Raw genomic sequence first — 68,907 nt, forward strand, 5'->3', positions numbered from 1 at the left:
ACAGGCTGCTTCTGGCGCTGTGTTTCTCATCCCTTCTCAACCCAGCTGGAGGGGGAACGATGGGCTACAGCTGGGAGAGAGGAAGCAGCGCAGGGGGAAATGGCCCATTGAAACCCTATCCCCACTGGGACAGCAGGGGTTGCAATTCCTTCACAAGGTCTCTTGTGAAACTTTAAACCAAGTGGATGGGGCAGGGTGGGGGAGACGGACAGCTGCAGCTACCTCCTGGGGCTGAGCCCATGCTTTGTGCATAGCTCAGTGGCGGGAGGAAGAGCGGGCCGGCACCGGGCATCCCGCATGCAAAGGGGGCTGGAGTCGGAAGCAATAAATGGTCAAACGCTTCCCCTAAATATCCTTCTCCAGCTTCCTGGCATGCCAGATCCTCTGCAACTACGATGAAGCAGAAAAGGAGGGTTCTGAGGGCTCCCTTTGAGATCATTGTGCTCAGACCAATAGCTGGGAGGGGGAGGAATATTCCCACTGGGCTCTGCTGTATCCAGAGATAGATTCCCAGGCTCTGAAAGAGTGGCCAGTTGCTGGATCAATTTCAGGGAGATGCTGGTAGCAGAGTTCACGGTGGCTTAAACGGAACAGCGGCTAATGCAGAACAGATGGGGGAGTGCTTTGTGCGTGAGCAAGCTGAGCAGGAATGGAAGTGATGCCCCTGCCTCCCCCCCCCCTTCTTTGGCCTGCTCCACGCTACGGGAAAAGCACACAGGTGCACACTCTGCATGCAAGCAGACAGTACAGGTGCCTGCTTGGGCTCAAATCCACCCAATCTTTGATGACGGACATAGAAGCTGAAGCCTCATAGGCTGAATGTGGCATAAGTTGTGCCAGCGCTCACTGCTAGGAAGAGCCAGCCACCAGCAAAACAGGCTTGGAAGGACTCTTCCAAGGGTCAAAGGCTTCATTCACCACCACCCCTAGACAGATGTGCTTATATTCCCTCCTCCTTAGTCTTTGGGGTGTTGCAAGCACTGTACTTCCTTGGTTTACAGCTGGCCCAAGATCTGGCCATGATCTTGAGGCTTCGATGGGGGCACTGAGAGAAGGATCCAACTGGCCAATCAACTTCTCTCCAGCAGTTATCACAGAAAGGATAAGAACCACAGGCTGTCCATCAAATAGAGAGCACTTCCACAGCATCCACCTAGACAAAAGCCCAGTTAAGGTGCAGTAGTCCCACTTGGCCTTGACATATGACTGATGCAGCCAGGCAAGTCAAGACCCAAGTGGTCTGAGCTGCCTTCCCAGCCCTATGGGAGAGATGGTGGTACTTCAAGATCCACTTCGCTAGCAGCTGGGTCCCAGCAGAGGCTAACCCTTCCTTGGAAGCAGGCCATACCTTTCCCTGGAGCAAAGAAACGGCCCAGGCAGAAGGCTCTATTCCAAAAAAATAATTTATGGGTGTGGATAATTCATGTGCATTAGAAATGATATGTACATAAATATTTATCTCTAGGGTTATGTACAGGGGACAGCAGGAGCCAGGAGGGAAGGGCCACGCCCCACTCAAAACGTCTGTCCTTGTGGTCGTGTGTCCAGGTGCGGATGGGGTGGGCCTGAGAAAGCTGGCTGGCTCCTGCCAAATAATGAGATTTCATAAAAATATTATTAAATTGGGAATAGTATCAAACAAACAAGCAGGGCGCCCCATGGCTGGGGGGAATGGTCCCATGGGTTGGGTGAAGGGGGAGCCCAGGCATGTCGAGAGTGCTGCTCTCCCTGGGATTAGGTTCCTCCCTGCTTATCTGGTCCTACTTCTCCTCAGACAGCTGGCAGCATCCAAGGCTCAGCTAGAGCAACGGCTTTGAGGGAACCTGAGATTATAGGGCAAGAAGGCACCAGCACGAGTGCTGGGAGCACCTGCAGAAGTTTACAAGGAAGGCATCCAGTCCTCGCCAGGGAACCTTTAAGTTGCGGGTGTCCAGCAGGCTCCAGGACCCTGAGATGCACTCTCAGCCCCTGCTGATATGGCTCCCAGCATTTTCTTCCACCAGGGACAATGTAAGAACTTCTGCTCCCAAGCTGCATAATCCTCTAGGAATAGAGAGAGAGGAAATCCTGCCCTGGGGTCCACTGCCTGCTACTCTCCTCATGTCCGCACATTGTGGTAGGGGAAGAGGCAGGGGGTGATGGGCAGAGGGTCATGGGTGAAGACAGAGTCGTCGGAGGAGCAGGTGCTGGTCGTGTCTTCGCAGGATGGAGAATACTGTTCAAAGGGCATTGACAGGTCCAGATACTGGAGGGAAAGAGAGAAAGGACACCCTGTCAGCATTCACAAGGGACAAAGGCTTGGCTCCCTCTGCTTCTGTTTCAGGGAACATAAAAGAGTTTCTGAAACAGCTGTGTTTGTGCCTCTTCCTAGTGGTCTGAACCTACCTCTTCAGAGACAGCAACCAAGACCTTATCCAGTCCCTCTACCAGCTGCTTGAAGGTGGGCCGCTGGGAAGGCACAGCATGCCAGCACTCACGCATCATCATGTATCTGTTTGGGAAAAGGGGAGGGGACATCTCAGCCTCAGGCTAGAGCATTCCATAATATGGGATGCAAGTGCTGTGGTTAAGATCAAGCCCACAAGAGGCATAGACACGGCGGCACTTACAGTTCGTGGGTGCAGTTGGAGGGCTTGTCCATCCGGTGACCTTCTCTCAGGAGCTTGAAGAGTTCTTCCACCGGGATGCCCGGATATGGAGAACCACCCAATGTAAAGATCTCCCACATCAGGATGCCAAAGGACCACCTGAAAGCACAGTTGAGGGTCAGGGAAAATAAAGGGGCAAGAAAGCCATAAAGAAATTCGAGGTGGATATGTCCAGATTAGCCCTACACTACCACAAAGCATCAGAAGGTGGGCCTTGCCCCTGTGGAATGTGCACTACTTCAGCAAAATCTCACAAAGATGGATTTGTGACCACAGAGGTGGAATGTATTGAAGTTACATATGCTGGAGACAGGTTACAAAGATGGACCACTTTACAGGGAGCAAGCAACTCTATGCTTCTTGTCATCTTTATGCAGGCAGGCAGGCATGCATTGTGCCCTGGCTTTTCCATGCCACTTATGGTTCATCTAGTAGGACTGACAAATAGGCCCATTTGTTCTCCATACAGCCAGGATGGTTGGGAAAGGGCTGTAGCTTGCATGCAAAACACCCCAAGTTCAATTTTTTGTATCTTTAAGTAAAAATAGGAAAGGCCCCAGGGAGCTAGTGTATGTCAGTGTTTCTCAAATGTGGGTCTCCAGATGTTGTTGGAGTACAACCTCCATCATCCCTGACTACTGCTCCTGCTAACTAGGGATGATGGGACTTGTGGTCCAACAACAGCCAGGGACCAAAGTTTGAGCAACACTGGTAGGCAGTACTGAGCAAGATGGATCAATGCTCTGCTTTAGTATAAGGCAACTTCTCCCTTTTAAAAACACAGTAGCTCAGCTGCTCTGCCAGATATGGGTGTGCAGGATGATGTGATTGCAAGAGCTTTGCAGAGTCATACTTACACATCACTCTGGTGGGTGTACACCCTGTCAAAAAGAGCCTCTGGTGCCATCCATTTTACGGGTAGACGACCCTGTGGGGAGAAAAAATAAAAGCTCTCAGTTCATTGACACTTTCCCTGGACAATGTCTCCTCTTCTGAGTTCCACCCCCTAGCATCCACTGAGCAATAGCCACATATCCACTCCCATAGATGTGCTCATCCTACTTTCCTACAAGACCCTGAATTAACTGAAAGTAAAAAAATATCTCTCTTCACTAACAGGGTAGTGCAAGAACGTGTGTATGCACACACAAAGGGCTATGAAGGTTTCTCCACTACTTTATACTACATAATTATTTAAAAAGTTGATATGCCACCTGTCAGGGTAGCTACCCTCCCAAGCTGGCTTCCATACATTGTTAACCATTTCTTGTTAAGAAATACAGAGCACAGTAATTGCTCTCCCCCAGTGCCCACCCTCCTCTCTTTTTCCCAACCGCATTGCGTATTTCCAAAGCCTGTTGGCAATTCTGAGTCTTCCCCTCCTGTGCCTCTCAAATACCATCTCACTCACATTGCTGGTTTTTTTGTAGTAGTCAATGTCATGAACACCCCGGGCCAAGCCAAAATCCGCAATTTTCATGACGTTTTCTTCAGTGACAAGGACGTTGCGAGCAGCCAGGTCCCGGTGAATGCACTGCAGAGAGAGAGAGAGAGGCGGGGGAAGAGATGAACCCTCTCTGAGGATCAGGAGAGCCCACTGCAGCCCAGACTGCAGTCCAATGGCAGACACATCTGGGCTAATGGGTTGTTGCTGCATCTGCCACAAGAGTCAGGAGCTTCACTGCCTCTCTGCCTTGCCATTCACTCCTTCATCACGTGATGGCTGCCCAGGCCTGGTACATACACCCCTCTCTCCTTTGGTACACCTAACCCTCATGTAACTGACCCTTGCAGGCTAGTTAAGAGCCCAGCAAAAGCTTTAGAGTGCCAATGCTTGGCTTAGAGCCTTCACTGTTGGCACTCCAACAGGACCTGCCAACGCTTCAGATGACACTTGCCCATTGGGCACCAGTCATTTCTGCTTAAGCAAGGATCCGCTAGGGTTGGTGAGAGGGAAGCTGTTTGGGTGAGGCTGCTCTTACCCGCTTGGACTCCAGATACTCCATGCCACGTGCCACCTGGTAAACACAGGAGACCAAGTCTTTGAAGGACAGCTGCTCCTCAGGCATCTTGGTGATATCAAAGGTGTAGTCTGGCGTGGGAGGGCGACGGGCGCGCAGGTACTCCCGCAAGTTCCCCTTGGCAGCAAACTCCACGATCACATAGAGAGGCCCTGCAGTCAGGAGTTATATGTGAGCCTGTGCTCTCAGGTGCAGCCTTCATAAATCCCACACAATGTCTGCTCCTATCCTGGAACATCAGAGCTCCATTGTTCAGTTGCAGCATCCTCCTATTGGCCCCTCCTATTGGTCTCTCCTGACTTCCCAAACATCCCTGCCTCTTTCCTCACAGCACCCGGTATCCTCTGCTTCCCAGCCCAAAGAGACCATCACTTACCATCCTGTGTACAGACTCCTAACAGGTTGATTATATTCTTGTGTTGGTCCATCAGTTTCATCATTTCCATTTCTGAGATGAGGTCAGCCAAGTCTTTGTCAGTGGCATTATCTGGCAAGGCAACAGAAGGAAGTCAGACTGGGGCGTCCCATGATCTAGACTAGAATCCAACAGTGGAAGAACTGAAGTCCAATGATTTAGGCTCTCTTAGCCCTGTATATTGATTGTGGTTACCTTTGAGCATCTTGACAGCCACTGTGATGGGTCGCTCTGGCCGTTCTTGATCGATGCCGTAGGCTTCTGCTCTCACCACTTGCCCAAAGCAGCCCTCACCCAGTGGCTTGCCCAGCACAAGCCTGGGGAAAAAGAAGGGTAGAAAGCCTCCTTAAAAGGACAATCTCATGTCGTCAAGGGTACAGATGCATTTGGGTGGGTGGGACCTAAACTCATGGCTGTATCCAAAAGCTGGCAGGTCCCCTGCAGTGGGGCAGAATCAGATGTTAGCTGCACCAGGTGCATTTGCAGGGCCTCAACCACAACAGAGAAATCTGACCCAATGTTCTCTCCCAGGCCCATGCATGAACTATCCCAAGTGGTGAGGTGAGGTGATACGTATAAGCATCATTGGTGGGCGTTCATCAATGTCTATACAGTGCATTGACTAACAAATTCCTTTCATTTCGAAGAATTCGCTAACAAGTTCATTTCCAAGAGACCGTAGCAGCTGGAGTGGGAAACCTTTTCCAGCACAAGGGCAGCATTCCCTTCGAGGCAATCTTCTGAGGGCCATATGCCAGAGACAAAGGTCCATCTTGTCTGTGAGTCCTGGAAGACCTGCTCCCTGCTGTGTCTGCCCTTTCCACCTGGCCTGGGAAGGTGGGGCCCTGACTGACTCCAGCTATAAAAGCTGAGGCTGCTGAGCAGACTCTTGGCCTGGAGTATTGTTTGGGAGGATGGTTGTTGCCATTAGTTTTTTGTATTTTATTTTAGATTTTGTTGCATTTTATGTGGAAATTGTTCAGTTTGGTTTTGTGTTTTTTTATTGTTTAATTTATTGTTTATGACTACTTTTGTTGTGTTGTAGTTATGTATTTTGTTCCATGTTGTAAGCTGCCTTGAGGATGGTTTGACCTATGGAAAGGCAGCATACAATAAAATTATGTGTGTGTAAAAGTGAGTGAGGCAATGGGTGTAAATTTTGCCATTGTATAGTAGCTGACGTACACGTACACACACACACACACACACACACACACACACACCTGGCCCCTCAGTCTGAGGTTCCCCACCTTTGTTCTACAGGCAACAATTCAAGAGACAAACTGCACGGCTTTTGATACCAGACAATTTTTATAGCTAGCCCTTAGTCACAGAGCTAAGCAGGGTTACAATGGACTCCTCTCCAGTTTTGTTCTTTGAAGAAAGCGGTACTCTCATTCACTCTACTGCCTTCCCTCTTTGTGGTACTTGGCCACTCTACTTGCTGTGCTTGTGAGGGGGAAATAACATGTGAAACTGAAGCACATGCGTACCAGATGGTATGCGGCAGCTGTGATGCCATTTTTGGAGCCACTGTGCTGGTGGGAACCACTGAGAGTCCTGTGCAGCCAGGCACACCTGAACTTCACAACCTGCTGCTTCCTCTCCGTGAACACAGACAAGCCTGGGCCTAAGGACACTATCAATTAATTGGGCAGCTGTACATCATGTGGGAAGTAGCTCTTTGTGTTAATAAACACACATTTTGATACAAGTTTGGTGAGAAGGCGGTTTTGCCATTGTGTGAGTCACGTGAGAGCCTGGCCAGCATCCTCAGTGGCACATGCAGAAGAAAGCTGCGCTGCACTTCACAAGACTTACCTGTCTCGTGGGAATTCCCACTTGGAGTCCAGAGGCAGCTCCACTTCCATGACGCCAGCCAGCATGGGTGTGCAGCTTGAGGAGAGGCGGGTGACACGCATCAGTGATGTGGTGGACTTCCCTGAGGAGCTGGATTCCAAGGAGAACTGTGGAGAAAGACCCAACATTCAAGTAGATTGGCCCACAGACACTGTTTCACTCCAGAGCAAGAACGGACTAGACAAGGGCACAAAGGACACAATGAAACAAGGGACAGGGCAGAACACGCACACCTAACACCAATAAGAGCCATCTACAATGCGAACAAGGTCCATCTAGCCAACCAGACGCTGCCCTGACAGTGAACAGGGAAGGGTGAATTTAACTGAACTTGGGAGAGCTGTTTTCAGAGATCTGCATGGTCTGACTGCAATTTTACTACCCTGAATAATTAGTTGTACTCAGAGGATCTGAGTACCTCACTTTGTCCATTGCTGACTCTTGGTCCGAGCCAGCAGACAACATTGTGGGCCCTTGAAAACCACTGCAGTGGCACAATGGATCCTTCTGACCCACTTTAAGGTTAGTTCTGGGTCTCTCAGTACCTACCTGCCGAATGAGCGGGAATTTGGAGAGCTTGTGTACGGCCATGGGCTCCAAGGGCTGCTTGCTCGGCTGGGTTTGCATCCGGCACAAGACAACAATGACAATAGCCATTGCGATGGCCAAAGATCCCGAAGTGTAGATAATTATATCAGTATACTTGATTTCAGGGGCATTTGCCTCTTGCACTTCTTCTTCTTCTGCAATAGCAAATAAATCCACAGTTAGCGTGCTTCAGGGGGGTTAAGCCTGCTTTGACCACAGCAGGCAGCCAGCTGGGCTGGAGGGAACATGGCTGTGCTGCACCGTGTGCACATCGGCCTGCAAAAGCAGCCTGTCTGCAGAGCCCATCAGTACCATAAAAAAAGACACCCCACTGATTTCAATGAGAGAGCCTAACGTGTGTTTAGATCACTTTGACTTTCATAAATGGGGTGTAAAAACTTAACTCTGGCTAGATCATGCTCTCATCCTTGAGCTATCCTTGACCCATCACATAGCTGTTTTAAGGCAGTTGCCTTTCAGTGAAAACCTAGAGCTTTGCTAAACAGAAATTATCCTAGCTCCTGGAATTTCATGCAGTATCTCTTCCGCATTTAATTACATATACAATGTGCTGTTTTTAAGCTCTATCCGTTCAAAGTCTAGGCAGAATTCATTTCATTACAATTCCCCACCCCACCCCTTAAGATGTGCTTAGGCCTTTTTGTTTTTAATCAGTGGAATATGTCTAATTTGTGGGTATTAAAAAACAGCACCTAGTCTCCACCCATTTATATTACCTGCATCTTTAATAGCTGTGTAGGAGTGTTGGTCTACACAACTATTCAAGCTGCAAGGGCCCTGTCTGATTTTTCACCTGCCTGCCCTAATTCTCCATTCAAATCAAGGGACTTAAAAGTGGCCAAAATCCAGTCTGTCTTTTCAGGATTTATACACTGAGAAGTGCAGCATCTCTTCTGATGGACTGAAGCTGTCATATTGTGATTGATATTCTGACAAAAGACAACAGTAGATTGTTCTGTATAATTCTACAGTGAATAGATCTGTCATGTTGACTGATTGATTGGCAACTTAATGCAAGTGGGGCAGTGTGTCTTGCAATTTGTTTTCAGCCATTTATCTCTCTGTCTGTCTCTTCAGCACATTCATCTCATTGGATATTCTACAGGGGTACGACATGCACAGTATAGTCCCACCCCCAACCCCCAAGCGTCTCTATTAGGAAAGGTAATCTCTGCTTCTAGCTCTGCAAAGGGATACCCTACTACCATCATCCATCTTTCCTCCCATCCAATCATCCACCGTCCTTTCTCACCTGGAAGCACAGTGAGCCAAGCTGACTGGTATGACAGGCCAATGGAATTCCCTGCCAGGCAGGTATATTCCCCAGCATCTTCCATGGAGACATTGCGCAGGTACAGCACTTCCACCTCTGAGCTGTTAATATCTGCCGTCTGCCAAAATAAGTTGCCAGTGGGAGGCAGGGAGAAAAGCATTAGTTCTCATTGACACAAAAAGGTTATTCAAGCTTCTCATTGGAAGGGGAACATCTTGCTTGCTGCCAATATATATTTCAAGGGTGCATCTTTATCTGATAAATGCTTGATTGATAGTCATGTACCCCAATCTCTGGAGAGGATGTCCTAAATACGGGCACCACAGCCATTGCTAAGTTTTATTACTTCCAAGCAACTCTTCTACAGAAAATCATGTATGAAGCCTCTGGGCTTGAGACACAACAACTCTGCTGTGAGAATAAGCAACCCGACTGGGACAGTGCTAGACTGATGATGCAGCTCTTCGTGTTTGCTTGTTTTCTGGACATATAAGCCACATCTTTCCAAACTGTGTGTCACGACACTCGACTGCAGTGTGTAGGTGTGATGTGCAAACACTCCCTATGCTCCTTCTGGGGCTGGAAAGGGGTTAGTGTAACTTCTGGTTTGTTAGCAAAACTGAATTACTTTGTCACATAATGATGCATGTCTAAAAAAGTGTGTCACTAACATGAAAGGTTTGGAAAGCTCTGCTCTAAGCTCACAGAGTTGGTGCTATTGAAAGTAGCATCTCAGCCAGTCTCCTCTCTTTCTTTGCAAATAAACACAGCAATCACTCTTGTAAAAGCCTTCTTTTTAGATAAACTTTTGGTTTGAAAATGTTAGTTCAGGCGCATATTGCAAAATGTGCAATTCTTAATATGGGTAATAGGCTATATGTGCCCTTGGCTCCACAGATGAGGGGTCAGCAACTAGGGGCCCCTGGTCTAAATCTAGCCCACTGAAAGGTGCCACTTCCTATCCAGACCCTGCTCCCCCCACTCTGTGACCTCTGTTGTTTGCCTAAAAGTGTGGGGGAAAGCGACCTTTCTGGCAATGGAAAATCTCTGCAAAAAAAGGGGAGCTCTGGTTACCTTAAGCACTTGCACATAGGGGACTCCATCTGGGCCGTAGCTGCTGCCATTCACTTCAATGTGCTTGAGCCACTGTATGTGGGGCTGGGCGTCGCTGTACACCTTGCAGAAGAACTCAACGTCGCTGCCCACCACTGCGGTGGTGTTGGCCGGCAGCCCGGCTTGCAAGATAGGCCTGTGCGGAGATCTCTCTGCCAGGAAGAGAGCAGGGAAAGTTGTTGTCCAGCACAGCTGAAGACTGCCAGGTCCCCCCCCAGAGGAGCTAAGGTCATGCTCTACAGCACATAAATCACTGCACACGGAGCTGATAGTGCTATCGCAGCCGTCCGGGAGTGCAGAGGCGCAGCCAACTGTCAGGGAGTTACCCCATCTATCAAAGCGCAGCACTTTCTTCTCAAAGCTCCCTAGTACAGCAGTATATGCAGTCCTGCCTAAAGGCCTGGTGGGATCTGAATGTCTCTCTCCCACCCCCACTGCCTGCCATCTCTTTCCAGCCCAGCAGATCTGATATTACTTAATGCCATGGGCTGAACTCCCACCCATGACTGGCTCCAGAGCCTCTTTCCGGTGATTACAAGTAAGCCCAGAGAAGACAGATAATGAGGGGCTGAGAGATAAGGGAGCAAAAGGCTTAGAGCTAGTCCTATAGATCTAGGCAGGGCTAATTAATTTCATCTGACTTTATGGCCTGGGAGATCTCCAACTCCCTTTGAAGTCAAAAGCGGGTTCGGGGCATTTTCCTTCTCTTTGGGGGTGCCTGAGGTCAGGGTGGCGAGCCTTGTTCCTTCCCACAGGAACCTGGCAGGCTGCCAGGGAACTGGGGTCTGGCATCCCACACAGACTCGGGCGCCCTCATCGGCAAAGGAGTGAGGAGCTTTTCAGGCTGAAGGTGGGGGAGGGGGGGGCAGCCACTTTCCTTGTCTTTTTTTCACATGTTGCTAGGGGGGGGGGTCACATATCTAGATTTGGAGCAGTACGGCAGGGAGAAGTTCGCCTCACCTAGCACATCCAGGAAGTAGCTGTAGCGGATGCTGCCAAACTTGTTCTCCACCAGGCAAGTGTAGTTGCCTCGGTCTGAAGGCACCACACTCTCCATGACCAAGCTCCAGTGTTGATGCCTTAGCTGGGTGGAAAGAGGAAAAGGCAGGAGCCAAGGTTATCACCTTCTTTTAAAAGAGCTGTCCATCTCTCTCAGGGCCATAGCTGTCAACGTTTCCCTTTTTAAAAGGGAAATTCCCTTATTCCGAATAGGATTCCTCGCAAGAAAAGGGAAAAGTTGACAGCTAAGCTCAGGGCACAGCTGCTCATAGGCCAACAAAAGTCCCTTGTTTTAGACACAAATCCTTTGAGCTATATACTAAGGCCAGCAAATATTTCTTCATTTACAAAACTATTTATATACTGGTGTATCATAGTAACATATCAAAGCTGTTTAGTATCTATATATTAAAAAACATGTAACAATTTAAAAAACAGAGACCATCAGCTAACTGTTGTGAAAAGATGTACGTACAGTCATACCCTGGATTCTGAACGCCTTGGTACGCGGATGTTTTGGCTCCCAAATGAGTGTTCTGGTTTGTGAACGTTCTTTGGAACCCAAATGTCCGACAGGGCTTCCGATTGGCTGCAGGAACTTCCTGCAGCCAATGAGAAGCCACGCTTTGGTTTCTGGACATTTTGGAAGTCAAACGGACTTTTGGAACGGATTCTGTTCGACTTCTAAGGTGCGACCGTATTCTGAATTGCCTGCATAATCATGGCAGAATAGAAAAGTTTCCCATAGGTGTTTAAAGGCTGGGGCAGAAGCAGCCTGCTGAATCTATTGGCAGAACACTCCACAGGCCTGGGCTGATGACACTAAAGGCTCTATTTCATGTTGGTGTCAAATGAGCCTTGCCAATCAAGGGGCAACTAACAAAACTCCTGCAGCTTATCTCAGTGATTGTGCTGGCATATAAGGGTTTCAGCAGCCCCTAAGGTGCCCTGGACCTATGTTCTTCAGGGCTTTGTAGATTAATACCAATCAACCTTGAACCTGGCTCGGTAGCAAATGGGCAGCCGGTGCAGATATTTTAACAATGGTGTTTGCATTATGTGTTCATGCTCCATTGTTAAGGAATGGGGCACGTCCATAGGCTGACCTTTTTTTAACAATGCACTGAATGGAGCTAGGGAGCAGAAGGAGGAGAAATGCTGGCAAAAGAGGTGGAAACATCTAGCAGCTGCTCTTTTGATGGAAGCAAACTTTTGCAAATTAATAGATTGATCTGGCAAGGCTTGGGCAGCCAGAGCAAAAGGGGATCAGGGGCAAAGAAAGTGCTGAAGAGGGTCCTGGAGTCTTTGGGCAGCAGGCTGAATTCCCCAAACTCACAGAGGTGACCCTTGGTTCTCTGCTGAGTGGCTTGTGCAATATTGTGGATTCCTTATAGCATGTTCCCCTGTGCCTCTCTCTCTCTCACACACACACATACCCCTCAAATCCTAACTCATAAAAACCTGGTGGGCAAGGCAGCTGCGGTCCCAGCCAGGTGGATGAAAAGGGAAAGGAGGGCAAGGGGAGAGATGGCAAACCTCTAAGGGGCTGGGCACTTACCCTGATCCCTCCAATCCGGTGCTCCCCTCGGAATTCCCTCCCATTCTTCAGCCAGCGGATTGTCGGGTTGGGGCTCCCAGAGGCTGGGCAGCGGAACTTGACTGTGTTCCCTGCCGGGACTGCATACAGCTTCTTGTCCATTCGGTGAGGGTGTGTCCAGTAAGGTGCTGAAAAAGGCATCACACTATTAGCTCCAGCTTTTCATTCAGGCTCAGGAGAGGCTCACACTTTAGGGACAAAGGTCGGTGCTCGGTGCTCTAACTGATGGTGGCAGCAAACCATGGATTGCTCTCAGAGAAAGGATGCGCCAATGAGATATGGGAAGGGAAGGGCAGGTGTCTCATAGGGACCTAGGGATGTGCCAAAATGCATGACGGCAACCCTTCCACTGGGGAACCTCAACGTCCCACGAGAAATGAGTGTGCTTTGGGATATGCTCCAATCTCAAGCAGAGATCCCTACTTTGCAGGCAACCGTTATCAAACAATTTTGGGACACATCGACAGCAGAGGCGGCTTGGGAAGTAAGAAAGGAAGATGTCTGGCCACCGTGAGTCCAAGTACTTACTAAGCACCCCTTCTTCACCCAGTTCCCTCTCCCACCATGCAGCAGCACCCAGAACTGAGTGAAGCCCAGCCAAGCAGGCATACTGACCTCGCCGGGTATGTATGGGCTCCTCAAGGGAATCGGCATGGGCACTCTCCACACCACTGTCTTCATCGTCATCACCAGATGCCAATGAATCTGAAAACAAAATGGTAATGTTTTGTAGTCTTGCTTCTTAAATAGCTACAGGGCACTGAACAAGTGGCAGTTATCAAGAGAGCACCTGGCTACAGTGGACCAGCATTTTCTTAGCAGGAGTGTAGAGTAGCAGGCGAAATGCTAACTGGAGTGTGTTCAAAGGTGGCTGGGGGGAGAGGAGGAGAAACACTGTTGGCTGCTACAGTTCTAGCTCATTTGTTGGCTTATTCTTTATTTAGTACATTTAATGATGTGCCCTTCACCGAAGGTCCCTGGGAAGGTGGACAATGCAATACGAACAGTAAAATGCAATCGATAGCAAAAAATTAAAGCAACCACCAAACAATAAAAGCATATACAGAAAGAACCACCGTGCACAAGCCTGCACAAAACCCCAGCGTTGATATCAGGAGTACATCAAGAGTTTCGAAGTTTGGGGGCCACCACAAAAAAGGCCTTCTCATGTGACACTGTCCCCTGGACCTCTGAGGGTGTCAGCAGACCACCAGTGGGGCCTCTCCTGCTGATCTTAAATCCCAGGGCAGAATACAAAGGAGCAGGCAATCTATCAGGGTTTGTTTTTGTTTTGTTTTTTTAAACCAAAGTCATTTGGGGCTTTACATGTTGAAGACAAAACCTTGAACAGGCCCGGAAGTGATTAAGCAGCTCGCGCAACCTTCACAGAAGGGGTGTAATCTGAGATCTACCAGCTGTTCCAGGCAACCGCCTAGTTTCATTGTGAAAACCAAGGCTTCTATTGTAGTGTCCTTTAGGAGGAGCGCCAAGTTAAATAAATTCTTGTTGCTTTGACCAGGGGACATGCGAGGCGGCAGTGTGGCAAGGTCTGTGTTGACTAGGAGCTGTAGCAGAGCAGATGCTTTGCATGCCAAAGGTCCCTGGTTCTCTGGCATCTCCAAGTTAGGCGAGGAAGGACTCTGGAGACCCACTGCCAGTCACTATGAACCAAGGGTGGCTGACCTGTGAGTTGTGGGTCATGTCAAGCCTCATCAATGTTTCCAAGTGGTCCCTTAAGACTTTTTGCCCTTTTTATTTTATTTTTAAAAACCCACCTCTGTTTGCTGCTTACTTCTCTTACATACTAGTCTTTGCTAGCCGTTTGGGTTGTTTCTGGGTATCCCTAACACTTCCGTCCCCTTCTTACTCTTAAAAAGGGACCTCTTCTCCCCCTGGGGTGCTGACATGGCAAGAATGTCATAGAGCTGTTTCCTCAGCTCTTAAGACCTTCTTCCACTGACACCGCTTCTCATTTTTCCATTCCACATTGGACTAGGAGGAGAAGTGTTTGCCCTGAGGAGCAGAAACATTACTGAGCAAGCATGTGCCATGCGGCCTTCCCTCAAACCAAAAAAAGAGGGTTGCCACCATTCTGAAGAGAGGCTGGAACATCTCTTACCCACAACAGAGATGGTGAAGTTGCGCAGGCTTTCCCCGGTGCTCTGCGCTCGGCAGGAGTACAGGCCTGAATCTTCATAGGTGGCTTCCACAATCTCCAGCATGCTCTGCCGCATGTGGATGCGCCCGCTTGGGAAAAGCTGCTTGGCTTCCTTATACCATATGATCGCAAGGCTGTGGTTGGTGCTGCAGTAGAGCTTCAGCAGACTCCCAGGGTCCAGTAGCAGGTGCTCCTCCTCCGTCTCCACCATGTGGCTGTCAAGCATCTCTGTCCAACGCAAGAAGAGGGTCAGTGCAAATGACAGTGTGAGCTCACTTTAGGAACAGCGCGTGTTTAACACCCGTAACTCAAATGCTCTGGAATATGGGATCAGTAGGGACTCCCTTTACCCCAGGCAGATGCTAGAAGACACCAACATATAACCCCCATTTCCTCGCTGGACCACCAGAAGGCTTGCTTGAAAGTGTTGGAGCATGAGGAGAGTGACCCTCTGGGAGATGGTTGAATGAGTTGGTCTCACAGGCTTCTGGTTTTCCTGTGCACAAGAAAAACCAGCCACCAACTGTGCCACCCCAAGGGTACCCAAAGGGCAAATGCCAGAGCTCAAGGCTGCCTGAATTCTCCATCCTCTAACCTGGAAGCTTCATCAACCTTTCCCACACGGAACAGGATTGGTTTTTTCATTTGGGAGAGGAAAGTACTCTGCATATACAAGGCATCAACCATTTTACGTGCATACGATTGATGTGTGACCGTGCGCACACTCATTGCAGCAGACCCGGAAGTGGCCTGGAAATGGGGCGCAATGGGACACAACAGGGTGGGGCAGGCTTATGCTCGCTCTGCTGATGTACGCAGACACCACGTGTAACCAATGTAACGCATCACGTGTAACCAATCAGCAGCAAGCACATACGAGGCAATGCTGTAATATTCAATAAAAGGGACTCTCCGAGACATGCTCGAGAAGATGCCTCCCAGATGACACCCACTACTCGTCTGTCGTTTATTCCAACCCAACACCAGTATGCCCATAACTTTTGCTGTCTCACTTGTTCTCAGAACACAAGTAGGTTGAGCGCCTTACAGACGGATCTTCAATGTTCCCATAGTGGGCTAGCACTTGGAAGCTGATCCAATTTGGGAGTGTCTGTGCACTGAGCAGACCTGATCAACAGGAGAGCAGCTTGCTCTGGAGCAGAAATGGGAAGGTCTGGAGTAAGGGGGGGGAGGGGAAACTGGACTTTGCCTCAACCCCTGGCCTCAACTAGAAATATTAGTGATTTGGGCAGGGGAGCTCTATGCGGAATATTTTCACCTTCAACATGAAAAGTGAAACACTTCTCAAGCCTGTGTTTTAAAATCGTTACACAGGCGAAATTATTAGATCCAAGATTCTAAAGGAGTGGTGCCACTTTCAACTGAATTACTAAAGAAGCAACACTGTAAGTTCAAACTCTCAAATGCTTCACAAAACAGAACGTGATCAGGTATTTAATGTGGGAGGGCAATCTGGGAACCTACGGAGCCCATTGCTTCTGCAACATGGTGGCGAGGCATTTGCACAACAAAGTATCAGACGTTCCCTGCTTCAGATTTCTGTATCTTCTACATTGGGAAATAAACTGCTGCTTGTATGTGGACATACACACAGAACTAGCAGCAAAACTGTTTTGAGCTTTTTGCTTCAATTCCTGCAATTTTTCTGTTTTCTGAATATGACACTCGAAATAAGGTCAGAGTAAGAAACGATGGATCTTTCAGACATTGATTCTGCTTAGAGAGATGAAGTTAAGTTGTCATCAATGATAAGTAATGAACTGGGATGGAAACTAATAAATAAGGACAACTTTTTATCTACAGTGACTATGAGTCTTTTAACACAGCTCTGTACATATTTATTCAGTCACAAGCAAGTTCAAAGGGATTTACTCCCAGCTAAATATGCAAACAATTGTGTATGATAATGAAATAACATTAACTTCTTCAGTATTCTGGAAACTGCAGAATGTGTCTGTCCAAATATATTGCTAGTCCTCAAGCTGCATGTTACGGGCGTTTGTGTTCTCTAGAAATATGAGTTAGTTCTGTTTCTGCATGATAGCGTGCATGATATTCTGCATGATAATATTGTTCAAAAGTCCCGATAATAAAATCTATTTTTCATTTGCTCAAATGTTGATGTCATCCATTAACAACTTTTCCTATTTTCCCAACTGACAAAAATATATACTGTACTTGGGTGCAACAGCTGCCAATGAGAGCTGTAACCTATAGATAATACTGTTATTGCCAAGGCATTTCATATATGTACCAAACAGCAGTATTTTACATAGCAAGGTATATACAATATATTTTACATCCTTACACCACAGTCCTATTCATGTCTACTCAGAAGTAAGTCCAAATGAGTTCAATGGGATTTACTCCTAGGTAAGTGTGTACTGGATTGCACTCTTGATCCTTGATGGTTAGGCTCAATATTAAAGTATCACATACCCTTCAATTTCCCCCCAAATTTCAGTTCCTCCCAAAGAAAGATCCAACTCTCCCTCCCCCAAAATATACACATGGCTTCAAGATTTCTGAAAAACTTGCAATTTTATTCGGGAGCCTTTGAAATAACTCTAGAACACCAAGTTTACCAAAAACCATGTTAAAAGTGGGGCAGGAGCTCAGAGGAAGGTTCTCCTGATTCATCCCTGACAACTACTGACTCTGTGGGGAAGTACTCCAATTTTAGGGGGATTTTAGCTTGTGCTAGAAACATTTTGTGACTGGTTGAACATAGGATACCAGGTGTACAAAAGCCAGTGACTGTATGCAGATTCTACAACTGTTGATTTGGGCGGAGGAAGCGATATCACGAAGCGATATATTTGGGGCTGGTGCTCACAGGGTGTTGGCGGAGAGCGACTGCTTAAGACCAAGACAGAGAAAGAATGAGTGGGATTTCTAAGGACTAGGTAAAAGGTAAAGGTACCCCTTCCCATACGGGCCAGTCGTGTCCGACTCTAGGGTTGTGCGCCCATCTCACTTAAGAGGCCGGGGGCCAGCGCTGTCCGGAGACACTTCCGTGGCCAGCGTGGCCAGCGTGACGGAGCTGCTCTGGCAAGCCAGCACCAGCGCAGCACACGGAAACGCCATTTACCTTCCCGCTATAAAGCGGTACCTATTCACCTACTTGCACTTAAGAGTGCTTTCGAACTGCTGGGTGGGCAGGAGCTGGGACTGAATGACGGGAGCTCACGCCGTCACAGGGATTCGAACCGCCGACCATACGATCGGCAAGTGCTAGGCGCTGAGGTTTTACCCACAGCGCCACCCGCGTCCCTAGGACTAGGTAGGAATCGCTAAAAGTATGGACTACAGGTTGAGGAAAAATGCAGTCACAATGCGTGCCGCCGCCCCCCCCCCCACTTGCCACCTTCCTGGGGATCCTCTGAGCCCAGCTCACAAACCCCTTTGTCCAGCGCCCCCTCCTTCGCCTCCTGTTCTGTGGAGCAATGATGTCATCAAAGCCCCTCTCCTGCCAGTCTTGGACAGGAGAAAGGATCCTGGCAGACCCTAATGCATGACTTCTCTGCTTAGCTCTCCCGCTCTCCCCCGGCACCACATCCCACCCCGCCCCTTCTCTCTCTGTGGGGGCCCTCGATTGAGTGGTCACTCTCAGCGCCCAGAGTGACTGTTTTGACAGATTCCAAAATGAACATGTCAGGAAGCCCGTGACCGCTGCCCCTCCCCCCCAGAGCCCCTCTCCCCCAATCACCATTGTCCCAGCCATACTGCTCCTTTCCCGTGCTCTCTCTGCCCCGACTTACAATAGGGGCCAGTCCCCCTTTCAGCAGACGGGGCTCTGCCTTTGCAGGATTGGGCGAACGGTCATGTGGGGGGGGGGGAGAGCCGGAAGGATGGGAATGAGATAAGCAGCCTCCCCTCCACCCTCTTCACCAACAGGAGACTCATTTCCCCTCTCCCCTTTTCATTTAGCTCCATTCCTCCTGCTCGCTTCTCTCATGCTCAACACAAAAGGCCTTCCCTCCCCCCCTCCCCATGGCATGAGTGGGAGTGAGAGGTTTCACACTCAGCTGACTCCACAACTTCCCACCTCCCTGTTTGTCTAACCTGGATTTGAACTATAATTGCTTTGGTGACCCATCCTCCTTCTCCAAAGTTAGCCTGGGCTGCGTGGGAGCCCTGCCAGCTCCCCCTTCTCCCCACCCCTCCCCACAAGGCCTCGAACCAGCTCAGTCACAAACCAGACCCGTTCTCCCAAGTTTGACTGATGCTAGGTCTTCCCAGCTGATGAATGCTGTCTCTGGGACAGAACTCTGGGTGGGAGGTGGGTGGGGGTACCCTGATAGGAAAATGCTGCCAACCAGAAGAGAAAGCCGTGAGAATGCTGTTATCATAGAACTGGCTCTTTCTTACTTTACATCCACCATCACTGTCCCTCCAGCAGCATCAGAGGCCTAGGTAACCCTGCAAATCTTGGACAGCAAAGATTCTTCTTTCCACCCTGAACCTTGTGGCTTCTTCATTTTAAAAGAAACAGCCATACTGGGCAGCTTCAGCTGGTAGCTGGGTAAGATGCTACTTGGAAACTTCTAAGGGAAATAAATGGTGTGTGTAGGGGGGCTCCATAGACACATCTATCCCCAATTTAGGGAAACTCTTGCACAACCAGGACTGGGAGGCTTGGAATCAGCAACTAACGCAACCTTGTGAATGTAACTACCTGGAGTGGACATCTCGCTTGCTTGCCTTCATCACTGACCCTGAGAATATGCTCCTGTGCAGAGACGGGGGGGGGGGGGATATGTTCCCCACAGCTGTTCTTTACTACCAAAGCACTTAATGTAATTGCCAAGGGTAATTTAAGAGTTTTCTACGAATATGGCTTCAGACTGAGAAAACCATTCTGATTGGAAGGGAAGCAAGCCCCCACCTTTAGGAGAGCTTTAAATAGATACAGAGCCCATTTGATTAGGAGTCTTTTAAGAGACCCATAGAGCAAGCAGAGGCTGTTTCCAGAGTGGCATTTCAGAGGGCGAAGAGTGTTCAAGCAACAAAGTTTGCATCCTGAACAAATCTGGAAAAGATTTCCAACTGGAGGACCCGATGGCAAAGATACCATCCTTTCTCTACCCTTTGTCAATCAAAATCGCACTTGAGAATAGCTCACTTTAATTCACTGAAGGGTCTGCATCCTTCTAAACAGTTTGGTGGGCCCCTTGCCCCCATGAGAAAAATCAGGAACAAATATGGAGTCTCCCAGTTCCGCAGGTACAACTTGCACAAGGGGTGAAGATCCGCTAAAGGTATCTTCTAAAGGTTGTATGTTTAGCCCTGCCTCCTGTGTGACACAGCTCCTCCTATCCCTGGGGATAAACATCAGAAGTGGGGGGAGCCTGCCCTAGGACCATGGGGTTCTAGGTCACATGGGAAGCCTTCACACGCCAAACAGGCTCCCCACTTCAGAAGCTTATGGCTCAGCATGGCAGGAGAAACCACAAAAGGTTAGGGATGGGGGCTAAACATGCAACCCTGTAGCCACTTTCACAATGCTTCCTTCCTTCACAGAGTAGTACCTGAAGAGTGCTTAAGAGAATCTAGATACTGACACCTGGGAAAAACACCCGGCTAAAATGACTTCAAGGAATTTCAAGTGCTAATACATAGGATAGGCATTTGGAGCCCCTGTCCAGAACATCACCCACACTTTTCATCACCCACCTTTTTCTCTTGCATATATATGGTGCCTTCTTAAAACAGAATACAGAGAATAGCCTATATGCCATCTGCTACAATAAGCTTAAGCCCACTCCCCAGGTAGCCAGGTAGGTGATGGTAGAGCATTACAATGCTCAGGGTGACAGCAGGAGCAGGGGCACATAGGCACAAATAATAATATCCCCGTCTGTTTGGTGGCAGGGCCAACAGCAGGATAAATGCCTTTTCTCAGGCATGAGGGATGGTGCCAAGTCCCTGGCATGGCATTTTACCCTCATTCTGCCAGGGGATGCTGAAAGTACAAAGCTAGACCGAAGGATCAGCAGTCCTAGCAAATTTGATTACTCGGAAGGGGCCAGTCATCAAAAACGCAGACCACATTGGCCAAATAACAAAACCAAACTGCACAAATTCCAAATGTTGCCTTTATTACAGGGTTTATCTGACAAGAGGAATGCCTGCATTGTGTGTCTGGCTCCCTTGCAAGGGCTCCACAAAGCAGAACAACTTCAGTTATTTTGAGAAAACACCAGTTCAGACAACTTGCACAAGCAACCTCAACCCTGCTATATGTTTAACAACGTATTTGTACTATACTCCCATCATACACAAATCCATACAAAGCTGTTCGGCTGCGCTTAGTTCCATCTTGTAGTTACCTGCTTAAAACTGATAAACAGAATAAAGGACTAGACAATCAGGAGGGGGGAAATGAAACGAGACCCAAGGGAGAACTATGGTCCTGGTTTGTAAAGCAGGAAAAGCACATGACAGAGACACCCAGGGCAGCCAAGGGGAAATTAGGCCCTATCAAGACCTTGCTCTCACAGGCTGGTTACTATGGAAAAATCTTCCCCTTCCCTGGCACAAAGTGTTCCCAGGGAATTCGGGCTAATCTGGAGGAAATTGGTATTTAGATTGTGCCTTAATGTACAAGCAGTCTCTGTTTGAGGCGGGGATCTCTTATACGCTGGAGCACAAAGCAAACACCTATGTGAGCGCTCTTTGTGCCCCCTCCACCAACACAAGGACAGCCTTTCAAACTGTACTTTCGACTCTGCAGCCATCACCGCTGCCTGCGCTCTGTGTAAGCGCAAGGAAGGGGTGGAGGGAAGGAAGAAGCTGGGAACTCAAAAGCACCGTGAGCCATTCAGATTTGATTCCAAGCCGATGCCGCCGCCGCCTACACACACCACACCAGAATGGGGGAACGTGCTGATCACACAGAGAAGTTAAGGTTAGCAGGTTAGAGGAGAGCAGGCTTGCAACACATTGAGGCACTACACGTATAACATGACTTAGGCCAGTGTAGATGGTGTATTGGATGTGGGAGGGCTGGTTTCCATCTCTGCCACAAATCTCTCTCTCTCTCTCTCTCTCTCTCTCTCTCTCTCTCTCTCTGTATTCCCATGTCAAGGCAAACACAGGAGAAGACCATACAAGCCTCAGAAAATGAAAAGTGTCCTATAAACACCGAACAGTCATAGCCCCTGAATAGATGGCCACCCTGACTCTTGCACCCAAACACACCCTAATCTTTCTGCTCACCTGGTTCCATCATTCCTTCAGCAGAAGCAGCTGCCCAAGCACATGTTGTTGCCACTGCCAGGAACCTGAGAAGGCCACACAGCAGGGCTGTCATCCTGTTGTCTCTTCTTGTCCCGCGGCTCCCACTTGGATCCTCCAAGCCTAGATTGAGAAGGGAAAGGGGTTGTCACTCCATAGAGTTTTCCATTGCAGTGCAGAACGAAACGATTGTGTGTCCTATGTCTACAACCATCTAGAACTCCCAATAATACATTGGGGGAGAGGTACAGCAGTACCTGTAGCCTTCCATTTTCTTTGGAAGGAGGGAGTTGATTTGCCAATCAGCACAGAAGAATCTGATTGCAACAATCCCGGAAGATGCCCAGTCCTGCTCGTGAGTGAGACATTGTACCTCAGTGGTAAAACCCAGCGGCACCAAGTAGGGCTGGGAGAGGTTTCTGTCTGAAACCCTGAAGAGATGCTGCCAGTCAGTGTAGACAATACTGAGCTAGAGGAACCAATGGGTCTGACTTAGTAAAAGGCAGCTTCCTATGAGATGTTAATGTGAAACAAATTCATTTCCTGGATAGAACACTGCCTACAGCATTGCACTGTAATTCTACAGCCCTCATCTTGAGCATTAGGTGGCCTCTAAGGGAGATGCACCACAGGGGCTGGGTGTCACCTAGCCAGCTCTTCATGGCCAAAGTCCACCAGATTATCTTGTGATGGTTCCTGCCTGGAAAAGACAGCCCCCATGGATAAAAAAATGTAAATAAATAAATCAGGATTCTTGGCCTTTGGCATGACCCTGCCACCCCAACTTGCTGGCCAACTCCTGCTCCTATTCCTTTCTTCCCCCCCATATCTCAATGGTACAACCTTCTCATGCACTTTGATAATGACCCAAGGAGCAGAACAAACCATGGGGTGGGGAGGAGAAGAAGAAATACAAAGTGGGGCAGCGAAAGGAATTCTCTGCAGGACGAAAGCGAGTTTAAATTTGAACACGTGGTGCTTACTGGTACTAAACTCACTGCCGGAGCGTGCGTGCGTGCGTAAAGACACTTCCACTGCCCAGCTGCACACAGCATACAGTCCAAAGTAAAGTTAAGAAGCCGATTTAAAAGTGCCGCCGAAAACCACGAGGTTCGAGGGCACAAGCCCCGTTCAATTAACGCAAGATTTCCAACTGCGCTTGCGGCCGTGGATTGGCGCGGATGGGCAGGCGCGTCCAGGGCGCGCGTGTTGGTGTGAACAGTGTGAGTGCACCGCGCCTGTGGACGCGCGTCTTGCGTGCAACCTGCATATCTGGGCGCCTGTTCCCTGGGAAAGGAGCGTACGTGGTGCGAGTGGAGAGAGCAGCGCCCGAGAACAGGCTCCCGGGGGCAGCTTAATCTTTAATCCGAGCGACAAAAGAACCTCTGCGCGCCCGGACAGTTTGGTAACAGATTTACAGACCCTCCCGGTCAAAGTCCACCGCCTCCCCGGGCGCGGGGAGAGCAGCCCTTCGCCCCGCCACACCCCGGGGAGCCTCCTGGGTCGCGGCGGACAAGAGACCCGGATCTCTCTCCCCGGGGGCCATTCCTAGCCCCGCAGCGGACAACGTAGACGGAGCCCACCTCACCTCTTGCCGCCGCCGCCGCCTCAGCGCTGTCCCGCGGCTCCGTGCTGCGGCGCGCTCCGCCCGGGCTCCATCCCTCGCTGGGCAAGCCGGCTGGGGAAGGGAGCGAGGCTCCTCCACTCCCTCGCTCGCTCCCCGGTGCCGGCGAGTCGCGCGGAAAGTGGCCGAAGAATAAATCCGACGGCCGAGCGCGGCGGGCTCCACAAAGGTTCTTCGCCGGCTTGGTGGGAGCGATCAGCCCGGCCGCGCTCGGCTCTCTCCGCCTGCAGCCCTCGCGCCTTCTGTCGGCTCCAGCAACAGGCGCGGGGACTTTGTAGCGAAAGCTCTCGGGTTACACCCCCGCGCCGCGCGCCGCCGGCCCGCTCGGAGCCAACAATGGGCCGCGAAAAGAGCCAGGGCCGAGGGGGAGGGTCGCAGGGGCCCCGCCCCGCCCCTTGTCCCCTCCCCTCCCTCTGCGCCCTCCCCCGCCCGCGCCAGGGCCTTTTCACACTCACATTAGCTAAATTCTCTCCCCCAAAGCTCCGGCAAAGGGGATTAAGCGGAGTTCATTCTCTGCCGGGGCTTTGCTTCCTCTCTGCTGGCAGCGGTAACTGGAGACACCACTCATTAAACTCCTGCTCACAAGGAGCGCGTCGTGGAGAGGGTGGGGTGGGGCCCTCTCGGAAGACAGAAACGCTGCGCGGGGATGTGTGTGAAAATAATTAAAACCCCATGGAACCCGGCGGGGAGGGGCGGAAAGAAAAAGGATTGTGCACTGGTGTACATTCAATAAAGCGTTTCTTAACTGGCCGCCAAAAAAGCAAGAACTTGCATTTGAAGCCAGAATGGAGTTCGACCTGTGGAACTCACAGCTGCATGATTTTTATTAAGCAAGGGAGATAAATTCGATTCTTTTGTCTTTCTTTAAGGGTGCTGGGAATATCCAGATTCCACCTACCAACTCCATAAAGTTTCTAGGTAACCAGGATCAGAGTTACACCTGTTATCTGCTGCTTGTGAGAGTCATGAGTGTTATCCCATATGGAGAGATAGAGGCAACACAGAAAAGAAGCTCCTCAGCTTGATGCCAGGAGGCCAGCATGTCTCTGAACGCTGCATAAAGTTTGGACCCAATTAACTACATCACTTAGCTTAGTGGGAGGATGTGTCAGAGATGACTTGTCGCATGTTAAGCCAAAAATCATTATGGGAACTTGGAAGCAGCTGCAGTTACCGGGAAGCAAATGGTTAATATGTACACAGACAGCTGCACATGGACACAGCTAACTGATTCTTTCTGCAAGACCCTCTGTAACCCAACCAGGAATTCTAGGCTTTGGCAAGGAAGGGCTGGGAGAGTAAGTTCTGGTGGGGAAAAGATGCATAGAAGTTGTTTTAGTGCAGAGCTCAACACACACAAGAGCATTGTGTGCCAGAGCGTGTGAAGAATGCTTCTCCATTATTACAGCTACAATATAAGCGACTGTGTCCAGCTTAGTTGGAGTAGAAAGTGTGATTTTTACTTTCAAGCTTTGGGCTTTCTTTCTTAAAGTGGTGTTGTGAGATATACCTCTAACCTACATCAAGGCTCTCATCATCCCTTGCCATTTGGCCATGCTAGCTGGGGCTAATGGGATTTGGAGTCCAACATCATCCAGAGAGCCACAGGTACCCCACCCCTGATCTACAGGATCACAAACTGAATGATAGATTTGTAGAGTTGGGACCTTAAGAGCCATCTAGTCCAACCCCCTGCAATACAGGAATCTCACCTTAAGGATCCATGACAGATGGCCATCCAACCTCTGCTTAAAACCTCCAAGGAAGGAGAGTCCACAACCTCTTGAGGGAGTTGGCTGAATAATACTTCCCTTGATCTAGACACTAGACATCTGTTGACACAGCCTAGAATAGCATTAGCTTTTTTGCCGCTGCATCTCACTGATTAGTGCATCACATTTCCATACAACAACATCACCAATATATTTGTTTCTGGCAGCCCACATTATCCCCCTATTCAAAAATCTGGATTGGGCAAAATTTGTTTTGATTCTGATGGGCATGTACTGAGAGGATGATGCTTTAAAACAGGGGTCAGCAAGGTTTACTGGCCATGGGCCGGATCACTCCAATGGAGATCGTCCGTGGGCCAGACTGGTGCAGCGCGATGCTGGAAATCGCTTCTGCGCATGCCCAGACGCAGGAAATTGCACCTGTGCAGAAGCGATTTTCGGCATTTGGACATGCGCAGACGTGATTTCTGGTATCTGCGTGTGCGCAGATGCCATTTCCGGTGCCACTCGGCGAGTCCCTGCACCGTGCTGGTTTAGCGCAGTACACGGGGGACTTGCTGAGCAGGCAGCTTGGTTTGGGGGTGGCTTGTAAGCCGGTAAAATAGTTTTTGTGGGCCGCATCTGGCCCATGGGCCGCACATTGCCGACCCCTGCTTTAAAAAGAACATAAGAGCCTACCGGATCAGGCCAATGACCCATCCAGTTTAGCATCCTCTTTTTGCAGTGGTCAACCAGATGCCTATGGGAAACCCAAAAGCAGCCCCTGAGCACAACTGCCCTCTTCTCACTTGTGATTTCCAGCACCTGACATTCAGAAAACATACCGCATTAGACAGTGGAGGCTGAACAGTGCCAAAAAGCCTTCTTTTAATGGTTTCCTACCCCACCTTTTGGAGAATATACCCTTCTAAGGCAGATTCAAACAAATCAGTTTTTAAAAAAAATACTATTCCTGTTATACCAAATAACAGTTGGGGGGGGGGATTACAATGTTAAAGGAGCAATGGAAAATAGTTCTTTAAACACAACCACCATAAAATCATCCATGTGTAGACTGGATTTTTATATATATAAAAAAAGCATTATGTGTGGTCCTAAAGGACAATGGAGAGGTGTGCATATTAATTTTCCTAGAAAGAGAGTTGAAGAAACTGGGACTACCAGAAAGAAGTCCCTGTCCGTGGCACTTCTGGAATAGCTCAGTCAGTAAAGCAAGCATGAAACTCGGGGCATGGATTCAAGCCTCAAGTTGGACAAAAGATTTCTGCATTTCAGGACCCTCATGGTCGCTTCCAACTCTGGGATTCTATGGTACTCAACTAACCACTTTCCATGATGGGCCAGAAAGATGGTCTCAGATGCTGAGCTGTAAGAACCATCCTCCACTTGGGGTCTATGGCCAGGTGCTAATAATCTGAGATTCAGATGCATGTTTGGAAAGGGAAACAATGGGATGACAGTGAATTATCAGACCCCGCCCTCCCCCCACCACACACAATCTTTTCAAAAGAAAAAGAAAAACACCAGCAGAGGCTTTCTCTGATGCTCTATCACACCAGGAAGCCTCCAGAGGAGCCACATTGTCTGTGCTTGTTATCACAATGTGGGGACGGTTATCCACATGAAGGAATTTGCCTCATTGCTCTTCCCAAACAGCTAAGCAATGAACCATCCATATTTCTCACCCCACAAGGGGTGACATATAGGGTGCAGACATATAGCAGACACACACTCCACAGAAAACCAATCCTTCACCCGTCAAAATTTAGGGAATACTCCCTGAGAGAAATTACACTTTATTTTAGCATAGAGAACAATCCCCCAAAAAGACATATTGGCTCTCCTAGTGACTCTAAATACTTATTCTGCAGAAGGAAATACCTTGGAGAAACCTTTCCCAATAGTTCTTTCATTCAAATCCTGTCTTAAGAGCATATTTTGTGCATGAATAGGGAGGGCCTGTGACTTGGATTCAAGAACTAAAGTATTTATCATCTCAAAACAATGGCCAGACTGCCCAGGTAATGCAATCATTATCAGGTATCTTGGCAGGCAGGAGAGAAGCCTAACTCTCAATTTTTTGTGGTTGACCGCCTCTTTCTGTGATGCATGCATGATGCTTTTAGGGTGGTTCTTGGCAAAAGGGTTGGGCAATGTCTAAAGTCTTTAAAGGTTCCTGCACACTTGGTTCTTGTTCTCTCACCTCCTTGCAAGAAAGCGGGGAACTCTATTGCAACAGAAAAATAAAAATCTGCTTTGCTTTCACTGGATCCTGCCTCCATCCATTCTTCTCTGACCAATCATGGACTTGGGGGACTCAGAGTCCCTTGATGGGGAGTTGGGCTGTAAAAGCCAACCCCCATTTTTCCTACAACACTCACACTGCATTGCTTGGCAAGCACAACGTGGATGGATTCACCCAGTTTTGGGATATATATAATCTATCCAACAGCAGCTCCGAAGCTTCCAGGTTGGCTGTAGGAAAACCCTTTGGAGCAACTTGCCAATATGCTCTCTGCTGCTGCCTTTGCCCATTAGCCATTGTCTCTTGGTGGCAAACTGCAGATGGAAGCACTGGTGGGGACAGAGGAAACAGTAAGGCTGGTTAATATAATGAGCCAGGGGCAAGCTGCCCCTCCCCTGCCCTGTTTTGTCATGGAAAAGCTATCACAAGATAGCTAATTAATCAACAGCAGTGGCAGCCTCCCAACTCAGTTTTCCATGCTGAACAGGGGCTATTGAAACTGCAGATTAAATCTCTCCCTTAAAGTGAAGTTGCATCCAAACAAACTCAACATTCCAAAGCAACTACTCCCCCCTCCTTCCCCAGCTATTCTTCCTGAGCAGATCTTCATCTGTGGAGCATCCTCCTTTCAGGCAAAGCTTTCCATATCAATAGGCTCCCAGAATGGGGGGATTAGCTATGGCTCCCCAGTCCCCAGGTAACTGTGGCCTTTGGGCTTAGTGGATGAGCTTGCTTGCTGCACAGCCTTCCTTGGGTTTTCTTCCTTCCTTTCTTAAAGGGTAAGTGCAACTGGCTCAATAGTTTTACCTGGGGTATAATATGGGGAAGATGCCCTCCACCCCTTTACACCCTCCTGAGATCAGGAATGGTTGTATTCAGGCAGAGATAGCTCAGTTGGTTAGAGTGTGGTGCTGATAACCACTAAGGTTGCAGGTTTGATCCCCATATGGGACAGCTGCATATTTCTGCTTCCAGGGGGTTGAACCAGATGAATCTCAGGGTTCCTTCCAACTCTATAGTTCCATGATTCTATGAAAGAGGGCAAGTGCAAACGCCTCCATCACATTATGGGTTACAAATTTTAGGTGTGTCTGTCTGTGAATTAGCATGAAACGTTAATACTGAGTCTCAACTGCATGTGTAGGTTATTGCTGTTGTTTTGCTGCAGGGTTATACACACCCTAGGAACGTGAGGTCATTTGTGCCTTTCTGTCACATGCACAGCTTCATCACCATAAACAATGACATCTTGCGTACTTTTCCAAGGGAATTCAAGGTGGCTAACAATCAGAAACTACAGTCACAAAATATAAAGCAATTCACAATAAAACATGAGCAGAAAACCCAAAACCCAATAATAATTACAAAACAGCCATCTGAATGGAAAGATCCAAATACTGTACCCTAAGGAGGAAATATTCAACCAAAGGCCTTTTTAAACAAACACATATTCACCAGCCATCTAAAGGTGGAGCTCACTTGGCAAAGGCTTTCTACAGGGTGGGGAAATGACAGAAAAGGCCCTAGCCAAGTAGGCCTCATAGTTGTGAGGGGTGCAGAGCTGGAGCAGGGTATCCCAAACTTGGGTCTCTAGCTGTTTTTGGACTACAGTTTCCATTATCCCTGACCACTGGTCCTGCTAGCTATAGATGATGGAAGCTGTAGTCCAAAAACAGCTGGAGACCCAATTTTGGGAAACCCTGAGCTGGGGGATGATTGGATCAGGTGGAAGAAGGCTGTCCTTCAGTGAAACAGGTCCCAAGTGACAGAGGGCTTTGAAGATTAACAGCAGCACCTTGAAATGAGTGCAGAAACAACTCACCAGGCAATGCAGGTCACAGAAAACTGGTGCAATAGACTCAGTGCCTAACACCTGTCAACATCCCACCAGCAGCATTTTTCACTAGTTGCAGTTCCCAAAGGGCAGCCCTATGGAAAGTGCATTGCAGGTCACTAGGGCATGAATGTCTCTAGCAAGGTCTGACATTGTCAAGAAAGATCACAGCAAACTGGCCAAAGCTTGGAAAAGGCACCCCTTACAACTAACACTACTGGCATGCCTAACAAGAGCACCAGGCCAAGGAGTATCCCCCAAGCTATGAACCTGATCTTTCAGAGGCAGCAGAACCCCTTTTGAGAGTGTAAATGCAAACCTATGGCAGATGGTTCTTCCGCCAACAGCATTTCAGCTTTGTCTGGATTAAGTTTCAGCTTGCTCAGTCCCATCCAGTCCTTCCTAGCTACCAAGCAGCCATTCGGCTTTTGACTGACTCCCTCAGATCAAATGAAAATGAGAGATAAGAGCTGAATGTCATCGTCACATGCACTGAAGATCCTGCAGGTTCAGCCCTGACATGTTGTGCAATCCACATGTGGGTTTTAGCCTCCTTTCTAAGGAGAACTGCCTTCCATGCTGGAATTATGGAACATATGAAGTGATTTTATCTGAGAGGAAGCCTGTTGGGGGAGAGGAGAGAAGGAAAATAACCCCCCTTCTTCTAGACCCTCCAGCCTAAATGTGTGATATTGGCCTCCCTGAAGGGGCCAGAGGGCTTAGCCCTGGAATCTGCGGCCAGGGCTTAACTCTGGAACATGCGTAAAAATCGTCATAATGCCTCTGAGTTCCCAATGTTGTAGTGTGCTTCTTTCACCATTGAGTAAATAAGAGCAGTCATCTGGGATTAAGAGGGAAAACACTTCCAGGTGAGACCAAATTGACTTGCAACCTCCAGCACTAAAAATTCTTTTTTTTTTTAAACCCCTCTGTCTGGAGAGTTATCTGTTCCTCATAATCCTTTTGCTAGTAAAAATATGCTGCTAAACATGGGCTATGGAGTCAGTGGCAAAACTGCATTGCATCTTGTGCTGTCCCCCATCAACTGCTTCTAACAGGTCTAAGCCCTTGCTGCTGCTGTTTTTTAAAGAGCAAAACATTTCTGGGTCTTCTGGAAGTTAAGAGCTTTCTTGATGCGAGTCCTGAACCGCAGCAGCTGCCTGATGGACATGGATAGGAGGCAGAGGGGATTGTGTAATTAGGCAGAGAAATAACAGAGGCAGAGAAGCGTATAATGTGCTCATATTCATCTCCAGGGCTTGTGTTTGCCGCTGGAAGTTCCATCGCGTCCGGACAGCAAAGCTTGCAGGCCTTGTTCTGAGGCTGCCTTCTGCATTCCAGCGTAGCCCTGTTGCTCGCATGCATTGTCCACTAGCTCTGAGAGAAACCTGGATTTACAATGCAAATTACCCCACGGGTTATGCAAATCACGTTCTTCATAAAAGCCACATACATTGCCCTGGGGCAATCCGAGCCCATGCTTGGTTTTGCTCTGATCCCACAGGAAGTGCTGCGCTGTCAGTAGGGGTCTGACACACAGAAAGCAATTCAACACAAGCGGCCCTTTATTATTATTAACAAACATTATGGCAGCTCCGAGGGGCCTCCGCTGAGATTGGCACTCAAGTGGCAGGGCACTGCATGCTACAAAGAAAGCCAAACACAATCCCTACCTCAAGGATCACGCCAGCAAAGGACAGAAAGGGGGAAGGGCAAGGGCAAGGGCTGAGCATAAATTGTGGCTCAGGGTGGGGACACACATGGGTCAGCAGACACAGGAGGTTGGGGATGGGATCCAGAAGCAAATAACAGTGGAAAAGGTGGAGAGAACACCAGCCTGCAGTGTTACTCCTCGGCTTAAGCAACCCGGGTGGAAAAGCTCAAGCTATGTAAACTGTTTGACACTGGCGCGGCACAATCTCTCAGCAAGTGCATGTTCCAAAACAAAAAGTTTATACAGTGCTAAGTGCTATAATTACTTTGAAATTCAGGAACTCTTACTCGCACGCAGACATCGGGGGCGCACATGCTCTGCCGCGCTCTCCAGAATAGAAGCACTATTTACGGAAATGTCCCAGACTCTGGGTGTTAGATAGGAGAGTGATCTGTGCAATCTCTCCGCTGGGTAGATGGTGCATGGTGGGTTGTTTTTCCTCCCTGTGATCTTTAAAGTGCTGTGGTCTGACACGCCAAAAGCACTGCAGTAAACAGCCCCTGCTTTGTTATTATTATCAGACATTATGACAGCACACAGGGCGCCATCTGGGCTTGATACGCTGCATGGGCCTCCAGTGAACTACTCTGAGGCTAAGCACAGAAAGGGCAGGAGCACACAAACAGTCAGTGCCAGATGCAGGAACGGAGATATATATCTCCATATATATTTATATATATATCTCCCTGCATATATATATGCGCACATGCATGCCTTTTTGGGCCATAGCTTCAGCATTCCAGAATACTTTTATCCCTGCAGCACACTGCCCACTTGCAATTATTGTATCAGTTACAAAACCATTATGAACTATGTTTGTATGTTATCTTACATCACATATTATTGTCATTTCATGCATTATGTTATATTTTATTGTACTGGCATCATGGTCACTAGCTTCCACTGGGTGGAAAGGTAGGATACAAATTTGGCAAGCAAATACTCAAATGCATGGCTTCAACCGTAGCTCCTGTTCCTGAACAATACCCAGCAGTATCCTGCAAGTGCTGCCCTTTTGGTATCTATCGCAATCCTAATCTCAGACTCAAGGCTATATATTTCCAACCCTTGGCCTGCTCATGATCATATAGTTCTGCAAGAGTGATGTGTGTAATGCATGCTGAGTGCCATAAGCATATCAGTCCATGGACTGGGGTCATAGTTAAACTATGGAACTCGCTCCCACAAGGAGGCAGTGATGGCTGCCCACTTAGATCGTTTTAAAAGAAAACTAGAACCGTGTATGCTGCCTTCAGCTCATTGGAGTAAAAGCTGGGACATAGACGCAGTCAATCAACCAACCAACCAACCAACCAACCAACCAACCAACCAACCACTCCAAGCGCCATCAGGTAAAGCAGAACACAACTCTGCTTTGTCCCCTGAACATCTAGGAGAAAGGCTGGGAACACAGGAGGTTGCTCTCCACCAGATCAGCCTGCCTGTCCAACTAGGCCAGTATCATCTCCTCCACTCTGACGGGCAGGGTCTTAGGCTGAAGAAGTCTTTCCTCCCACCACCTGATGTCAAGTGCTGAACCTGCGGCCTTTTACATGCAAAACATGGGCTCTGCCAGTGAGCTATTTATTACTTGCAAGGAAATCTCCCTGCCCCAGTTTTGTAATATAGGAGCATTCAGAGTGTGATTCTCCCACTTGCATTCCAAAGTGGTCCAGTCTACTGCTACGTGACCATGCAGTGTGTAGACCAGGGGATGTCTCCTCCTTTATCTTTCCTTACTTCCCTTTTCCAGTGGTGGGGTCTCAAATTTCAACAGTGCCCCGTGTGATGCCAAAATTCAGCACCCATCCTGCCTCGTGCCTCCCAATCTTCATCATAGTTGTGGTGCTCCCAAGGCTCTGCTCCCAGTGCACGCAGACCAGTCACACTCCCCTAAATCCACCTCTGCCTTTTCACTTTCTCTGCTCTGCTCTTGGTGTTCTGTTTTGTCCTCTATTGGGCAGGGCAGAGAACCCTATTTGCCTTATTCTCAGTGTAGAACCCACCTGATTCAGCAGCACTAAGGAGTTCATGGAATAAATCCATTTTTTCCAGCTCCTCCCAGGACAGCTATCGCTGGATGGAGGGTGGATGGGCTATGGACAGTCCATGCTGATGGGATGAACTCTGCACATGCCCAGGGGCCCTCTCTCCACATATTTCAGGGCTAAGGCCTAGCTTTGAAATCACATTGTGTGTTAGCTGAACCGCAGGTCACCTTGAGCTCTGCTCTAACACGTGAGCATTTTGATCCACAGCCAATACAGTTTTCTCCAGCCTGGGAAAGAAGCTGCTACTAGCAGAATAGCAAGAAGGGTGATCTGGGAGGGAAAGAGCACACTGCTCACATTATATCTGTCTCTTTGCCTTTGCTCTGATTCAAGGTCTTGCGCATGGGGTCTACCTATCCTTCCTGTCCTTTATGGCGTGCCCTGTGGTGGAGGCAGCTTGTTTGCAAATTGCTGTTGTAAGTAGCTGGGTGTTATCACTGCCAGCAACACCATAAAGTGGCTGTGACCCTCATTAGAGGGTCTTTAAAGACTGCCATAAAAAACTAGGCAAATGTGGGAGCCTGGGGTTAAACAGCTCTAATCCCCCCACAGTAAACACATTGAGGCTGATTTCCTGTCATTGCAGTTACAGCTCCGAGCTCTCTGCTTGGGCTAATTGGATGCAGCAACCCCCTGGACACCACCCAGTACCATCAGGCTCGTGCCTCTACTGCCACCACCCAGACCAGGTTTCCCTTCCATCCTGCAGTATCTCAACTGCTGTTGTGTAAAGCAGGGAGAAGAGCTTGCTACTTATTCTAGCACACATGCAAGGTGGCAAGGTATTTCTTTTTGGGGGTTGCTGGGATTCACATAAGCCGATCCCACGAATATTTCCTCAGGGGGGGAAACCTCTCTGGTTTTGTTCAAGCTAGCACAGTCTTAGAAGACACCATCAAAGTGATTGCTTTCTGCAGGTCCCTTTTCAGATGCTCAAGACTGGAGAGCTCCACACCATTCGTTTCCTCTTTTCCACTATACCTTATCAGCTGCTCAAGTTCAGGTCTTTGACATCAGCAGCACCACAGCCTGCAAGCAAACTTCACTCAGACTGTTCTAGCTCTGTCCCCTTGGTGGTGGGGAGGTGGCAGTGGCACAGGAGTGTCTGCCCTGAACCAAGAGCACCTTAAGATGCCTAAGTATCTCTGCCTCCATAGTCAGAATTTCTACAGCTGACCAGTTTCCATCCGTACCAGGTAACAACAACACAACAGTCTGTGTCGAATTTGTGTCAGTCCAGGAAGTACAGTCAGGATATGAAAGACCAGCTGGACAGAATAAGAGGAACATGGAAGAGCTGCACAGGAACAGCTCCCAGGTGGAGGATCTGGATGTGCACATGTTACACCTGATTCTAGCCACTTTCTGCACACCATGCATAGTCTTATACACCTTTATCACTGTCCCCTGTAAACTAAAAAGTCCCACATGTCCTTATAGGGGAGTTAGACCCTCCAGTTTGGATATGCAAAGGCATCTCAATCAATCAGTCAGTTTATTGTGCATAGCCAAAGACCTTTACAATGTACTGCAGAGAGCAAGACAAGGTTTTCCTCTGAAATTGCATGACATACCCTATAAAAAAATTACAGCATAAAAAGTTTACAGGATAAAATTTTAAAATTAGACAGCATTAATGTATTTGGAAAGGAGTTTCTTAGCAGCCAGAGCAAATCTGGCTACCAGGTGTGTAATCTGTAGATCTTTATCAGCTAGGCACTTGACTGTCACCTCCTGGGGGGAATTGGCCTGAGAGGCAGTCAAGAACAAGTGATAGTTTTCCCCCCTCTGGGCATTGAATATAAGGGGCAAAGCAGCAGGTAATGTAGGACATCCTCAACCTTTTTGCATCCATAAATGCACCCATATGGGGAATTCCCAGGTATCTCCCCTCTAAATATCCTGAGGGCATCTCTTGGAACCTTCAACAAGCACCCTACGCAGCTGTGGGAAAGTCTGTGTCTCAAGGTAATGGTGCCTTAAGTGGTTGATCTTGATTTGGGGGTACCAAATAGAATAATGGGCAGCCATAATGGATGCTCTATCTTGGTTGGTTGGTGTCCTGATCAAAGATCCAATTTCTTAGGTCACGGGGGACTGAGGGAAGGGCATCTCAGAAAGGATCCTTTCCGGGAGGGGTGGCTGTTTAAACTGAGAGTGGGCCAAAGCCCTGCCATTTTTTTTACTGTTCCCTTAGCTACTTTTTTAAGAAGGCTGGGGACGACGACATGATTTAGCTAAAATTGTCAGGAGTCAGAGGTGAGGCTTTCAGATTTCACAAAAGATGCCTTTGCACAATCTCTGTCTCCTTTAGTGACCTGATGTCCACACTCATCTTATGATAGCACGCATGGTGTGGGTTGCCAAATTAAAGGAAAGCAGTAGCCTTGTTTTTCTCCCTGAGAATCCTGTGCATTTTGAATATCTGAAGTCATTGGCTCATGGACTTCTTGGGAATCAAAGAGGGGCCTTTCTAGCAGCTTAGCTAGCCGCTTGGTCGTGATGCACACCACGTAGCCTCCAAGGAGTCTGTCCACCACTGCCCCCTTAGCTGTAGGACGGCTGAGGTGGAGATGGTGGGCTGATGCAAGCCTCACACTATCTCAGGCAGTGCAGAGCCTGCAGGCACCGGAGCCACCGTGTCATTCCCAGGAGAGATGTGTGGCTTGGGTGCACTGCATGACCCATGATAAGTGCCACCCCCTAGTGTGCCCACTCCCCCCAACCCCCAGCTACGCATCTGGGTATTTCAGCCTCCTAGCAGAGGATGGTTGCCACAGGAGAAAAGTGCTGCGTGAATGCACCCTAGAGACATCCAGCTCCCTCATTCTTTCCTTCCTTGGTAAATTCTTTATCATTATACTCATTCTTTGTGGTGAAGTCTCAAGTAATCAAAACGTTCAAAATCTGAGCAGAGTACTGCAGCTGTGGTCTAACCAGTGCTGAGCAGAACGGAACAATCTTATAGGAGGATTATATCCGTGGGGCCAGACGCAATAATAATAATAAAAACAGCCTCAGAGTGGAGAGCACAAGGAATTATAGCAAGGATCTAATGGGATCAAGCTAGCGTTCAAGAAGTTTTAGTCCTGGCTAGCGCCTGTGATGTTTGTACAAAGGGGAAATAGGCACATCTTTTTTGCACGTCTGGATATTTCAACTTGAGCTAGCCTCTCTGTGTGTAATGCTCACTTTGAATCATCACCACACCAGTTGTAATTGCATTTATATCCCACTTTTCATCCAAAGAGCTCAAGGTAGCATACAAGTTTCTCCTCCTCTTCATTTCCGTATGTTGTAGTTTCACAGTGGCTCCATTCATACTTGTGGGGCTGCGTTCCCAGACTAGCTCTGTCTGTTATGTTGTGGGGTGGGGTGCCTCAGGCTACTATTTTGACTCCAATGCTATTTAACATACTGTATATAAGAAGCTGTTGGGATCAGCCATTAGGTGTAATGTCACCTATGACACTCAGCTCTATTTCTCAGAGTCAGTAGAGGTAGTGCATGACATGAGCTGTTTTCTGGGTCTAGCGGTGAGATAGATGTGGCGAAGGAAAGCTGAATCTTGGTAAGGCTAAATGCTTGTGGCTGGGTGGTTCATAGATCTGGAATTTGGGAAGACTGTTCAGGATGCGGTTACGCTTCCTCTGAAAGTGGGTGTCTGAGGGTGCTGCTGGAACTATCAGTGTCGCTAGAGGAACAAGTACCGTATTTTTTGCTCTATAAGACTCACTTTTTCCCTCCTAGAAAGTAAGGGGAAATGTGTGTGCGTCTTATGGAGCGAATGCAGGCTGCGCAGCTATCACAGAAGCCAGAACAGCAAGAGGGATTGCTGCTTTCACTGCGCAGTGATCCCTCTTGCTGTTCTGGCTTCTGAGATTCAGAATATTTTCTTTCTTGATTTCCTCCTCCAAAAACTAGGTGCGTCTTGTGGTCAAGTGCGTCTTATACAGCGAAAAATACGGTAATCTCGGTAGCTGCAAGGGTCTATTACTAGCTTCAGTTGGTGTCAAAACTCTGCTCTTACCTGGACAGGAATAGCCTAGCTGCTGTGGTTTGTGCCCTGGGAACTTCCCATGTGGGTTACTATCACATGCTGTACGTGGGATTGCCCTTAAGACTGGTTCTGAAACTGCAGCTAGTGCAGAATGCAGCAGCAAGGGTCCTGTGGGTTGTACCTGGCTGTACTTGCATGTTACACTGGTGGCTGCCTGAGCCAATATTCAGAGGAGGCCCTGTTAGCGGTACTGCATTTTACAATATGTTGCTTGGCGACGACACAGAAACAGGCCTTCCTGTAGTGGTGCCCGCTCTCTGGAACACTCCCCTCACCTCACCCCCACTTTACAGGAGGCACCCACAGAGAACACACTTGTTTACTCAGGCTTTCCCAGACTAGGTTATTGGCCCATTTTAGATATTGGCTTGTATCCAAAGCAGCTCCTACTCAGAGTAGACATGCTGAAGTTATCATACATGAGAAATTTAATGCCATTAATTTCAGTAGGTCTACTTGGATCAGACGAGCATAGAAGGCGATTCATTGTGCATCTCCCTGATGCTGTTTATTGTTTGCTGTTGATTTTTTTTATATTTCAATACTTGTTTGATTTGATATGCTTTTAACATGTTAATGCAGGAATTTTATTTTGTAAACCCTTTCAGGATACTTGGATAGGAAGTGGTCTGCCACCGAGCTTAATAAGCAAATATATATATGAAAGGTTCAGGAGCCCCACCCCCCACCACTTTATGTCTCCGAACTGGCTTCTGTTTCATCCTTGATATGCAAAGTAATTTCAAATGGGCATACAGTACTTTCAAACTACAGTGGTACCTTGGGTTAAGAACTTAATTCGTTCCGGAGGTCCGTTCTTAACCTGAAACGGTTCTTAACCTGAGGTACCACTTAAGCTAATGGGGCCTCTCATTGCTGTTGTGCCGCCGCCACATGATTTCTGTTCTCATCCTGAAGCAAAGTTCTTAACCCGAGGTACTATTTCTGGGTTAGCGGAGTCTGTAACCTGAAGCGTATGTAACCTGAGGTACCACTGTAGTTCACTGGTACAAATGGCATTTCCTCTATTCTACAATAGCTCAGTTGTTAGAGCAAGAAACTCTCAACCTCAGGGTTGTGAGTTCCAACCCCACGTTGGGCAAAAAGATTCATGCACTGCAGGGGTTGGACAAGATGGTCCTTGTGGTCCCTTCCAACCCTGTGGTTCTATGATTTGAGATGGTAAAGAAGGCTGTGGAGAATGGATGTGTTTCCATGCTTCACTTCAAGTTTCAAATGCAACATTATGAGGATGTTATGTGGGATGGCTGCAGGAGCAAACATGGACCACTTAGATATTTGTGGAAAATGGAGAGGTATATACACGCTTTTCAATAAATAAAATAAACAAAAAGAACATGACTGGGGGTTGGCTCGTATGCTCTAACAACAGAAGAAGAACTAAATATCAGCCAACTGCTTACTAGTGAGACATCGTAAGACAGGGCTGCCTAAGGGGAACCTGCAAGTGGGACACGGGCACAAGAGCCTTCTGTTTCCAGCAACTGGTATTCAGAGACATGCAGTCTTTGACAGTGGAGATAGAACATAGCTATCCTGGCTAGTAGCCATTGACAAACCAATGCTCCGTGGATTTGTCTAATTCTCTTTTAAAGCCATCTACGTTGGTGGTCGTCACTATGTCTTGTGGCAGCAAATCCCACAGCTTAATGCACCCAAGAGGAGGCCTCCACTTTTGTTGGGATACTACAAGAAGAGTTGGAGAAGTGAGCACCACACAGATATATGGACCCACCTCTAAGTTCTTCACTGTCAAGTGCTGTCCACTTTTCAAAGCTTGACCTTGGCAAGCATTTTTCATGGTCCAAATTCATCTTAACAATCCAATAGGTCATTTACAGGACCTATTTTCTAAAACCTGGTAAGTTTGGCGAAGTCCTGGGAAATTGGGCCCTTCTAGGCGTTCACAAAGGCCACTCAAAGCTTGCAGGAGGTCTCCCTCCTGAGTGTTTAACAGGCAATGGGCAAGTAAGGCTGGGTGTTTGCTGAGGGGCAGTGGGAGGGGAGTGTCTTAAGCTGGATGGAATTTGTTTGATTTGGACAGCTCAGTGTAAACAACCAGGGAGGGGGACAGTGGGGGATGGGATGGGCAGGGAAAGCACACTCCTTTAACATCTCTCTCCCTGATCTGTATTTATCTACACCCCATTGGGATGAACATGAGGGGACAGAGTGTGTGAGGGAATGCCGGGCCTAGTGGATAATCCCGGGGTTCAGCTGGCTTTCCTTCTACAGCAAAAAATAAATAAATCAGTGGACCTCCCAAATATCTATGTGGGGCGGGGAAGATAGATAAGATAAAAGGCTTATATTGAGTCAGATCATTGGTCCACCAACTCCATACTGTCTTATCTCTCTGAGGTTTCAGGCAGGAATCCTTCACAACTTTACCAAGGTTGGACCTGGGGCCTTTTGCACGCAAGGCATCAGCTCCGCCACTGAATCAGTCATTCCCAGCAAAGTTGAGCCAGTTTAGGAAGCTAGCAGGCCACTCCCAAGTGGGAACAGAAGCCTTCTTAGGTATCTGGGATGAGCCACATACATGTTAGATGTAACCAAGTTGGAGGGATATTTTTTTAAAGCAGCCTCAAGAGATGGAGGAGTACAGGGGAAAGCTACTTATAGAAGCATAGCACTAAAGAGCTAGAAGGGACTCGGGGGGGTCGTACAGTCCAACCCCTGCAATGCAGGAATCTCAACTAAAGCATCTGTGTCAGGTGGCCATTCAACCTCTGCTTAACCTGATTCCGCTGCAAATGCTGTCTCTGGATCTCTTTTCCCCACCCCTCCCACCATGAGTTACTGGAAAGAGTTTTAGGAATATAGAAAGCCGCCTCTCACAAAGTCAGTGGTCCATCTAGCTCAGCAATGTCCACACTGACTGGCAGTGGCTCTCTAGGGTTTCAGACCCGGGGCATTCCCAGCCCTACATGGAGATGTCAGGGATTAAACCTGGGCAGTGGCATAGCGTGGGGGGTGCAGGGAGGGCCGGCCGCACCAGGCGCAACATCTGGGGGTTAGGGTTAGGGGCGCAAATCCACGGGTTAGGGGGTGCAAATTACTTGCCTTGCCCCGGGTGCTGACAACCCATGCTACGCCACTGAACCTGGGACCTGCTGTGCATGCAGAAGGTCCCAAGTTAATCTGCCACTGAGATGCAGCCATTCCCCAGACAACGAACACCCTTCAGAATGTAAGAAAAAAAGCCCTGCTGGATCAAGTCAAATGCCTGCTTCACCCAGCATCCTGTTCTCACAGCAGCCAACCAGATGCCCATGAGACGTCTGCAAACAGGACCTGAGCACCACGGCACTCGACCCACTTGTGATCCCAGCAGCTGGTATTCAGAGGCAACCTGCCACCAACAGTGGAGGTGGAACAAAGATAATGTGGCCAATCGCTATTGATAGCTTTTATTCTCCATGAATTTGTCTAATCCTCTTTTTAAGTCAAGTTGGTGGCCACCACTACTTCTTTATGGGAGCAAAATTACATGCAGCTGTTAAGCAGCCTTCCCTTTCATCCCCGCTCTCAAAATGGCAAGTTTCTGAAGCTGTTTTTCAGTTAATACTGTATATAATCTGCCCCTCTTGCTCTCCCCTTTGCATTATAGTCTGGTGTGAGTCCCTTCATCAGCCCATTCTATGCAATGCAGCAAATTGGTCCATCATGGCTCCCCCAAAAGTATAAAGCAGGACAGTATGCATTAAGAAGAAAGAGTTAGTGAGCCAGATCCCCACATCATGGGTGTGTTTTAAAACCCATATTTTTCCTTTTTTTCTGAGGATAACGATGTGGTTTCTCTTAACACTCCTTTCCTCCACTGTTCCAAATGTGGGTATCAGTTACAGTATTATTAAATCTTCCTGATTTAATGTAAAAGAGGTGTTGCTCTTTAGTCCAGCACTTACTACAATAAACATGTTTTCTTTTCTTTTTAAAATTCAGCTTAACAGAGTGAGGCTTCTGCTCCGACTTTTTTCCAGCACTCGCTTGATGGGACAGTAGCACTCAGTCCCAGAGAGACTCTGCTACTGTTTTCCTGTTGGCAAAGGTTGGGGAACAGTCAGAAAGTGGTAAGAAGCAGGTTCCCCTCTGTTCGTCCAAAGTTTCCCATCTGCTGATCCTTGTTGAACATAAGTGTTTAACGAGCACTTTGTTCCTGTTGCCAAGCAGCAGATTGAAAGACGATGTTATTTTCATGCACCATGATGTCATCATGGTGCAATACTGGCGTTCCGAACTCTTGTGATATTAGCGCACGTCTAGAGTAATTTAATGTTTCTGTCTTTCCTGGTTAGACAAGCTGAGCACAAATCAAAGGAGCAGAAGCTCAAAGCCAAAAGCATCAGCACCCTAGCCATTAATTCCCAGTTCTGAATGTGAAAGGTTTCCAACCACAGTTTCCCCAAAAGGTTGGGATTGTTCCTGCCATGTACATTTTCTGGGGCTGGAACTCTTTTCTGTCCCACAGATGCTGCTGGGCTGCAAAGAGAACTGGGTCCAGTCCAGCTGCAGGTCAACAAACACCAGCCTCGGTTGCTTCTCCCCCGCTCCTTTTTAAAATGAAAAATAAAATCATTGCTTCACTTTCTTTCGGGCCACGCAGAGAGCAGCAGATGTGGCCATCATCGCCCTAAGCCAGCACTCTGACCTCAGCAGAGCAAAGGGCAGGCAGCTGCTGTGACAAGTGGATGGGATGGGGGTGGAGGGGGGGGGGATAGTGGGAGGCACTTCAAAGCCCTAAGTTGTTGGCGATCTTCAGAGGCGAGTAGGGCCAAGAGGAGGACAGGCTGCTCAGGGAGGGTCTGGCTCTGCATCGTCTTCTGGGGATTGTGCTCTCAAGCTGCGGCACAAGGGGAAAGGGTTTAGAAAGAGCCTGGCCTGTACTCTGCCCTTATCCCTGCCAGCCAGCATCCATTCAGAGCAACCCAGATCCCTTTGCGACACAACAGCAGCAGCCTTCATGTGCTCAAGAGCTTCCCAAGGCACCTTTGTCCATCAGGGATCCCTGAGAGAAGACCCTCCTTTCCACAAAAATCTTATGGCAAAAGGCAGCCCATACATCAAGCCATGTGAACAGAGAATGAAACGCCACAGAATAAGAGCGGGGGGGGGGGGAGAGACAAAGTCAGTCCTGACCAGGTCAAACCACAATGCCTTTGGAACTGAAGCTACACTAGGCTACACCCCTCGGCAAGAGATAATCCAAGGAGCTTTGTTAAACATTAATCAAGACCTGCACATCTAAGCACAACCCCGTTCATTGAATCTAATGGGTGCACTGGCAGCTCTCAGTCTCTTTGCTCTGGAGCAGGCTTTTAGAAAACAGTAGGCCTGCTCTGGAAGGGTTGGTTTGATGATCACAGCTGGACTGAGGCTCTGCATTTAAAAGGATGTCATGGGGAAGGAGGGGACACTGTTTATCAGGCCAGGAAAGAAAATAATAGGTTTAAACAGCAGGAATGCAGATTTAGCGAGGGGAGACCTCGCTAAATAAGGCAGGTTAAGCTGCAGAAAACTAAGGCAGGTTTAACTGCAGAAAAAGCCACCTAAATGGCGGTTGTGGGATGTCTTTTCTCAGGTCTCGAGAAAATGCTGGACTCGCACTGACATTGGCATTTTACTTAAGAAACAGAGCCAAGTGAGATGACCACTGTAATTGGGCTTGACATCATTAAAGACATCACATGGAGGCTTTCAACTACACCATCCTGAGGCATCAGTTTTCAGAATTAAAATAAAATAGATGCAGCCCGTGTCCTGGTCTCTTGAATGAATGTGTGGCTCTGGGTCAAATGACTTACTGGGATAGCTCCCAACTTTTCACAATTGATCCTAAAGTCACCTTTTACCAATGCTGTCATTGTGTGATGGAAAGCTGATTTTTACATGCACATATGTACATTATAGTCAGAAGAGCTGGTGCATTCAAGTTACAGAAGCAGGAAAAAATGCTTGAAGACTACAATCCTTTGTGAACACTTAAGTGGGAGCAAGTAAGGCCTGCTTTGGAGTAAATGTTCACTGGATCAAGTGGTGCATGCCACTTGTGAAAATGACTTCAGGGTACTAGGTGGCAAATTTGGCTCTCTGGTTCCAAGAGCAGTGTTACTCGTACCTTGAATATGCTGGAGACTTCCACCTGACTTCTACAAAATGCAATCCTGGTTGACACCAGCGGAAGGAAATTTAAACCGGCGGCAAATCTAGCACTTTGCCAGCTATCCGAGCAATGTCAATTTGGCTAGGCATTTCAGCTTATTGAATCCCTGGGCAAAGCTGCTTTGCACCAGGTGTGATTACAGCCCAACTGGCATGAGCTGAAGATGACAAGCCTTTCTTTTAGGTAAGCAATGACCCCCCCCCATTCATTACAGAAAGAACACTCCCTGGCACCAGAGGGTGGTTTAGCCTGCCTGCGGATGTAGCCATGCACTTCTGGCTTACAGCAGCTGCTGGGTATGAATGTTATCTGTGCCCCTGGAGACAGCATTGCATCCTGTGATTTGCAAACTGCACAGTTCGCAGAGGGGCATCCGCAGCCAAGCCGTTATGTTCAAACAGATAATTGGGGCCTTTACACGAAGGCTCCCAGTGCAACCGCCAACTCAGGAGAGGAAATTAAGGGAGCACAGCTATTTGCTGGGGAAAGCCAAAACACAAGCCAGCATCTTTTCCATTGCAATTGCCGGCTCAGTCACCCTGTGGCTGGCTCCGTCTCTGCCTAGAGGAGGATCAGAGAGTCTTCCTTCTCCTTCGGGAAGCTGCCAGCAGCCCTTGTCTCTCTCCCATCCTGGATCCAAGTGGCTCTCAGCAGGCGAGCCCCTCCTCCTTCCCCCTATCCAATTATAACCAGCTTTCTAATCATTTGTTTGGAGCTGAAGCCAGGCGCCTGTGGCTGAGCTCAGGGGTGGGAGAGAAAGGGGGGCACGCGAGGAGGGGAGTGGGGGGGTGCTTTCCCCCATCTCTTCTTTTTCCTGGATTGCTGCTGCTGTTGCCCGCAGAGTGGCTGAGTTTTCTCTTGCCTGTATGGCCTATGCCTGCCCTTGGATGGGTACTGCCACTCTGGCTGGGGAGGAGCAAAGGGTCTGCTCTTTGGGAGTGGGAGAGGAAGGCTGCTTGTGGCTCTGGAGTCTTTCCTTGGACCAGCCAGCTCTGGCTACCGCTCACTACCCTTAGGGCCTCACCCCAGTGGGACATGTGGGCTCCCAGCCCAGCTGCTTCCACCCTTACTAATTTTTCACTGTGATGGAGAGCCTACTCTAAGCATTGCTGCTGGCCTCTCATTCTGGCCTTACAGCCAGTTAATGGGCCATAGTCAGAAGCAGTGGGTGATTTTAGACTCCTTTAAATGGGAAAAAAAAATTGCCTCCAATTTAATAAACACCCATGCTGGCGGGGGGTGGCGTAAAGTAGGAGCGGATGTCCATATTCCCCAAACTGTTTGTCCATGTGACTGTTAGGGCTTGTTATTCCCCTTCCTGAGCTGCACAGCCCATCGTGGAGGATACAGTCGCTGTAAAAAGCAGACTTTAAAAGAACATCATGACTTTGCAGCGTTGCCAGCTTTTTTATTGGCCTCTGCTCCTGTACCATTAACAGCAGCTTGCCCTGCAAACATTAGCAGGAGGTCATGCTTAGCTCTTCACATTTCTGCAGATCAAACTGCTGCTAGAGTACAGGAACTGATTGCATCTGATCAGTTGGCAACCTTAACTGCAAGAAATCTTTTGGGGATGGAAACCAGTCTTCTATATATTGTTAGTTGTAATGGATCCATAAAGAAGTAAAGCAAACTTTCCAGGTGGGGGAAGACTGTTCAAAAGGGTGTGAGACACCATTGGCTTTAGTATGTGTGAACGAAGACTTGCTGTGCCTAATAATGTGGGTGGGTGGAACAAGCTCATAATGTGACTGATACTGCTGTGAGCTACTGTATGAATGCCATGGGAAAGAGTGTGCAGATCCCCTTCCCTGCAGTTCCTGAACTGCCACTTGACTTGCCAGCCCCTGGCATATAGGGTTGCCAATTTTTTTGACTGGTCCCTGATCTTGTGACATTAAAGGCTGCTTGATCTGCAGACATTAGCAGATTATCATCTTCAGCTTTGTCTGCTAGTTTTTGGCAACCCCACCAGCATACTCCGTTTTGGTATAGTGCCAACAGAGTCCCTCTTAATGCCATTTCCTCGGCTCTGCAATGGGTTCTCCCTCAGCTTAGGCATCCCATCTGTCGACAGCACATTGCGTTGCCGAGAACCTCTGCCTCCAGGCCACCCAGCGAGGGTCTAGCAAAGCAAAGGGCCTAGCTCTAGATGCTGCAGGCTCAGGGCTTGGATGTGGTCTCTTCCTCTCTCCTCCCCTGCAAGAGGGGCCAGGGCTGGGGCATTGCTCCTGATTTATAGTACATAACTGCAGTCAAACAAAAAGCCCTTCATGGCAGCGCGGCAAGCTTGCTGCCTCCCTGGTTTCAGCACATACCAGCGTCACCACATCCCTCTGACCACAACCCCCTTCCAGTGCACCCCCCTGCCGTGTCCCACAGCTCAGCACAACAGGGAATTGTGCACGGAGACCCTCCATCTACTCTCTGCTCTCCCCAGATGCAAACAGCTAACCCCACCTCGCAAACAAAATACTCACTGCTGCTACACAAGCTCCATATCCCACCCAAACATCAGCCCTCAAATACCAAACACTCTCCTCTGACTATCCAAACACTTTCTAGGTTGTCAGACCTGCTACTTCCCAAGATGCAGCCAATCCTGCACTGTAGCCTCACATTTCCTCCTTGAAATACAAACACAAATCTCATATCCCGATCTATCATTCCCTCTCTCCCCCGCCCACCTAAATAACGTTATGGTCCAGCACAAATTCTATGCACCTCTGTCCCCAAACATCTCATAAGTACCTCTGCTCACACACATATTCTTTTCAGTGAGAACTCTCTTGCTGCCAGAAAAAACAAACAAACATAAACAAATAAATGTTTTCAGATCTGAAAATGCAGAGCCAGGGGGATTATAACTTTATTAGGACTAAGGCTGCAGTTCTATTCCCACTTGTCCTGGTAACTCAATGGAACTTTCTTCTGAGTAGACAAGTACAGAGTTGCCGTAAATAATGTTGACAATACAAGTAAACTTTAAAATAACACACAATCCTTTGTTTAGCAGGATTTCAAGGAAAAGGACAAGCTACAAATGAATTTTCATGTGAAAGGGTTGCGTTTGGCTTTGCAGTCCAAGGTGAGATCTCTTGTGGGTTCCATAGACCTTAAGTGTCCTGAAATCCAGTATGTGATCGATGTTTTATTTCCAAAATGAAAGTTGCTAGGACTGAAACCTACCTTGAAACCGCTCCTTTGACCTTGGATGTATCAAGGGCAAAGTACTCTGCACAGGCTCAAAGACACTCCTCACAGGCTCAAGGACTGATAGGTTCTTCCTTTTCTCTACTAGTTAAAGGTATACCCAATCAGAAATGTGCCCACAAACTGCTTTAGTCACCCTGTTTTACTCGGAAAAGTACAGGGCAAGTGTGACCGTGTACTCTTTGACAATAGCTCGTGAAACCATCAGGCATGCTATTTTTCTGCATAGGTTGTTTGGACTGGACACACAGTCCTACCTGCAAGCCAAATTCTAGAACGTGATGCTAGGTGGTTGCTGTTTGGCTCTGTAGCATCCCACAGGATTCCATCTTGTCTCCCATGTTTTACAACATCTACATGACAATGCTGAATGAGGTCATCTGGAAATTTGGAATCAGGTACCATGGAGTACGTAGCAGATACCTATTTCTCTTTTACATCTGATTTAAGTGAGGCAGTGGAAGTGCTAAATCAGCATCAAGCATCAGTAATGGGACTGGATGTGGCCTAATAAACTGGCAGAGAGAGCATTATGGGTCATTGTCTCAGAGAAGATGCATTCTGGACAGTGTTTGACACATGAGTGTTTGATCAGTGTTTGACAAATCCAGCTGTGTCACTGGAAGCTCATGTGCCTTTCATGGGATGGAATGCCTTCCACCATCTAAAGCTAGTACAGTCCATCCCAGATAGAGAAAACTTAGCCAAGTTAAGCCATGTGCTGCAAACCTCCAGATCAGACTACTGTAATGTGTTGCAAATGCCTTCTTTCCTCCCTAGCTAGAGCTCAAGGTGTAACAATACATAGTTCTCCATCCTCTTAATTTATAACAACCCTGTGAGGTAGGTTAGGTTGAGATCCTGCGACTGGCCTAAGGTCACCCAGTGAACTTCATGACTAGTTGGGGATTTGAACCTTGTCTCCCGGGCCCTAGTGTGACACCAGGGGTGCCAATCTGAATAAAATATTGGGGGCTGCATGCACACCACTTGAATGGCAATACCCATAAATTGGGGGGCAGGCAGCCCCCCAAATATTTTATTGGGGGATGCAAAGGGACCTCAACTCCTAGGAGTTGGCTCCTATGTGTGACTCTCTTAATTACTACTCCTTTTAAGCCTCTTGAAGACGGTATGTTTATTTCTCTCTTTCCCCCCAAATGCTGCTGTTGTACCTGCTGTTTTCACTTCCGACATCGTTCCTTTCTCGGCTTTATTGATTTCATTTGCGATTGCTGCCTGTGGGCCGCCGCTCTGGAAATGCTTGCATTGACTGGAGGCCGACGGGGAGGAAATAAATCTGCAAAATAAATACCTCAGTCAACGAACCATGCCGGCGCGCCTGCCTGCCTGCTCGCTCGCACATCCCGCCCACGCCTCCTCCTTCCCCCTCCAGGCGCCCGGTCCCCGCGCGAAGGACGAGCCCTTGCTTCCCCTCCGTCCCCTCCTCGAAGGCCTCGGCCAGCAGCCGCGCGGGATTCCCCGCGCTAGGGACGCGCTTGGGCCGCGCAGGCGGGAGGCGGGCTGGCAGCGTCTGGCCGAGGCCTAGCTGAGGATGCTGAAACGCTTGTGTCACTAACCGCGAGAGACACGGCGTCTCCGGCACCGGAGGAGTCGCAGCCAGGCGCCTTGTCGTGCGGGATGGGGGTCGCTCGGAGGGGACTGGCTTCGCCTGCCACACATATGGGGAGGAGGAGGAAGGCCCAGTGCGGGAAAAGGGGGGCGCCAAAGCCGAGAGATTTGGCGTGGGGGCTCTTGATGAAACCCAGACGGACGGTTCTGAAGGACAAAGTTGGGGGTAGGTAGGTGAGTAAGGCAGAGAGAAGCTCCATTCTGTGTTTTCTTTGCGCCAAATCGGGGCCCTTGCCCACCACCACTCTCCTAGGTCTCCTCCGTGTGCATCGCACAGCGGGATCCTGTGCTCAGTGAGGCTTTTCTTTCTAGGAAGGGTGCTTAGGGTTGCAGCCTCTGCAATGATTGATCTTCTTGAGGGCAGGAGTGGGAGGGCATTAGGACTTCCACTCGCTCAGTCTTCCCTCCCGCTCCAATCCCCAGAAAACAGCTGCAGGCAGAAGTTCAACACATGGTGCAACTCCAGCCTGGGACAACTACACATGACCAATTCCCCCCTGCTTTAGTTTTCGGATGGGGGTGGGTCAGGGAAACAGCCTGAAGGCTGAGTGAGAGGTATGTGACACTGCATGCTTGCAGGGTGAATTGTCACTCCAAAGTAATACAGGGTCCTGGATCTGATCCTCCTCAGGTTAAGCTGTGCTTTTTCTTTGGCAAAGACATTCCAACTCCAAGGATGTAACTGCAGCTAGGGATTCCTGCAGGCTTCACCTGCAACCACTTTCTGGTAACTTTCCTGTGAAGCTATTCCGAAAGGGGTGCCTTTGAACATGTGATGAGTGCTTTCCTGCCACCACTGCTTAAACACAGCCAGCGGTCCCACATCTGAGATGAAACACTCTCAAGGATGACTTTCTCAGTCTTACCAAATTACGCCTGTATTGGCTGCCTGCCCATGGTGTTCTGGCTGGGTGCTGGCATAAGAGAGCACAGGGTTTAGCTTTGCATGCCAAAGAGAGCTTGGCAGTGGTGTGTTAAAAGCGCCAGTGTATGGTGGCAGTTCCAGACCTGGCTTAACCACATTAGAATTCTCTTTAAACAAAAAACAAAACAAAACCTATAATTGTTAAAGTAATGAATTTAACTGGATTTTTTCTTTTTAAAAAATCAGTACAGAATAAGGATATGGTCATTATTCCACTTTAACTAAAACATAATTATACGAACATGACCATGTACATATATGAGTATCATAAGTTAGATGTGGTTTTATGCTGGTGTTTCTGTATGTATGCATATATCTGTATATAAATGCTCCTGTGTATCATCATGAAAAGGAATAGTGTTTTGTGTGCAGTTGTGTGTGTGTGTTCAAGTGTACACATAAGGGGTAGCCCTCTGTGGGGGTGTATAGATGTGTGGTGGTGGCCTAAGTTAGCTTGTGTTTGATGGAACACCAGAGGGGTGTGTGTGTGTGTTTTATTCAGATCAGTATGCAAGGGGAAGGCAGCCTGGAACAGAGTACTGTGTGTGGGGAGGGGGCTAACCACTCAGCCCTGCCCCTGTACAGTAGTGCCTGCCCCCAGCTATGAAAGCCCCCGTGTCTGGCTGCCAAAGTAGCGAGCCTGCCTGGTGCCAACAATATTTCTCTTGGCCAGTGGCCGGGCTTCAGGGAACACAGAGCCCTTGTAGTAGACTCACTCCGGCTGCCTGTGTCCCTGAATCCCACCGGGGTTGCACCTGTAGGTGGAACAGCGGCACTAGAGGGCTCTTTCCTTCTGGAAGTTTCTCTTGGCCTCTTCTGAAACCCATTGTTTTTAGGCACAGGCTCTCTTTTTTGGTACCCATGTCAGCCTCCTCATCCCCCATCACCTCACGCCTTTTCATACAGCATGACCCAGGGCATCCCAGAGAAGAGACAGCTAGCTCTCAAAGTAGGGCTGAAACCCCCTGTTGGGGTGGACAGCACTTTTTCCTGGCAGAACTCCTGCCTCTAGGCCCAGGGGGGACCACCTTGGTGTGCCCTCCAGATGTTTTGGAGTACAACTCCCACCATCCTTGGCTATTGACCATACTGGCTGGGGCTGATGGAGGTGCAGTCCACAACAGAAGAGGAAAGGGTGCAGGGAGGGAGGAGGAAACAGCTATCCCTGCTCTAGCTGTATTTGGAAGTTGTTTGCTCCTGTATTGAATGACGGGGGTGGAGAGGAAGAATTTATTTATTAATTTATTACATTTCTATACCACCCTTTATTCGCAGATTTCAGGGCAGTTCACAACATAAAAATACAATATAAAAGCAAAAAATCCTTGACAAAAACAAGAACAAAGCACACACACAAACCAGTAACCCCCCCCTCCCCTTCCCCTCCAACAAATACATTTAAAAGGGGTATAAGATGCTAATCAATCAAAGGCCTGGTTGAAGAGCAATGTTTTCACCCAGCACCCAGAGATAAATAATGAAGGCACCAGGCGAACCTCTCTGGGGAGAGCATTCTACAAATGGGGAGCCACTACAGAAAAGGCCTGTTCTTGTGTTGCCGTCCTCTGGACCTCTTGTGAAGGGGTCACATGAAAAAGGGTCTCAGATGACAATCTCAGGGTCCGGGTAGGTTCATATGGAGAGACAGTCCTTGTGGTATTGCTGTCCTTAGCCAAATGGGGCCATGCTGAGTAGCCCCTGCTTTGCATGCCTTCCCAAAGTCTGCATGTCTGACGTAAATGGAGGAGGCTCTTGTGCATATAATTGTATGCAAGAAGGCTTCATATTCCAGGGAGGACTTTGAGTGTACACCTATACATGCGAACGGTCCCTGCTATAGCAGATATTCTTCTTTGGTGACCACTCGTAGCCAAGTAAGATTGTCTTCCATGAATATGGTCTTAGCAGTGTGTCCATAAAGGACTGTGGAGGCCAATTCTGGATCCGCACATCCTTCCACAGTGGGGATGTGCACAGTACACAAAGGTCTTGGGGACAGGACCACTTGGTGTGGCCGCACTCCTTGCTCCTGTGTTGTTCAGAATGATAACGCCCCGATAGGGCTTTTATAGCAGCTGCATGACAAGCTGAAACCCAGCAGGTGATGCTTTGCATCTCCCAACTGAATTTCTGTTTACAGAAGAGTCCTACTAGGAAATAAACAAAAAACAGTTGGCAACCATATATGCTGTTCTTCTGGGAACCCAAAATGTTTCTCCACATCCTGTCCTTGAACATTTCCATACTTTCTGTCACTTTGTTCCTTCGGGTTGCTGTAAAAAGTCAAGCCGTTCCTAGAAGTGGCTGTATTTCCATGCATGGTGGTCAACAGGGCTGCCAATTCCCCCCGCCCCCGTGACAGGCTTCTTGCGCCATGACGGAAACCCCTGGATATTTTTAATACTGACAGTACTCCCAATGACTCCACCTGCACAATTTGAAAGGCTGAAGCTCGGGTAGGACATTCGACAGTGGAATTTGCTGCCAAGGAGTGTGGTGGAGTCTCCTTCTTTGGAGGTCTTTAAGCAGAGGCTTGACAACCATATGTCAGGAGTGCTCTGATGGTGTTTCCTGCTTGGCAGGGGGTTGGACTCGATGGCCCTTGTGGTCTCTTCCAACTCTATGATTCTATGATTCTATCTGGTTAGTAGGCTGAAAGTCCCAGGTTCAATCTCCAGGTTGGATTGGGAATGTTCCCTTGTCTGAAACCCTGGAGAGCGCCTGCCAGTCAGTGTCAACAGTACTGACCAAGATGGACCATGGTCTGACCTGGAACAAAGCAGCTTCCTAGGTAGGCCCTGCTCTGGGTCCCACCACTGACTGAGATACCATGGCTGGACATGCAAAAGAAGGACCTTCTTGGTGACTGCACCCGTCTTTGTGAACTCTTCACCTCCAAGTATCCATTTGGTTCCTTTCTTATCGGCCAGTTTGGAAGATACATTACTATTTGAACATTCTTTTGATATGTATGGAAGTTGATTGTTGGATTAATTTTATTCTGATTATTTTTACCCCAGCTATCAGGGCCAAGATCTTGGGTTCCCTGCTAGGTGGTTATGCTTGATTTTGTTCCTCCTGCTGCAGAATTGTGATTTCTTAAAAAAAAAAATTTTTTTCTGATTGGTATTTTTTATATGTAAGTGTCTTGAAAATGTTTTTGTGAGAGGGAAAGAAATATATAGAACATGTTTGATTCATTGTTAGTAGTCTCGAGAATTCATAGGCGAGGTGAAAGTCCAATATGGTGGAGTAGTTAGAGTGTCAGCCCAGGAATGTACTCAGCCATAAAGCTAATTGGGTGACCCTGGACCACTCACTCGGCCTAAACTACCTCACAGGGTTGTTGTAGGGGTAAAAGTGGAGGGCAGTGGGGGAAGAATCATACACAGTGCTTTGAGATCCATGGGATAGACATGTAAGTAAATAAGCAAGCAAGCTGCTCCTTTAAAAACTGTGTGACAGATATTCAACAGCTGAATCTCTTCCTGGTTTGGAGATGCAATGATGGGGAGAGCTTCACCTGTTGAAATCTACAACCATGTGATTGTTTGCTTCATCCTGAGTCTTTTTCACCCAAAAGCAGCTGGATGTGGGTGCAGTCAGTGTGGGCTGAGTTGCAAACTATGATGCAGCCATCCCACTCATTCAGATCTGTTCAAATCATTTCCCCATCAAGCTGGTCTGCACACGTGAACCGGATCTATTCCTTCCAGTTTTCGTGTTGACATTTCCAAGCTGAGGAGGAAGACAAGGTGAACAAAAATTTAGCTATAAATCTGGATCCAGAGTTTGCACCCACTGTTTGAACTGTTCTGTCACAGGGACTGAGGCCAATAAAATATGGAGTCTGGTCATGCGTCATGAAAATGGAAAACGAGGGAAATAGATCTGGCATATCCCAGATCCCCTACAGAGATTAGCTGTCCCTACCCACTCGAGCAATCAGGAATGACGCAAAGGACAACTTAATAGAATCAGGACTACGATCTTTTCTTGGGTCTGCACCCGCTAGAGAGATGCCCCTTTGTCTGCTGGGGGCTGTGTGCCTCTGGCTGCCCATCTGTGGGACCCCCGTCCCATCTGTTATGGCTGAGGAGACACATTTGCTCCTGGGATGGCCTGGTCCCCCTGGTGGATCCTTCATGGACCCAGCTCCTTACGATCCAGGCAGGGCCCAGCTCGGGCTGCACGGGTGCCTGTAATTAAAGGCTCTAATCACAACCAGGCGCCCTCCCCTGCACACACATCTGCACGCAATTTAATGCTGGCGACGATGAAGCCACAAGGGACAGGAGTGTTTCTGGCACACTGTCCCGTCTGCAGCCCCCGCCTCTCTTTGGGCCCCAGCTTTGTCTGCCAAGATTGGATAGTGTGGTGGGAGGGCTTGCTGCCATCTCACAGGAGCAGCGGCGGTTGTCAGACAATGAGCCAGAGAGCCCACTGTCCCTGCTGGCGAAGCTTCATAAGGCTGCCTAGGTCCTGGGTGCAGCGTGTTTTCCTTCCTTTCTTGTTCCTCAGGAAATTGGCAATAATCTATTCCTGCAGGCCTGAGGAAGGGGAAGGAAGCCAGGATGGGGACCTGGACCAGATTTTATCTGCAGGGAATTTATTGGTTGGCTGAAATTGTTGACTTTGCGAGCCTGGGTTTGTCATTTGTAAAGGCGAAGATCCTATTGCTTCGCAAACTAAGCTAAGGAGCAGCTTGCCCCTCCCATCTTTTGATTTAGTACTGTAAAACTTTTCATTTTTATGGAACATTGAAGGCAAAATACTCTACAAGGTTCACTCTCAGGACTCCGCCTCTGGCAAAGGTAATCAATATTCCCATTATGCAGATGAGATGGGAGAAACAAAGGCAGAGAGACAATGACTTGCTCAGACTAGCCTAATGAATTGTGAAATGAGGGAAGAATTGAACCCAGCACTTCTCCCGCCTGGTCCAGCTTCCTACCCATCAGAGTAGACTTGTGCGCTGAAATCTACCTGGCTGTGGTCTCCCGACTAGGGCAACCTGCCTTCCTGCTGCACCCCACAAACCCAGGCCAAAGTAGTGTGGGATTTTTGCCCCTCTCACAGAGCAAGGCTAGGCATGTTTACTCTGGAGTAAATCCAGCTGTGTTCAGGGACATACCTATCATTACAGCTATAGTCAGTTTTGATATCATATTCAGAGTGAGAGTGTGAGAGAGAGAGTGTGTGTGTGTTGCATTGTCCTCCACAAAGGAAGCCGTATTTCACCACTGGTCCTAGAGATAATCCTAGGGTCAGTGTCATCAGAAACAGCCCTCCTCTCTTTGATGGATTTAGCTGTCAATAGTCAAAGAGAGTAATTTTCCAGAAGCCACTTCTTCCAAGATGCTTCCCGTACAATATCAGGATCAGCCCCGACCCATCTCCCCCCACACTTTCCCCTCTATTCTTTCCCCACCCACCCCAACCTCCTGACCCATCTCACCCATCTCCAGGTCCAGGCCCCATTAAGCACAAAGGCGCCTCTCCCTATCCAGGCCTGACAAGTGTGTGAATTCCCTGCCCAGACGACCAGCTGAGGGAGTGGGGAGGGGGCTCTAATCCATGACGAATGGCTGCCCCAAGGTACTGAAAAGCTCCGGGGATGGAGGTTGCTGTCTGCTCCCCAAACAAAGCTGGGCGCGGGGAGAGTTGAGGGGGCGGGAGGGGCTCTCTCTCCATCTCCTGCTCATTGAGATGTCAAGCTGAAAAGCCCCCATTGTTCACCCGTCGCTCTCACCGGAGATGGGACCAACATGCCTTGCAACTCAATTTAGCACTGGGGTGAGAGGGGGTGAGAGTGGGAGAACCTATCTCCCCCCCCCCGCCCCGCAATCATATATACACGAAGCAAATAAGTCTCCCATGGGTCCCAGGCCTGACTTAGGTATTCTTGCATTGCTGAAAGGAGCTTAGCTCCCACAGTAGTGTTAATCTTGCATTTGTGGGATACCCACGAATTGGAGCACGGAATCTGCTATCACAGTGTGCAAGCCTGGCTGCTTCCTGGAAACCAGTTAGCACAGAAGCTGCGAGCCTTTCAACTTGGGCAACTCACTGGGCACGTATCTCTCATGCCAGTGTTAAAAGGGTATTCGTTGGCTGGTAGTTCATATCTGAGCAGGTACTTTGAGGCTGTCAAGCATCTGGTACCAAAAAGAATTGGAACCCTGGCTCCCATATCAACCAGCTAATGTTCTCTCTCTTTTTAAAAAAATAATTTTTATTTTCCAGTTTTCACAAGATTACAAATACATACTACAAACACATTTCGAATACAATTACATATTTGACTTCCCTCTGACCTCCTTTTGTGGTTACTTTTCTACTTTAGATTTTTAACACTGCATATTCCACTTTATTCCAAGTTATTCTTCCTTTTGTCTTAGTAATATTTTTTAACTGCTTGTTTTAAATTAATCCTACTAATGAACTTATTTGTATGCCAGAACATTTCAGATATTCTACAATTTCCCCCCATTCTTTCATACCCCCCCCCCCTTTCTTGGTTTTTTGTTACACATGTTAGTTTTGCCATTTTGGCATAATTCATCAATTTAATCAGCTGCTCTTTCTTGGTTGGTATAGCATCTTCTTTCCACCTCTGGGCAAACACGATTATGGCTGTTGTTGTGGCATACAATAACAAATTTTTAAGGTCCTTCGGAATCTCTATGTTCACAATCCCTAAAAGAAAAGCTTCTGGTTGTTGTTGTGTTGTTGTTTTTTTACTAAAGGTTATCTTAAACATTTTCTTCAATTCATTATAAATCATTTCCCATAAGGTTTTTGTTCTTTTACAGGACCACCACATATGAGAGAAAGTGCCTTCCTTTTCTTTACACTTCCAGCATGAGTTGTTTTTTATTTGTACATTTTTGCAAGTCTCCTAGGAAATAGATACCATCTACACATCATTTTCATATAGTTTTCTTTCAGTGTGCAACATGCTGTGAATTTTAAATTGATATTCCACAACTTCTCCCACGCAACCATTTCAATATTATAACCAAAGCTGATGTTCTCCTTCAGTTATACCCTCCATCTAAGGAGTAGTGCAGGTGGTGATTAAGGAGGGGGCATTTCCAGCTAGAAGGCCCCATGAGGACTTGCCTGCTGGCCACCTTGATATCCTTTTTGAGTCAGGCAACTTTTTTTTATTTCCCCAGGCTGCTCAGGCTGCTGTCTTACTGCTTTCATGGTAATTTATTTTGCTCAAATTCATTCTGTAAATACCCCTGCACGAACATTATAAACAGTCATGCAGATGTTATTTTCCTTCTATTTAAATGCATCCTCTTAACACAGGGAGCCTGTGGTGCTCCCAATATCCCTGATGGCTAGCCATGAGAGCTGGGGCTGGTAGGTGCTGGAATCCAACATCTGGAGGGCCACACATTCCCCTTCCCTGCTCAAACACTTCCTGCAACAAGAATGCTGATTGAAATCAGGCAGCTTATAGCCAATCTTAAAAGGGAGGAGAGTCTGAACTCTGAGACGCTCCCTGTCCCAGTGTAGTAAATGCAGGAAATAAAAAGGAATGCAGTGTCAACTGATCAGAGTCTGCACATCATTTTTCTTTTACAAAGTGGTGAGGAGAAACTATGCTCAGGATCTGAAGTTCTGTCGCTCATGTGTGCAAAAAAACCACACAAGCGATTGTCCGTATGTTCTCCCCCAGGTATGTATATGCATGGAGATGTGCAAACACACCCCTTTGATAAACCCCTTTTCACAAATAATACACAACAGTGTATGCAGCAGTGTAGCTAACAATGGTGACTATTTTTTAAAGCACTACTGTGTCCCAGCAGGTGAGAGATGGAAGAGAGTTTGGGTTCCTTTACATAGACTAATATACACACTCCACACTTCTTTCATGCTATTCCCAGTGATACCAGATTTGGGTATTCACAGATGACCTTTCTCCCATAGCCCTCTAAGTTTTTCTTCATTATTTTCTTAAGCTGCCCAGGTCCACTGCCTTGAGCGTTTTTTGATTGCTGCTGCTGTTCCCGATTTCCCCCTCTTCTTTCAAGGCTGGCTGAAATAGCACCAAGGTTCTGTGTGACCTTCTTCCCAATCTTCTTCAACAGAGTCATAGAGCTGGAAGCATGCGTGCCAAGTGGTGGGGGCTGAGGAGTCTTCAGCCCCTCCAAATTTATCAAGGAAGGGGCTAGGCTCCCCCACAATCCTGTGGCCCTACTCCACCTGCTCCTCCCGGTTGATGCCGTGCAGGGAGGAGGAGCCCAGCTCCACGCTCCCCATTCCCCACCTGGGGCGCGAGTGCTGGCATTGTGGCGGCAGGACGCCCACGCATCCCAACCCGGCGCATGAGCACTCGCGCACTAGCTGGAGGCAGGACACATCAAGCGACATGCACATTGAAGTGTCATGATGTTCCCCCGCAATGTGGGGGGCAAGTTGGCTCCCTTGGTTGGAAGGGACCTGTGGGTTATCGAGTCCAACTCCCTGCAATGCAGGAATCTCCACACGCAGTCCTCCATCCAGTTTGAAACCACACCAAACCCTGCTTAGCTCTGCAAATGTGCTTCCTGTTGGTTAAGTCTCATCATGCACAGAAAGGGAGCACAGGGTCCAGACTGATGACTTCCCAGAGGGGAATAATACAAGGCCCCACTGTTTCTCCAAGTAAGGCTGAAAAAGACTCCTGTCTGAAAACCTGGTAAGCTAGATAGACCAACAGTTTTGTTTCCACCTGAGAATTCTATGAGAGTTATCTAGCAATAACCCTGGTCCTTGTAACACTGAAGGCTGTCAGTAAGGTAGCAAGTAATTATTGATATTGCTCTACGACGCATTGCACCTGAATGCCTGAAGAGTAGAAAAAGCTGTTTAAATTTTAGTCGGAATGTCTATTGCTGTGCTGACTACCATACTGGGTAACTACCTCCCCACCAAAACTCAGCAGCTAGTAAATAACTGCATTTCACCTGCTGAGGCAGCCACCATAGTTCAGCTTTATTCTGGGGTAGTAGGGTTTGAGCAATCAGCAATTCCACCATATCAGAAATGCTTGCTGAGCTGATCATCTGGCTGATTTAGTGACAGTTACACAATCCTCAGAAGCATAAGCCACAGAATCTGGAAAGGCCCAGTTTCATATGGTGTCTGGCACATTGTAAACATGACCTATTTGTCAAATAGCAGTAACTGTTATCAGAAGGAAGAGCAAGGGGAAGAGCATCAGAGGGAGAAGCAATGTGCAGCACAGTTATAAACTGAGATAGCCAGAAGGCAAGGACATAACCGGACACTTGGGGAAGGTTGTTTGCTTCAGGCTGATGTCCATTCCAGTCTACAGTGGGGGTGTACTGAACCAACAGGGGACATTTCTCAGCTGTTTCACCTACCTTGCGGAGTGAGGTAGAGAAGTGGAACAGCTGCCATTTTGTTTCCCCAGAAATCCCTGTTCTGAAGGGTTTTTTAGGAAAGTCAAAATGGCCACACCACAAAAAATGGTATGCCTCTTTTGGGCATATCTCCTAAGCTTGATAGGGGAAGATATACCGCAAGTGAAAAAAGAGAATTTTTCTATATGCAACTACGGCAGCCAGGGTAGTGATTGCTTCTATATGGAAATCTCAAATCTTGCCCTCAAAAGAGGAGTGGATTTGCAAATTAAATGAATATTTAGAACTGGCAAAGCTAACCTCAATCATAAGATATCAGTCAAATAAAAATTTAAAAAGGAATGGAAATGTTTCGAAGATTATATGTTAAAATATTGTTCTAAGAAAGATATGCTAATATGCCTAGAATAAAAATGTAAAGTGTATCTATGAATTGTAAAAGAAAAGAGATAACAGAAATACAAAGAATGATACATTTGGAGAATGCAAAGATAAAGGTGGAAATAGAGATTCAAAGAAGTTGAATTGTGGTGAAGGGAAGCTGTGGGGGGGGAGTATTATATGGTAAGTATGTAATATTTGCTTTCAATGTTTTTGGATTGTCTTCAATCTATTTTTCTTTCTTTTTTCTTTTCTTTTTTTCTATACTACTTACTTAAACAAAATAAATAACATTTGGAAAAAAATAGGGGAAAAATGGTTGCCTCTTACCACTCCCCTGGAGGCCATCCTTATAAAGATCAGCTGCTGATACAGAAAACCATTTTTATAGAGTGGGTAGATCGTTCCTCTAGCTAGCACTTGCTGTTTTGTTTGAGTGATGCAGTGTTAAATACCTCTCCAAAAGAAAGGGAAGTGAATGAAGCAGGCTATTTTTCAGCTAAATCACTGTGTGCATGGAATTATACCCATGAGTGCAATGTAATGTCCCCTTCCTCTTGTCCCCCTGCACCCCCAATGACTGCTCTGGAGGATATGAGACACCCTCTGAGCAAATTTGGGGGACGCAGGGAAGGAGACAGGGTTCATGGAAGTTATTCAGCATGCACAATGTTAGTTGGATACAATCCATAGTCACAGTATGCTGCTCGATGCCACACTATTTTTGAAACCTGAAATTGTACGGGGTGGGACGGGAGTTGTATTGCCTTTGGATTTTGAAAATAAAAGAACGCCTTGCAATGCCCCCAAAGATAACCTTATTTAAAAGCAGATTCCAAGCTTTAAAAGGAGTTCATTGCCCACTTTTGGGATGTATGTGGGAGGGCATCAGCTGCATATGGAATCAGCAGTAAGACTCATTGCATTCAATGAAGTTGGTTCCAAATAAATGTGAGTTGGTGAAATGCTTTAGTGAAACAAAGTTGGGATGATTTCATGAAACAATTGCTCCTCAAATTAAAGGGTCACTGTCATATTTTGGGGGACAGATCACTCTTTCACGCCAGCTCTACTCTACTGTGTAACCCCCCCCCCCCAATAACATAATCAGCACCATCAGTGCCTGGAATGCTAGAGAATTAAGCTTAGGCAAGTACAAAAACTTGATGTCTATACAATAGATAGCCTACCAGGAGCCTCAGATACAGCCCTCAAACGTCCCTCATTGCAAGGTACTCTTCCCTAAAGCTCTTTCATTACAATTTAATAGTCTTTCCCTGTGTGTGTTCCTGTATTGCTGGCTTTACAGAGCTACAGTTAATGGTAATGAAGGCCACTTTGGGGCCTGAACCATCAACAAAGTGGCTGATGTCCAGCAGCTCCATTGCTATTTAGAGCAGAAAGCTCAAAGGAAACAGGAGGGATATATTTATTCTATGTGCCTCAAGTTATCCCAGAGGTTTTGGTGTTCCACTTACTCAGCCATAGTTCCCAACTGCTGTCAGGTGCAAGACTCCCCTTTAAGTAGGGAGAAGGAATGCTGAATGCATACCCTCCAACATTTCTCCGATGAAAATAGGGACGTCCCATTCCATAATGGTCATTTTTCTATTTATACCTCCCACATCTTACTGGGTTGCCCCAGTCACGCTGGGCAGCTTCCAACATATATATAAACATAATAAATCATTAAACATTAAAAAAACTTCTCTATACAGGGTTGCCTTCAGATGGCTTGGGAGTCGGATCACTCCATATCCTCCAACATTTTCCCAATGAAAATAGGGACATCCTAAGGTAACATTCCGGGATCAAATCAGAAACTGGGACGGCTTCTCTAAATCATGGATGTCTCTGGAAACTAGGGACACTTGGAGGGTCTGTGAATGTAGCGCTCCAACCGAGGGTTCCACCTCCCAAAAAACTCTCCACTTACTCTGCCGAACAGTGGCGTAGCGTGGGGGGTGCAGGGGGGGCCGGCCGCACCGGGCGCAACATCTGGGGGGGGGGGCGCTCACACTTGCAGCTCTCTGCCCCTACCTGGCTCACTCACTCTCTCTCACTGCAGTGCTGGCTGTGCGAATCCGATCCGAGCCGCCGGGTCGCCGCCCACTGTGGAGGGGAGGGTGCCAGGCGTGCGGTGCGGTGCGGAGAGAGAGAGAGGGACTATCTGGGGGAGGGACAGTGCAGTGGGGGGGGGCAAATTACTTGCCTTGCCCCGGGTTAGGGGGCGCAAATTACTTGCCTTGCCCCGGGTGCTGACAACCCACGCTACGCCACTGCTGCCGAAGGCCATTTTACATTTGGCTTCCAGTGTGATATGCCTTGCCTGCCCACAGGATACATACACTTGAACGCCCACTGTCTGCCTTCCTATACTTTCATCAGATATTAGCAGCACAGCCATTAGTCTCAAACAAATGTCATACACACCCCAAATGATATGTTTTTAAATCCCTTCCTCTCCCTCCCTCCCTCTCCCCCCCCCCCACATTATTGTTCTAACATATGTATGTGTTGCTCTGGGCTCTTTTGAGAGGAATGGTGGGACAGAAATCTAATTAATTAATTGTGGTGATGCAAGTATGCATCTTTGTGCTTTGTATTTCTGTTATTAACTGGAAGAGCTTCTCAGCCCTTTTGATGTATTGTTTTTGAAGAGATTTCTAGTCTGCTTTGCGGGGTGGAGTGAGGAACCTAAGGCCAGGGCTGAACCTGACCCCCCCCCCAACCCCTCCATGTGGCCCTTTGGACTCTCTGCAGCCTCACCCCTCAGCTGTCCTTCTTTGCACCCTCCTTGCATGTTTTTAGCTGTAAGGCACCCCTGAACTATGGAAATGGCTCGTTTGCCTGAATGGAAGACAGAGGTGTTATGTGTGTGTAAACTAGCCTATTGAACAGCGAGAAAATGGGCATTTGTTTCTCCACCCACTGTTGGCTATGGTCCCACCCACCAGTGGCATGTGGCCCTTGGAAGGTTGCCCAGAAGACAATGTGGCCCTCGGGGGTGAAAAGCATTCAATTTCCCTTGTGTGTACTCTCCCCAAGCCAGGCTGCACATTCCTCTATGTCCAGCCAACTGCTTTATGCAACCCTTCACGCCAAGACACAGAAGGGAGCTTTATGTTCCACCTTCCACCGTACACAACCCCATCCTGCGAAAGCCAAAGACTGGCTCCATCTCCCCAGTCACTGCAGCCACAGTCCTGGGCCTCCGCAAAGAGGAACGTTTGAGGCGGAGGAGCCTGGAGTTGGCAGCTGGCAGAGTGACCTGACCTCTCCCCGTTTCTAATGGACTGAGTGACTCAGAGTGACCAGCAGCCAGCGGCACCTCTTGGGCTCCTTATTCCACATGCCTGCGCTGATCTGTGCCTACCCGGGAAATGCTGTAGGTGATTATGCTAATCCCTCTTCCCTCTCCCGCTGCAGAAATGGCCAGAAATTAAGAGCTTGTTCCATTCCTTCCAGGAGTAGCTGTCAGGCCTCCCCATTCCTAGTACTGCAAACCCCAGCCCATCCCCCTCCCAGCCAAGCCGAAGGAATGTTTAATCCAGGCGGCCTATTCTAGTCACGGACAGGAGCAGGGGTTGTCTGATCCGTCTCTGGGAAGAGGTCAGGCAGGCATGGGATGCGGGGGGTGGGGGGGCTTGTGCTCCGGGATGCTTTAGGGTGCTGAAAGGAGGCAACAGGAAGGGTGCGGAAAGTTCCAGAACCAAGACAAAAGCATTATGTGGGCTCACTAGGCACTTGAAGAGCTAGGGCTTGGGGCAAGCAAAAGACTAAGGAGAGGCCGAAGCAATTTAAGACTCCCTTGCAATAGCACAATGTGAGAGGAACACTAGTGTGGAAAATGGGAATAATGAGGACCATGACCACGATGGGACTCAGCTTGCGGCACCATAAATGTGCATTTACTGTTTATTGTCTGCCCAGGGTTTTACTGATCTTGCCTTGAGGTTCCTACTATTGTGGTGGGAATACTGACTTTTCAGAGCAAAGTGCAGCAATTCATACCTGGAAGCTCCACCCTGCCCATCTGTTGCCATTGGCTCTTATCAGTGACATGTGGCTGTGTGAATTATCAATAGGACATAACACTAGACCAGGATCTAGCGAGGAATCATTAGTGAACCATGACTGCAAATTCCACAGTGGGCAAAATGGCAAAAACCTATCACAGGCCAAAGTGAGCAAGTGCTTCATTGCTATTTTGACTAATATATATGGCCCTCCTGCAGTACATCTGGCCCAGTGGAAGTTTTAAAGCTTCCTATTCACTAGCTAGGTCATGCCCTTGTGAATACAGTGGTACCTCAGTTGAAGAACAGTCCGGTTTAAGAACGATTTGGTTTACAAACTCTGCAAAACAGGAAATAGTGTCTTGGTTTGAGGACTTTCCCTTGGTCTAAGAACGGAATCTGAATGGTGGAAGGGCACCGGTGGCGGGAGGACTTATTAGGGAAAATGCACCTCGGTTTAAGAACGGTTTTGGTTTAAGAACGGACTTCCAGAATGTATTAACTTCGTAAACTGAGGTACCACTATATATAGCTCCTTTTTCAGACAGACCCAACCTAAGCCACTTCCACCTCTTGCATCAGCCACTACCAGCTTCATTATTAAGATTTGATTTACCTGTCCTGGCTCTATGCAGGCACTGCTCCCAAGGACAACAGCTCTTGAAGCTTATAGTCATAAAAATCTAAGAACCTTGTTGGATTGGACCAAAGATCTATCCAGTCCAGTATTCTGTTCTCAGAGGCAGCTATCAGATGCCTCCAGGAATCCTACAAGCAGGGCAGGAGAATGTAACAGCATTCTCCCCATTCATGATCCTAGGTATTTAGGGAAATTCAGAGTACTGTCTGCCCAGCCTGCTAAGAGGTGCTCAGCATACGTAAACCTGACAGTCCAAAGCCTTAGTCAACACCACTTGGGATTTGACACAGGCTGAGCTAGAGAGTTCAGCTCACTCCCACTCAGTTTTTGAGGTTAGAGTATTAAGCAGCTGCATTTCTCTCTGGCTCCTGGAAGTTTTCAGAGGCTGGAATTTTGTGAATGAAGCTCAGAAGGTAGGACAAAGAGTGGTATAGTAGTGGCTGAAAGTCACATTGCAGCTGCCTGGCTGAAAAACACAAACAAAAACAGGAAGCGGTCCCAGGCACAGAAGTGGAAGCATTTAGGTGGAGTAAAATGCAATCTGGAGGGACTGCTTGAGTTAGACAGTTACGGACTCACACGCAAGTCTCTGTTATTTGTTGTAAATATCCATTTAAAACAGTGTTAGAAACTGAGATATGAAAGCTAGGAGCTAAATGGCACCTTAAACCTAGGTTATGTGCACAACAACAGAATTCTAGGCATGCTTTTTTATAACAAGAATACAAAGCTGAAAATAAACTGCAGCTAAAATATTATGTCCATTTTTCACATGGTCTAGTCCTTCCCCTGTCCACCCCCCTAATATTCTTAAGTGGGTCTCTTCTCCAGCCTTCAGAGAGTAGCTGGAAGTGGGGAGGCAGAAAAAGGTCCTCCTTTCCTTACACCCTGCAGTTTTAATCTGAAATCTTTGGTGCAGTACTGTGCCCAGAGCTCAGAAACTGCTCACACTAATGAAATTCCCTGTCACAAAATGCGCCTAGAAAAATGGGAGTTTCAAACACTGATTTAGAACCAACAGTATGCTAGGTATTATATTACCTTTGCCAAGTTTACTAACATGGACACAACCAAAATGACGATGGCAGATGTGAAAATGTTAAGGCAACAAGAATATGAAATCCTTACTAGATCAGAACTAGGGCCCACCTAGTACATAGCAGTGGGTGTAGGTAGCAGCCCACTAATGTTCTTCAAGCTCTTGTTTTTAGATATATACTGTCTCTGGATGTGAAGATTCTCTTTAGCTATGATGGCTAAGAGCCACTGACTGATCTATTAATTTAATAGTTTTTCTATATACAATTAATCAATGTTGTTAAAAGCCATTTAAGCGAGTGACCCCCCCCCCTCCTTTGGGAGTGGGTGTCATTAGCTATAGCTATGCTATTATGTGAAATAGGGTTTCATTTTATCTGTTCTGAGCTGGTTGATTTAACTGGGTGATCCTAAGTTCTATTATTGAGGGAGAAGGATCTTTAACCTCTTTTTCAAAAACATTCCTAATTTTGTAAGCCTCTACTATCATTGATGCCATTTTCTAAACTGGAAGGCTGCAAAATACTTTCTTTCTTCAGAGAGTGCTGCGTTGCGCTGATGAGTGTTATTAATTGCTCTTTTCCGTAACTTTCCAGTACAAGATTATTGTTTAGAAGTGGGGTTATCAGAATTGAACACAGTATTCCAAATGTGGCTCCGCCATAGATAAGGCATTATGATATCAACTAGCAGTTTTAAACCCCTTTCCTAATAATTTCCACATTGAGTTTGACTATTTGACTGCTCTGCGAAGCACTGGGTTTTTTTGTGTGTGTGTGAACTGTTTATCGTAACTCCAAGATCAGAGAGCTCTTTTTGGAGCTCCTGGCAGTCTGTTGGAATTTTCACCATCCTGATAACTTGGGTATCATCTGCAAACTTGGCTACTTGACTGATCACCCTGGCTCCACAACATTTATGTGTAATTTAAATAGCACTGGTCTGAAGACAGGTCTTTAGGGGAACCCCACTGCTTACTTCCTTGTGCTCTGAAAACTATTTAATGACTGCCCATGTAATAACAGGGGAGGCAAAGGCTTAAGTGAGAGCAAACATTGTAGCTAAGTTGAAAGTGAAGGAGGAAAGGCTTTGTGGAGAGGAGGATGCCAAGAAGCAATTCAGAAGCAGAGAGGGAATTAGTTTCATGGAGAAGAAGAGGAAAGCAGCTCCAGGAAAAGGGAGGGGCACTTGTGACAAAGGCTCAAAAAGAGTGGATGCAGCCCTCAGTCCAGGTTGCCTTATAGAAAAAAGTACTTATTCCAGATGCATGGTCAGGTGACTTCCTTATTTGATGCAAGAGAACATTGCCAACCAAAGGCATTTTGCTGCCTGACCTGGAGCCCAATTCCCCCATCCCCAGATTTTTAAAATGCTGTCCTAGACACAAATCCTCTTCATATATTCCACCCACCACTTTTTCAGGTGGCATCTGAAAAGCAAGTTCTTTCACCCTGCTTAATGGAAAATCTTTATGGTAGCACTATGTTTTCACATAACAGCAGTGTGGTTCCCTCTCTGCTGGGATGTAGGACATTTGTTTAACCATTCTTGGGTCATCAAACCTTTGGGAAATATATTTCACTACGTGTTTGCATTTATTTTATAACTCTCAGTTGCTATTGTTTTTAGGATGCTAGACCAATATGATATTTTTAATGTAACGACTTCAGATCACATTCTGTGGTAATAAACTGCCTTGTGTGTCCACTGGGTGGGAAAGTGTGGGCAAATAAATAAATTAAACCTTTTGTGAAATTTAGCAGAGGAAAGGTAGGTTCATTCAGAGGCAGAATGTATGGTAGGGTGGCACTTTTGTTGCAGCATATGGCTCCAACCACATATGCAACAAAACTGCACTAGGAAAGTCTTACTAACGTTTGACACAAAGCATTGTTATCTACCAACCCTGCATTTCTGCAAGAGAGACTCCATCCACATGCCTGCTGAGCCAACAAGCACGTCCATCAGATATGCATGGATGTAGCTGTTTACCTGCAGTGTCCACAATCTTTAGTGTGTATGTCACTAACAACAGGAAACACAGCTGGAGCTGCGGCAACAGTAGTTATGTGCCAAAGCTAGCAAAAAGCAAGAGGATGGGGCAAGAGCACAGCAGAGGAAGTTGCCTTGTAAGCAGCTCAGACTGTTTGCCCATCTAGTGCAGCGTAGTCTGACAGGCAGCAGCTCTCTAGCCATTTTAACTAGAGATGTCAGGGACTGAACCTGGGACCTTTGGTAGGCAAAGCTGCTGCTTTGCCACTGAGCTGTTGTCCCTCCAATGACATTTAAGTCACAATGTCAGATATTTCTAGAAAAAGGTTACCAGATTTTTTTCAAAGAACCCGGGGACACTTTTTTTTTTAAGAGAGAAAAGTTATTTTTTAAAAAAAGAAGTAATATCTTCTCTTTTGTAGTCTCCTCTGTCTCGCGGCCTTCCTCTGGGCCCCAGCCTGCTCTCTTGGAGTGCTAGCTGCCATGGAGTAGGCTTGGGTCGGGCCTGGGCTTGGCCACGTGTCCTTGCCCACCCTCTCCTTCTCAGCAACAGCGGTGGCAGTGGCACAGCAAGGTCGGGGCTCCCCTCTTTTTTCTCCTTCCTCTTTCCCTCTCTTCCTTCTCCTTCTCCTCTGCTCCTTCTCCTTGCATTGGCTCTGGGGTTTTCCTTGCCCCGGAGTGCTGCTGGGCAGTTGGCCAGGTGGCTGGGTGCTCTCACACCTGGCCCGATTTGGGTTGTGGAGTGTGTGTCCCCCCATATGATGTGTCTTGTGCCGTTGAACCAATCACGCAACATTCATTCCCTACTAATAAATCTACAACACTTAAAATATAAATCCGGGGACATTAAATGAAATTCGGGGACATTCTGGGGATGGATTTTGTCCGGGGACAGATTTGTAAATCTGGGGACTGTCCCCAGGAAACGGGGATTTCTGGTAACCATATTCTAGAAACAAATCCAGCAGAGAGGACCAAGCAGCTTTGTAAAATGGAGAACACATAACAAATGCCTAACCTGCAGCACCTTCCCCCTTTCCAGTCCCAGCTTACTCACTTCATTCCAAGAAAGAAAACTGCAGCAATGAAAAGCACAACTACGTTTTATGAATCATTGAGCTAGTCAGTGAGGAGAGTGCTCCATGCAACAAAGCCAAGGAAAACAGCCCACATCAGATTAGGAAGCTAGCACAGCAGCGAGTTTGTTTACTCCACAGAAGTACATTGAAATCAATGGTGCTCATTTTCAAGCATGTTTTGGATTGCAGTTTTAAAGCTGTGGGCGACTGAATGCTCCTTCATCACCCCCGTGTGGCCAGAGATGTTAAAAACCCAGAATCCTGCATTTATTTTTCTGTTCAGGCAGCCGGAAAGCAGTTTAACAAACTGTATTCTGAACTCAAAACATGGTTTGGGACTAGTGCTTGCCAACAGATGAGGAGGTGGTAAGCCTATGAAGAGACTCATCGGCAAGAAATGGAACTGTTTTCAGATCACAAACATAGCCGTATGGCAGAATGCTCTTTCTCTATACACAGAAGCATTCTTTTCTATATGTAGAGAAGTAGTCAATCATGTGAGCCCCCCAGCTGCTGCATGAAGTGGAACAATGTAGACGGAGGCGTCCCACCTCATTTGCTTTTTGTGAGTAGGTCCTAGTTGGAAACCGTAGTTCTGTTTTCCGAGTTTGTAATAAGGCACAGAAGGACAGAGACACCAAAGGCATTCCCTGCCCCTTAAAACAGAGAGGAGGAAACTGGTGTTCATTCAGATCCCATCAGCTGAAGTGAGCATAGCCAACAGCCAGCAACATCTGGAAGACCCGATTCTCCTACCCCTGCTTTAAAAACACTGTAGTAGGCCAGATATTTCTCTCCTACCTCCCCTTTTCCCCATGCGGTTCTTTGTCTGATAAAATAGCTCTTATGTATCACCAAGCTGATATTCTGATGTGTTTGTTGCTTGAAGCTTTGGAGGGCCTGAAATAAGTCAATTTCTGGTCTGCCTTATTCACCAGGGAGGCGCATGGAAACCCAGGCATGTCAAGGAAGCAACACTCAACTTTCAAGGGCTGAAAGATCACAGGAAATAACTTTCAAACTATATTCAGTAAGTGACCCTTACACAGAGCTTATTTCACATATTACACAACAGCAAGACTGTGTTTGCCACCGTATCTACATATTAGAGGGGGCCATAGCCAAACTGGGCTGCCACCAGTGCATGTAGGATAAACACCTTGTGTTTGCTTTTAGGTGTAAGCTGCCCCCCCTTCATGTG

At 47.7% G+C, this 68,907-nt stretch overlaps 1 protein-coding gene across 7 annotated transcripts; it reads right to left on the bottom strand.

The window, feature by feature from the left end:
- Window positions 1-1,385: 1,385 nt before the first annotated feature.
- FGFR4 (fibroblast growth factor receptor 4) lies at window positions 1,386-48,451 on the bottom strand. 7 transcript variants are annotated; one of them, XM_083422770.1, is made up of 20 exons: window positions 48,195-48,451; window positions 47,790-47,914; window positions 46,591-46,698; window positions 21,936-22,076; window positions 14,655-14,921; window positions 13,151-13,240; window positions 12,497-12,663; window positions 10,900-11,023; window positions 9,901-10,091; window positions 8,806-8,944; window positions 7,494-7,687; window positions 6,906-7,051; window positions 5,280-5,401; window positions 5,046-5,156; window positions 4,631-4,821; window positions 4,060-4,182; window positions 3,506-3,576; window positions 2,610-2,747; window positions 2,386-2,491; window positions 1,386-2,245 (listed from the first exon to the last, which is right to left on the bottom strand). In XM_083422770.1, the coding sequence occupies exons 2-20, from the start codon at window positions 47,809-47,811 to the stop codon at window positions 2,099-2,101; spliced, it is 2,598 nt and encodes an 865-aa protein (XP_083278896.1). In that variant the 5' UTR covers window positions 47,812-47,914; window positions 48,195-48,451; the 3' UTR covers window positions 1,386-2,098. The 7 variants fall into 7 exon arrangements, with proteins under 7 accessions (XP_083278896.1, XP_083278900.1, XP_083278894.1 ...); XM_083422774.1 differs by lacking the exon at window positions 46,591-46,698 and having other exon boundaries at window positions 48,195-48,448; XM_083422768.1 differs by lacking the exons at window positions 47,790-47,914; window positions 48,195-48,451 and adding an exon at window positions 47,944-47,995 and having other exon boundaries at window positions 46,591-46,695.
- Window positions 48,452-68,907: the final 20,456 nt, after the last annotated feature.

Source organism: Podarcis tiliguerta, assembly GCF_965153285.1.
Source record: "Podarcis tiliguerta genome assembly, chromosome: 2".
Taxonomy (NCBI): Eukaryota; Metazoa; Chordata; class Lepidosauria; order Squamata; family Lacertidae; genus Podarcis; species Podarcis tiliguerta.

Excerpts from the sequence above, each read along its gene's own strand:
- FGFR4 (XM_083422768.1), bottom strand. The coding sequence starts at position 47,980 with ATGTGCGAGCGAGCAGGCAGGCAGGCGCGCCGGCATG. Across the intron at positions 46,696-47,943 it reads CAGGCAGGCGCGCCGGCATG|AGAAAAGGAAGAACCTATCA; the intron begins GTTCGTTGACTG and ends TTTAACTAGTAG. Across the intron at positions 2,748-3,505 it reads TACACCCACCAGAGTGATGT|GTGGTCCTTTGGCATCCTGA; the intron begins GTAAGTATGACT and ends CTGTGCTTTCAG.